The sequence below is a fragment of the Drosophila obscura genome, unplaced genomic scaffold (genome assembly GCF_018151105.1).
Source record: "Drosophila obscura isolate BZ-5 IFL unplaced genomic scaffold, ASM1815110v1 contig_95, whole genome shotgun sequence".
NCBI classification, from domain to species: Eukaryota; Metazoa; Arthropoda; class Insecta; order Diptera; family Drosophilidae; genus Drosophila; species Drosophila obscura.
This window is the reverse complement of record NW_024542889.1, coordinates 245083-316228: the sequence shown is the minus strand read 5'-3', so window position 1 is coordinate 316228 and position 71146 is coordinate 245083. Positions and strand designations below refer to the sequence as shown.

Below are 71146 nucleotides of genomic sequence, written 5' to 3'. Positions count from 1 at the left end.
TAATAATTCTGTTTTTAGCCAGAATTATCTCCACCAGTTGGTTTCTCTCGGCGTCGTCGGATTTGTTTATCGTGTTCATGTAATGAGTCAGCTCGTTTAGGCGGTCCTGGATCTTGGTGTTGATCTCCATCTGGTTTGCCTCTGCTTCCACTAGTTGGCCTTGTTTAAAGCGAACCTGCTCCCAGTCGTTGAAATCGGGGGTGCCGGCGATAACTTTAAGGGCCGTCCCTAGGATGTTGATGCTCCGCCTGTCTCGATGGTGGATTTTTAGCGTAGAGATTAGGTTACGGATGTGGCCTAAGTCGGTGGTAATTACTTCGGTCATTCGATTAACGGCGAATAGTTCGGCGGCCTGTTCTGTTTGCACCACGTATTCTTCGTAAGAGGTTACGTTTGTCGTGTGGCGTAGGTATCCGTAGCTATCCCAGATGACGGCATCTCCATCCACTATGGGGATGTAGTCGGCGTTCGTATAGTCATGTAACTTGACTAGTGCCTGGGTCGTCGTGAGCATGGTGACCAGAATTAATGTAGTGTCCATACTGTTTTGGCTGCGGTAGACGTAGGTGTTGGTTGGGTATTTCGAGGGGCGATGAGTTAACGGTGAGTAACTTGTAGAAATGTCTTTTGCTTGAGTTAAGAAGCGAACTGATTTAGTACAGGGAGAACTCAGCTATATATGGCGTTTTCCCTTTCTTGATAGAGCCGTTGCGGCTATGTATTTTTCTCCGAACCGGGCTCAGGTTTCGTCTTAGCGGGTTGAGCGACACTTTTCCAGGTTATTGGTGGTATTTCGCTTCGGAGGGTGATCGCCGTTCGATGTCACGTGTGCTGAGTCTTCGACTTTTCTGTCTGTTGGCCGCGCGTGTGCTGAGGTTGATAATTCCTTGCTTTGTCTCGTCTCTTGCTGTGGATTTTGGTGGCGCATGTGCTGAGTTTTCATTTCTTTGGGTGTTGAACTCGTCATTTGAGAGCGTTCGTTACTTCCGTTGTAGTGGGGGTTGGTTACATATTCTGAGCCCGCGGGTTTTTGGTTCTTGGCTGCGCGTGTGCTGCGTTCTCGTCTTTGGGTTCGTTGGCTTTGGCTGGTCAGCTGCCGATATATGGAAACCAAAGTCGTGGCTAGGGGGATTGCGGGGGGCTAGTGGTAGTATTTGCCTTGTCGGTGGCATCCCTGTCCTCGTGGAATTCCTTCAGGTCGTTGATGTTAGCAACCTTCGCTTTTCGGCTGCCCGGATGCTGTAGTTTTACAATGTTCGGTGATGCAAAACCTTTGACTCGGTATGGTCCATCGTATTTCGGTGCCAGCTTAGCGGCGAATCCGTCGGCCGCGTTGGAGAGGTGGTGTTGTCGTAGAAGTACTCGGGGATCCAATAGTGGGGCGCCATTGCCGGCGGCGGAGGTTGTAATGCCTTCCTTGTTCTTGGCTTGCCCTCTGGATGTTATTTCTGACAATGGTGAATACTTCGCTAAGTTTGGTTGCCTTGCCGAGAGCGGTCTCTGGGGGGCTTCCGGTGCCGGTCGTGACTTCGTCATAGAGAGCTCCAGGCAAACGGGGCTCTCTTCCATGCAGTAGGAAAGCTGGGCTGAATCCCGTTGTCTCCGAAACGCTGGAATTTATTGCGAGGGATATTTCCGGTAGTAGCTCATCCCAGGTATTTTGACGATCCCCTACGAATTGGGCAATCATGGTCTTGACCGTCCGATTTGCCCGTTCCGTTGGATTTTCCTGGGGGCAGTAGGGTGCGGTATGTTGCAGTTCTACTCCTGCTGTCTGTAGAAATGACCGAAACGATCGACTTGTGAATTGCGTGCCGTTGTCGCACACAAAGCGTTTGGGTATGCCGAAATGGCTCAGGATTCGTTCTCGGAAAGCCAGTTCCAGGGTAGCGGTGGTGGCCTTTTTGAGTGGTACCAATTCGACCCATTTCGTGAAAGTGTCAAAGAAGACGAGCAGCATCGTGTTTCCTTTCTTTGATCGAGGTAGTGGTCCAACGAAGTCAGCGCATAGTGTAGCGAATGGCTCTTCGGCTTTGCGAGTGAGCATCTGGCCCACCGGCTTGCGTTGTTGAGCTTTGAACTTCTGGCAGCTTACGCAGCCACGGACATATTTCCTCACGTCTCGGTAGAAACCTGGCCAATAGTACCGTTGGGATATTCGGGTGATGGTTTTCCTGACCCCTAGGTGGCCGGCTGTGGGTTGGTCGTGGCATTCGTGAAGTATTCTGGCTCGTTGATCTTTTGCTACGCAGAGTTTCCATGCTATATGGTCGTCGTCGTCGGCGCCATGGCCCAGATGTCGATATAGTTCCCCGTTAGCATAGGTGTAGTCGGGGTATTTCTGAGGCTCGTCCTGGACTTGTTTTATCCGGTGCTGGAGCCAGGGGCAGGCTGTCTTCTCCTCTTCGATCCGTGCGAGTGTTCCTAATGGCTGCCTGGATAGTGCATCTGCGACTACGTTCTGTTTGCCCGCTCGATAATGCACGTCATATTGGTATTGCTGAAGTTCGAGGGCCCATCTCGCCACTCTACCGTATTTAGCCATTTTAGCGCGAGATGATCGGTGATTACATCGAATCGGTACCCTTCCAGGTAGCAGCGTAGTTTTCGAATGGCCCAAATGACCGCTAGGCACTCCTTGTCAGTAGCGGAGTAGTTTTCTTCCGTCTGGTTCAGTCGTCGGCTGACATATGCTATGACTCGTTCTTTGCCTTCGATTTCTTGGGTGAGAACTGCGCCAACTCCTAGATTGCTCGCATCTGTTTGCAGCGAGAACTTGACGTTAAAATCGGGGCACGCAAGGACGGGGGCGGTCGTGAGAAGTGTCTTCAGTTGGTCAAAAGCAGCCTGTTGTGCTTCGGACCATACCCATGGTTGGTCCTTCTTGAGTAGGCGAGACATCGGTTGGACGACCGTCGCGAAGTTTGGTACAAATCTTCGGTACCAGGACGCCATCCCGATGCATTGACGAAGCTCTTTTAGGTTGGTGGGCGGCCGGAGTCCTTTGACGGCGGAAATTTTGTCGGGGTCGGTGTGGATTCCCTCATTGCTGATCATATGGCCGAGATACTTGATTTGGGTTTGAAAGAACGCGCATTTTTCCGCATTTATCCTTAGGTTTGCTTTCCGGAGTCGGGACAAAACCACTTTCAAGTTGCGTAGATGTTCATTGAAATCTCGCCCCACGATGACAATGTCATCTAGGTACGCGAATGCATATGGCTCCATGTCTGTACCAATCACGGCGTCGAGAGCCCGCTAAAATGTTGCCGGTGCCGAATGCAGTCCAAAGGGCATAACCTTCCATTGGTAGAGGCCCCGGCCCGGTACGGTGAAAGCTGTTGCTTCTCTACTTCCGTCGGCCATGGGGATCTGCCAGTATCCGTTTTTTAGGTCGAGGGTGGTGATGAACCGCGCGTTTTGTAACCGTTCCAAAATATAGTTGATCCTCGGCAGCGGGTATGCGTCGGGGATGGAATGCGTGTTGAGTTGCCGGTAGTCCACGCACATGCGCCATTTCCCATTCTTTTTACGGACGAGTACAATTGGGGCGCTGTGGGGGCTCCGGGAGGGCTCGATGAGGCCTTCCGAAATCAATTGGTCCACTTGTTCATCAATTATTCGCATCATTGCTGGGTTCTTAGGATAGTACCGCTGTTTTATGGGCCGGTTATCCCTCATGACAATAGTGTGCTTGGCGATGTCCGACGTCCCGTGGAGGCCATCAAATTTTGGTAGCTCCTCATCTAGAAATGCTTGGATCTGCGGGGCTAAATCTGGCGGCCACGGCTCCGGGACTGGTTCAGGCTCATGTTCTGTTGGGTCGGCGGCTTCGGAGTCAAGTGGTTGGCGTGGGTCTTCGGGTAAGAGGGTTGTATCGAAGGCGCTGGGCGGTTCGATCCTCCGTTGGTAGTCGCTTATGTGGGCGACGATGGGTGTGGTGTCGACCATGGGTATGATGTTTTGGTACGCCGGGTGTAGTACTCGTGTTATACTACAGCCAGACTGGTACGTGAACAGGTGAGTCGCGATGACGCCTCTGGTATCACAACAACGACTTGTATGGGCGACGAAGATCTCGGACATGGCTCTAGGCATGGCTCGGTGCATGACGCTAAAAATCATGTCAGTACGCGGAAGGTACTCCATTGTGTGGGCGAGGATCGGTGTGGCGTCGGCCGTGGGTACGACAGGGCTGCGGTCGGTGTATCGTGGGGCCATCGTACTGGTTTCCGGGCCCGCGTTGAGGGGCTCTGTGGATATCAGTTCAATTATGGGCCCCGACCAGGGTGGGGTAGCGTGGCTGTTTCCCTTGTTGCTGGGCTGTTGATCTGTTGCTGCCGTTGTCGGTGTCGATGTTGTTGTCTTGGTTCAGGGCTGATTGTCGTCTCTAAGGGTGTTTCTATGTTCACTTTCTCCTGGGAGGAAGGGTACTTACATGCTCTGTTGCTGGACTTGGACCTGGGCTTCCTGTGTCGAGCGCCGGGTTCCAGTGTGTTAGTGCTTGTCTCGTGGGTGAGATTCTCGTAGTTTCTTTGGGGTGTGTCCCCTGTGGTTGGCCTAGGACGCGGTTGCTCCGTAGTGACCGTGGGACTCGTTTTCCCGTTTGCTTGATTGTTGTTTCGTGTTGTTGGTTTCGGCTTCATGTTCGTGGGCCGGCGCTTTGCCTCTGCTGGGGCTGGGCTGGGTGTCGTGTTCTTCGTGGCGATCTGGGTCGTTTTGTTCATTGGGGTAGGTCGTGGTCGTGTGTTCGCTGAGGTTTGTATGGGTGTCATGTTGGCGTGGCTGGGTGCCGAAATTGTTGGGATAGGTTGCGGACGTATGACGGCCGCCGTTGGCTTCAGTTTCTGGTGTCGGGGTTCGTTGCCTTGTACTCTGTTGGTCGGAACGGTGTGGATATGTGGTGTGTGGCACTGATCTCGTAATTGTAGAAGTGTGGTACCGCACTGGATCGTTGTTTCAATGGCGCATAGGAAGTCCATGCCGACGATAACTTGATCCAACATGTTTGGTAGGACCAGGAGGGGTATTTGAACTTCTCTTTGATCCAGTCTGATGTGCGCCAGTAGAATCTGGGTGATCTCTCTGACCGAGCCGTCGGCCAGGCGTATGCGGACGCATGCATCTTGTAGGTTGGTGTTGTTGTCTAGTTGTCGGGCGAGGTTTGCACTGATAAAGCTTCGGGATGCCCCCGTGTCGACGGTGGCTTCCGTTGCCTGTCCTCCTATGGTTACCATTGCCACTATCCGGTTCTCGTTCATGTGTAGCGGGGTTTTTATTCGTGGGTCGGGGCAGACGTCGTTCCCGGCTGATCCCGTGTCAGTCGAGGACGCGAGTCGTTTCCCGACGTGTTCTGGCGACAGCAATCGATGGTCCGGGTGCCGCGCTTGCCACATTCCCAACAGAACAGGATCGAGGGATTTTGGCATTCATATGCCGCATGCCCTGCTTCGCCACACCGGCGACAGGCTGCGCGTGGGTTGGCGATGGGGGTCGTGATCATGCGATGTGCTACCTCGGGCTTTGTCGTACTCACTGGGTTGGATGGCTGTCTTCTTGGTGAGTCTGCCGAGTTCCAATGAGGCTTCCGGAATGGTGTCCGATTGGAATCGTCGCTCCTCTGATCTGTAGTAGGCCGTGCGTATCTGGGCGTGTGTCGTGGTGGGCGAGAGTGCTCGGGATGGTCCGCTCTTGAATACTCTCAAACTCTGTGGCCAGCAGTGTTAGCTGTGACAAGTCCTGCAGTTCGTGGCGGCGCACGTACATCTGGTAGGCTGGGAGGGCGTTGTCGTAGATCCTGGTTAGCTCCTTGGTTGCGTCGTACCCAGCGTGGTGCATAAGTAGACGTATCTCGATGAGGAAATCTTTGAACAGTTCCCCAGCCAATTGCTTTCGGGCTCGGATCCGGTCTTCCAATTGTTCAAAATACCGTGGTGGCAAGAAGAACGTTAAGAATTCCTGGCGGAAATTTTCCCATGAGGAACTTTGTAGGCGGCTGGTGCGGAACCAACGACTGGCACGGTCTGTGAGAAGTTCGGCCATGGCCCGCGGCAGATGGTTTGTGTCCACCCCATACGAGAGCGCGCGTTCTTCGAGCAGTTCGATGAATGATAGAGGGTCATCTTGGCCGTCAAACTGGATTCCCCACTTTCGGATGCGTTCCGCCATTGGTGCAGCGTGGTTGTAGTGGTGCCCTTCCATGGGTCGGTCGATCGTTGGCAAGACCCCTCGGTACGGGTGCTGGGTGGGTCTCTGTAGCTAGGGGCCTTGGAAACGGGGCTGCAGGAGTGCGGTATTCGGTGGCTGCGGGACTCGACTCGTAGTCCGGTCTTAGGATCCATTTGGCGAGTGTCGGATGGTCCAGGAGTAGTGGGCAGTGGTGACTTGGAACGAGAGCGTGAGGCTGGCTTGGCATAGTGCCTCTCGAACTCTCCTAGGCGGACCCAGGCTTCTTGCGCGAGTGGCCCGGCGACTAGAGCGGCAAATTTCCTTCGGCGTTCATCGACCGTTCCTTCGCTGCCGAATCCGAATTCTTCGGCGAGGACTTCTAGTTCGTCCCGACGGAGTTTGTGGATCCAGCCGGTGCTGACCCCTGGATTGGAAAAGTGTCCCGCAGGGTATACCTCCTCTGGTTGTTCATCGTCGTGATGTTCCATGTTGATTTCTGTTGAGTTTTGGCACTGAGTCACTGTTAAACGGCACTTTTAGGATCGGCACTGCGTTTGTTTTCGCGCCCGGATTATGTAAGTGCGCGGACTTGTTATCGATTCAATTTCCTTTTTGATGGCAGTGGGTCTTTAATCCACGAAGTCCCTGATTTCGGTTTTCTTGAAGTTTCCACGAAAAATCCTTTAAAGTCCCTGCTCGGGCGCCACTTGTAATGTCCTATTTCAGGCTGAGGTATGCATCAGTCTGTTTCAGGGCTCAAAAATTAATTTAAATTCACGAGGACTTTATCGGGAAAACCAGGAACTTTGCCAGAAAACTGAAATAGAAATCACTTTTTGGTTCTTTTAATTTTAATGGTTTTCTTTATTCTTCCGTATTCTTCCGTATGATTATTCTACCCGGTTATGTTATGTTTACTTGCACTACGACGCGGATGTTGATTTGACTGCTCCCGATGGCTGGTGGACTGCCTTTTTATAGATCGGCCGGCCTTCCATGAATGTTTTATAGATATCTTATTTATATTCCAGACCGTGGGAAGGGTTCTTACATAAATCTCTCTGGCCGAATTATAGTCTGCGCGTGCCAGACGGGCTGCCAGAAGGTTACCAAATCATTCCCTGCAGTCAGTGTCCAGTATCCCGGAAGTAGAGAGACTGCTGACTGGCTCGCGCATGTGGGGGTTTTGCCCGGTAATCGAGGGTTTCCTAAGCAATCGCCTCCCAACAAGGTCCCAAGGGGGTGATCGGTGTGCCCGTACCGTGGGAAAGGAATTTCGTTGGCACTTCGGGAAATATATTGTTAGGAATATTTATTTATTTAATATTATTTTAGGTACTTATTGCGTAAGCCCCTTCTGCTGGTCTCCTGTCTTTTGGCGTGTGCTGAGTTTGCATTTTTGCTGGGTGCTGATCGCTTCACCTGGGAGTAGCGTTGGCTGCGTCATCTGCTTGTGACGAACCATGGGATCCATGGTTCGTTACACTATTAGTAATCGCCATTTCTTTTCTTCCGAACTTGGTAATGATTTTTTTGGAACTAACAAGAGTGGACTGTTATACTCGGATACAGACGGTTCTACGATTTTTTCATTCATTACTTTCCCTACTTGTTTTTGAAATTTTTCCACGTGGCTATGCGGGCTTCTGTAGTTTTTAATATAAATGGGTTCATCATCTTTAAGTCTTAATGTTTGTTTTTAAAAATTATTTGTCGCTATTGGTTCGGTTTCCAGTCCGAACACATTACTATACTTGTGGCATATTTCTGTTAGTTGACTTTTGAATTGTTCTGGAAAATTTTTCTTTAATTTTGAAAGTACTTGTTCGCTTCTATTTTTTGGATTAGTTTTATGAATGTCGTAATCTGTTAAATTTTCATATTGGAGTTTGTTTACTTTGACCAATTGGTCGAAATTAGTTGTGTTTAGAAGGCGAATGTATACATGTTTGGATGCTGCTATTGTGTTTGCAACATAAATTCCCTTATGTATTTCTTGATTAGGAACGAATATATAATCATTTACTGTATTAATGTCTATTTTTCGAATTACCTGGGATCTGGCTGGCAGAAGAACTGTAATGTTGCCAGCACTATATGTTATCGGTACATAAATAGGATAATTTAAATTCTGAGGTCTAATTATAAATCAGTCTTCACTTGGTTTGAAATCTAATTGACAATTAAATTTTTTAATAAAATCAATGCCTATTTTTCCATCACACGGTATTGAAAAATCTGAATCTACTAAATGAAATTCGTGTGGCATAATATATTTTGTTGATTGAAGTTCTATTGAAGTTGTTCATTGAGATTTTATTACACCTTGGCCTATGCTTTGGATGTTTATAATTGTTTCTTTTTGAATTTTGAAATTATCTGAATTTATTTTTAAAAGTGAGATATCTGTACCAGTATCTATTAGGAATGTGAGTTTATTTTCAGTTGAATGATTATAAAAAGTGACAAATATATTAAGACTGTAATATACGGAATGCATTTACTGGTGTTCTCCTAAAGGGTTCTGAGAGTTTTCCGGCGTAGTTTGCGCCATTCTCACATTGTTACTATTATAACCTTGGTTGGAATTACCTCGGTATCTTCCTCGATTTTGGCCTATTCTTCCTCCACGGCTATTGTAATTATTGTTGTTGTTGTTGTTAGCGCCTCGGTTGTAATTGTTGTGGTTGTAACTTCTGCCACGATGATAACCTCGGCCTCCTCTATTATTGTTGTTTGCACCTCTTTAAAATACACGACAGCGTTACTTTGACCTGTTATCTCCGTACAACTATTGACAAATTTGGAAACGGCATCATTCATATTTGTGAATGTGCCTGCCTGCATGATAAGTTTTACCTTATCAATTGAATAATTTTGGGTCATAGCTTTTACAGCTGCTGTAGTGCTGTATTTGTTTGCAAGTGATTGGCTTAGAACTTCACTGATAAATGCGCCTTCAAGGGCCTTTGCCAGTTTTTCCACCTCTTGGGTGTATTGGTTAGCCGTTTTGTTTTTCTGTTGCAGATTAAGAAGCTTAGCAGATACAACTTCTACCGATTCTCCTTTTACTGCATTTGATAGTTGCGTAATGATTGCAGCAATTTTCTGCTCATTACTTATTAAACTTCTCGCATGGCCTTTTAGCTTTGTTTTTATAAGGCTTTTGGCTGTTAGCTCATGTGTGCCTTTTAAGATTTCTAATAGATTCAAAGAATCTAGAAAACTTTGTAGATTTTCCGGCTTACCGTCAAACTCTGGTATCAGAGATGTGGCTAGCTTGATTAATTCTACAACTTTTTATGCCATTACAGAGATTGTTATTATTTCCGGTTTGCTTTCGATTGGATCGCTTTCTTCTAGTGTTTCAATGTCACTATCAGATTCAGCGTCGCTTGGTTGAATTGATTCGTTTAATTCTTTTAATTGGTCGGGATCAAACTCCGCCAATTGATTTAGACTTTCTGGCGCGTTTATCTGAATATGTCGCCTATTGCTGACAGTTATCAATCTTGTGTTTAGGGATTTTATTACCCTTAAACATTTACTATTGTGCTCAGATGTGAATTTATTTTCATAAATGTTTACTAAGGTAAGGTCGGCGAAAATCCTCTTGCTCTGTCCGGTAGAGCTGGGATAAAATCGATTCAAACATCGATATAATCGATTCTTTGGTTTTGGTGGAAACATCGATTCTTTTTTTGGAAATCAATGTTTCTTTGCGACCACTAAAAAAAAATTCCATCTCCAATTTACCACAATTTAATGCGAACTTCAGTGAAGCAAAAGGGTAAGAATAAAATGTAACTTTAAAAGAATATTTATACAATATTTTTGCATTTTATTTGTGTAGAATCCGAGTGTGCTGGTAATCCGGTAGGAAGTTGAAAGGTAAATATTAACAAAATGCAGTGATGCGCACGTGGTTTCACATTTTTTTATTAGGAACGAGAAGGAACGTGTGAGTCGTTTCTGGGGACACGACTCTACTTATACCCGTACTCAGTCAGTATATACATTATTGAGCTTATGATTTTTTAGAATTTTTGAAAAAAAAATAAAAATTTTACATTTTACATTTTTTTGCTACATCTGTATCTACATCTACATATATTATGTATATTATACATCTAACATGTAGATTATACATGTACCATTTAGATTCTACATCTCCTCCGCTAGGGGTTGCTCGCGCAATGAACGCAGCAGAGTGTGCGAGCGAGAAGGAAAATGAGTTGCGTTGTCGTTTGCTGGAGGGGGCGGGGGGAAACAACTGAAAATTAATTTCTTCATTCTGGCTATAATTATGATCCGATCTAATTCAGATTCGGCAATCTGGTAGATATGGTCATTCTCTACGATACTGCGTTTTTAGTTTCAGCGTATCTTTAAAATTGTGGCTGCCACAGATTTTCGTTCTTTGTGTGGGCGGAAGGGGGCGGGGCGAAATTTTGAAATACACTTGTAGCAGTGTGATATCACATGAGTGTGGAAACCAAATTTGGTTGCCCTAGCTCTTATAGTCTCTGAGATCTAGGCGCTCAACAAGACGGACAGACAGACAGACAGACGGACAGACAGACCGACAGACGGACAGACAGACATGGCTATATCGACTCGGCTATTGATGCTGATCAAGAATATATATACTTTATGGGGTCGGAAACGTTTCCTTCTATGCGTTACACACATCCACTTTTACCACAAATCTAATATACCCCTTAACTCTTTTTTGAGTACGGGTATAAAAAGCCAAGGCTTGTAGGAAATTAGCATATGATGAAAAAACAAAAAATTTTGAATTAAAAGTAGGAGATAAAGTACTTATAAGAAACGAAACACGGCACCAATTAGACCCAGTATATTTAGGATCATATATAGTAGAAACGAGAAGGAACATATGAGTCGCTTCTGGGGACGCGACTCTACTATACCCGTACTCAGTCAGTATATACATTTTTGAGCCTGATTTTTTAGAATTTTAGAATTAAAAAAAAAATTTTACATTTTACATTTTTTTGCTACATTTGTTATCTACATCTCATCTACAATGTCTATTCTACATCTAACATGTAGTTTGTACAAGTACCATTTAGATTCTACATCTCCTCCGCTAGGGGTTGCTCGCGCACTGAACGCGGCAGAGTGTGCGAGCGAGAAGGAAAATGAGTTGTGTTGTCGTTGGCGGGAGGGGGAGGGGGAGGGGAAGCAACTGAAAATTAATTTCTTCATTCTGGCTATAATTATGATCCGATGTGATTCAGATTCGGCCGTCTGGTAGATATGGTTATTCTCTACGATACTGCGTTTTTAGTTTTATCGTATCTTTAAAATTGTGGCTGCCACAGATTTTCGTCCTTTGTGAGGGCGGAAGGGGGCGGGGCGAAATTTTGAAATACACTTGTAGCAGAGGGATATCACATAAGTCTGGAAACCAAATTTGGTTGCCCTAGCTCTTATAGTCTCTGAGATCTAGGCGCTCAACAAGACAGACAGACGGACAGACGGACAGACAGACATGGCTATATCGACTCGGCTATTGATGCTGATCAAGAATATATATACTTTATGGGGTCGGAAACGTTTCCTTCTCTGCGTTACACACATCCACTTTTACCACAAATCTAATATACCCCTTAACTCTTTTTTGAGTACGGGTATAAAAAGAACTCATGGCGAAAAAAATGAGTCCGATTCGGAAGAGAATGACGAGCCATCGAGGAAAGAGAAATGTGGTAGGTCAACCGTATGGAACTACTTTAAGCGCTTGCAAGATGGAAACGCAAAATGTAAACAATGCGCTGGAATATACAAATCATGTGGGAATACGACGAATTTATTCAACCACTTAAAACGTGCGCACCCAACATTGATGGACAAACCAAAGGCAGCTAAAACTTTGGATGCTTACTACAATGCTCAAGCGTGTGTTTATGATAAAATATCTTCTCGAAAAATTAAGCTTGACAAAGCGCTAATTCGAATGATATGTATTGATATGCAGCCCTTTCGAATCGTTGAAGACTTCGGCTTTCGTTATTTCGTCCACTGCTTGGACCCGAAATACATCTTGCCAAGTAGAAAAACATTATGCAATGTTCTCTTAAAAAACATGTATGATGAAATGGCAGCAAAGCTCAAAGAAATACTGGACGATGTGAAGCACTGTGCTGTCACAGCAGATGGCTGGACTTCTCGGGTCAATGACCATTACTTAACGGTTACATGCCATTTCATAGCAAGCAATTTTAAATTAAAAAGTGCTGTTTTGTCGACTGAGAAGCTGGTTAGAGATACTGACCAAACGAGTGATAATATTGCCGAGTCGTTTCGAGCTGTCCTGACCAAACGGAATGTATTTAACAAAGTTTCAGCTATAGTAACTGATAACGCTGCTTCTATGGTGAAAGCATGTAGTTTGCTCCAAAAAAGACATATGCCTTGTTTTGCACATACCCTCAATCTGATCATTCAAGATACCCTGATGCTGGCCAACATAAAATGTATTGTTTCCAAATGCAAGCATATCGTCACGTTTTTCAAGAGCAGCTCAATAGCTTGTAACGAACCATGGTTCTAGCCATGGCTCGTCACAAACGGCGGAGGGTCAGCACATCCACGCTGGCGGGAGACAATAACCAAACTGATATACACAGAGCTAACGAGCAATGGCTCTAGCCACGGTTCTCCACCAATATTGTGTGTCAGCACCCCGGAAATAAGAATAGTCTTAAGCAACGCACGCAATTACTAAAATTAAGAACTCTCGATCAGCGAAAACCACAGCACAAAATTCTCGGTCACCCACTTCTTGGCGATATTTCGCAACCACTCGGCCTCGAAACATCGACCCAAATTCAGATATCACCTTCGCGATGCTGAGGTAGCAAAAACCCAATTCCCAACTGCAGCCCGCACCTACTGCGATGCAGCCTCAGCTAAAAACACTCTCATCAAAACACACTGACCCACTAAGAAATTGTCAACGAAGCACCAAGCTTCGACCTAATTACCACACCCTACAATTATTATTACCCAATAATCAAAAGCTAGCAATAAGCAATTATTTCCGGGTCTCAGGTGCGATCGCCAGCTGCATAAAAGGGCCAAGATCGGCCGAAAGAGTAGGCAGTCCATCAGCCCGAACCCAAGACACTGCACTAGGCAGTCCATCAGCCCGAAGACAAGACACAGGCAGTCCATCAGCCCGAACACAAGACACTGCACAAGGCAGTCCCTCAGTCACACACCCAAGACACTGTACTACGCAGTCCCTCAGTCACACACCCAAGACACTGCACAAGGCAGTCCCTCAGTCACACACCCAAGACACTGCACTAGGCAGTCCCTCAGCCCAAACACAAGACACTGCACAACGCAGTCCACCAGCGCACCATACAACTACAAGCCAGAGTAGCAACGTAAAGGAATTAAGTGAATGAATAAATACTGAATAATCCAAGAACCACAAAAACTCCCGCATCATCATTTTTCGCTTGCCTACTGCATTTTTCAAGCCAGCCCGACACCTGAAGTCACCTACAATCTAAAAATTTTCTTGTAGCGGACCCTGGACAGACTGATGCTTACCTCAGCCTGAAATAGGACCTCACAAGTGGCGCCCGAGCAGGGACTTTTTATTGACTTTAAGGAGACTAACACCTTAATACGGAGCTTTGTGGAGTAAAGACCCACGGCCACTGAAAGAGACTAGGCTAGCAAGGATCAATAACCGTCAATCCCAAAACGCAAAATTCAGTCGCGAGCAAAAGTGCTACAAGCAGAAATACTACCAACAACACGTAAGTCAGTGCTACTAACCGCCGAAACACACCATGGAAGCCCACGGAGCCGGTCAACCCGACGAATTTTACCCGGAGGGACTCCATACCAATCCAGGAGTCACAACCGGCTGGATCTACAAACTCCGGCGGGACGAGCTGGAAACCCTGGCCGAGAAATTCGGATTCGGAAACGAAGGAACAGTCGAGGAACGACGAAAGAGATTCGCCACATTAGTCGCCGGAACACTCTCGCAGGACGCCTGGGTTCGACTAGGAGACCTTGAACGGCAATACGCCAAACCAGCAGGACGCTCCAGGTCACCCATCCCCACCACTCCTAGGACATCTGACCAGCGGAAAACCAACCCGAAAGTCGGGTTAATCCCCACCGCGTCCGAATACAGCACACCTGGCCCACCACGCATCGTAACGCCAGCCGATTTGCCCAGACCTCCAGTTACGGAGACCAGCCACTCGCCCACACAGAGGATCGTGCCAGCCATGGACCCTTCCATAGATGGACGACACCACAGCCACACCGCCCACATCGCGGAACAGATTCGGAAATGGGGAATCAGGTTCGACGGACAGGACGACCCACTTACATTTCTGGAACTACTTGAAGAACGTGCGCTCTCATATGGGGTGGACACAAATCAGCTACCTCGGGCCATAACAGAGCTTCTCACCGATCGGGCCAGTCGGTGGTACCGCACCAGCCAACTACAAGCAGCTCATGGGAATATTTCCGCCAAGAATTCTTGACTTTCTTTTTGCCGCCACGGTACTTCGAACAATTGGAAGACCAAATCCGGGCCCGCAAGCAAGCGAGAGGAGAACTGTTCAAGGATTACCTGATCGAGATACGTCTACTCATGCACCACGCCAGGTACGACGCAGCCAAGGAACTAAACAGGATCTACGATAACGCCCTGCCAGCATACCAGATGTATGTGCGGCGACACAACTACAAAGCTTAGCACAGCTCACAATGTTGGCCACCGAGTTCGAGAGCATCCAGAGCGGACCATCCCGACCACTTTCGCACCCCACGGAACACTCCAAGATACGCAAGGCCGGCTTCAGAGCAGAGGAATTGCGACTCGCACCAGCCGCCATTTCTGAGTCCCCAGTTGGGAAATCGACAGACACACCAGGGAGACCACCAGCTCATCCAAACAGTACGGCAAATCCCGAAGTAGCCCATCACATGATCACGACCCCCATCATCAACGCGCAGCCTGTCGCCGGTGTGGTAAAGCGGGGCATGCGGCATACGACTGCCATAATCCCTCCATCCTATTCTGCTGGGAATGTGGCAAACGCAGCACACGGACCGTAAATTGCTGCCGCCAAAACACGTCGGGAAACGACATGCGTCCCCAACTGACACGGGATCAGCCGGGAACGACGCCTCCTCCAACCCGCGACTAAATAACTCTTACACGTAAGCAACAGCCGGATAGTGGCGATGGTGACCATAGGAGGACACGCAACGGAAGCCACAATCGACACCGGGCATCCAGAAGCTTCATCAGCGCAAACCTCGCCCGACAACTGAGCAACAACACCAACCTGCAAGATGCATGCGTCCGCATACGCCTGGCCGATGGCTCGGTCAGAGAGATCTCACAAGTTCTACTGACGCACATCAAGCTGGATCAACGAGAGGTTCAAATCCCGCTCCTGGTCCTGCCAAACATGTTGGGACAAGTCATTGTCGGCATGGACTTCCTAGGTGCCACCGAAACGACGATCCAATGCGGATCCACGCTGCTACAGCTACGAGACTGTCACCCCATGCCCACTGAACCCGTGCTTACTACCATCCACGTACAAGACGACGAACCCCGATACCAGAAACCCCCACAAATCGCAACGAACCTACGTCCACGACCTACCACAACGCAAACGGCACCCAATAACGCAACGCAGCACTTGACACCCAAACCAATCGCAACGAATACGAAACGCCGGCCCACAACGGAGAACACGAATCCGAGGCCAACACAAGCCAACCACAACCAACAATCGGGAAAACGAGTCCCACAGTCACTACAGAGCAACCGCGTCCTAGGCCAACCACAGGGGACACATACCCCAAACAAACCACGAGGATCTCACACCGATCCTCGCCAACACAATGGAGTACCTTCCGCGTACCGACTTGACTGCTAGCGCCATGCACCGAGCCATGCCTAAAGCCAGGTCCGAGATCTTCGTCGCCCGTACCAGCTGTTGGTCCAAAACAAGAGGAATCACCGAGACTCACCTGTTCATGAGCCAAACGACCGCCAATACCACCAAGTATTGCATCAGAGATATGAAACATATCTACCCACGGCCAACGCCACACCCATCGTCGCCCACATAAGCGACTACCAACGGAGGATCGAAACGCCCAGCGCCTTCGACACAACCCTCTCACCCGAAGACCCCAGCCAGCCATTTGACTCCGAAGCCGCCGATCCAACCGGACATGAGCCCGAACCAGTCCCGGAGCCGTGGCCGCCGGACTTGGCCCCGCAGATCCAAGCATTTACATTTGACAGACCCATCCTACCGAAAGACCCGAATCAAACCTTTGACCCCAGCCACCGAAGACGACCCAGAACTACCGACAGGATCCTTGGCCACCCGACGTAGCACCGCCGATTCAAGAATGCCTGGACAAAGAACGACCGAAGAAAACAGCCGAGAAAACCATCGTCAGCACCCTCCAAGCGACGCCACTAATCTCTCCATCACCCACCCGGAAGAAAGGGGGGGGGGGTGCACATCCACGCTGGCGGGAGACAATAACCAAACTGATATACACAGAGCTAACGAGCAATGGCTCTAGCCACGGTTCTCCACCAATATTGTGTGTCAACACCCCAGAAATAAGAATAGTCTTAAGCAACGCACGCAATTACTAAAATTAAGAACTCTCGATCAGCGAAAACCACAGCACAAAATTCTCGGTCACCCACTTCTTGGCGATATTTCGCAACCACTCGGCCTCGAAACATCGACCCAAATTCAGATATCACCTTCGCGATGCTAAGGTAGCAAAAACCCAATTCCCAACTGCAGCCCGCACCTACTGCGATGCAGCCTCAGCTAAAAACACTCTCATCAAAACACACTGACCCACTAAGAAATTGTCAACGAAGCACCAAGCTTCGACCTAATTACCACACCCTACAATTATTATTACCTAATAATCAAAAGCTAGCAATAAGCAATTATTTCCGGGTCTCAGGTGCGATCGCCAGCTGCATAAAAGGGCCAAGATCGGCCGAAAGAGTAGGCAGTCCATCAGCCCGAACCCAAGATACTGCACTAGGCAGTCCATCAGCCCGAACACAAGACACAGGCAGTCCATCAGCCCGAACACAAGACACAGGCAGTCCATCAGCCCGAACACAAGACACTGTACTAGGCAGTCCATCAGCCCGAATACAAGATACAGACAGTCCATCAGCCCAAACACAAGACACTGCACAAGGCAGTCCCTCAGTCACACACCCAAGACACTGTACTACGCAGTCCCTCAGTCACACACCCAAGACACTGCACAAGGCAGTCCCTCAGTCACACACCCAAGACACTGCACTAGGCAGTCCCTCAGCCCAAACACAAGACACTGCACAACGCAGTCCACCAGCGCACCATACAACTACAAGCCAGAGTAGCAACGTAAAGGAATTAAGTGAATGAATAAATACTGAATAATCCAAGAACCACAAAAACTCCCGCATCATAATTTTTCGCTTGCCTACTGCATTTTTCAAGCCAGCCCGACACCTGAAGTCACCTACAATCTACAAATTTTCTTGTAGCGGACCCTGGACAGACTGATGCTTACCTCAGCCTGAAATAGGACCTCACAAGCTTATTCTAAATTAAAATCTGCTCCGGGAAATGAAAACTCGTACGGACTGATACAAGAAGTACCAACTCATTGGAATATCTGCTTCAAGATGATAAGCAGACTTTTAAAAATTAGGGACTCTGTATCTCAGGTTATTCTTGACACAAATAAAGCACCAACACCATTGACAGCGGATGAGATTGCAGTGTTAAAAGACTATTGTTTGAGCCATTTGATTCAGCTACAAATCGGGTTTCAGCAAGCAGTAAAGAAACAATTTCTCTGGTTATTCCAATATCTGCCGATCTTCATCATCGTCTAAGTGTCATGGAACTTTCAATGAAAACTTCGCAAGGTATTGCAGCTTGTCACCATCTGCTGGATGGGATTAACCGCCGGCTGTTTGTCTACGAAACCAGAACCGTTCCTAAGATTGCAACGATATTGGATCCACGTGTCAAAAAAGAAGGTTTCCGCAGCCATAGTACAGCAGACCTAGCCGTTGAGATGCTTCAAACTGAAATCGCTGGAAACTGCAAAAATATGACTTCTACTCCGGACCCGAAAGAGCCAACACTTGATTCCCAACAGCAGCCAGCACTCTTTTCTTTTATGAAGGAAAAGATTGCCAGCAAAATTAAGACACCAAAATCAGACGCCATAATAGTGCTTCGACAATATTTGGAAAAACCCCACGCTGTTCCAGAGATTAGTCCCCTTGAATGTTGGAAGGTTTGTCTTACGGTTTTTTTATTTTATTTGAATAATCTAAGGAAATAATAATAATTTAATTTATATTTTATATTAATTTTAGAACAACGAAACTGAAATGGAACAATTAAAAGACTGTGCCTTAGAATATTTTTGCATTCCAGCATGTTCAACGGAGTCTGAGAGGATGTTCAGCCGAGCTGGAATACTCATATCAGATAGACGAGCCTCTTTAAAGGCTAACAACGTAAACAAATTGTTATTTGCGGGCAGGAATCAGTGGGTTCTGGAGAAATAAAAGAAAACAATGGATTTAAAAAAAAAATGTGCCGGGCCGAAGCGTTCCAAGGAGGGGTTGAAGGCGAAGGCCCAGTACAAAGCGGCCCTCAAAATCATGGTCCTGCTCCAGGGCCTCTCTGAAGAGGAGAAGGCCGAAATGACCTGGGCCGAGCAACGGATAAAAGAGGGATGGCTGCACTTCGCGCAGATGCCGCAGATGAAGGCATCGACGGAGGGATTTGCCAACAATGTGGAGGAGAGTCTCGCCACCAAAAGGCAACGCTCGACCGAGAGTGCCATCAAGGACACTCCGGTGAGCAAGCGGTGGCAGGCTCAACACCCAAACAGGCGAAGAAACCCCAAAAAGCGAAGGTCAGTGAGGTGACCAAACGACTCTTAGTCGAAGGAACGAACGACGAGAACGGCAAAAAACGGCGGCGCGGTGGAAGACGGTGCACGTGCGGCTCGAAGATGCCCCCCCCCCCAAAAAAAGAAAGAAGACAACAACCCCCATGCCCACGTTCGATGGTGCAGGGTGGCTGAACGGGGTCAAAATACTAAAATGTATTGACGACCCCACACACAGGTGGCTGACGCAAACGGTCTGCCAACTGAAAGCGTTGTGGGAGGGGGTCAAGCTGGAGGTGGTGGACAGGGAGCTAATCCCGTCCATACCAAATGCAAAGGTACTTGTCGTTACACCATAGAATAATAGTCAATAAGTAGAAAGCAATGAAGTTATGTATGAAATGTAATGTAGTTCGTAAGGTTACGGCATGAAGTCCCGCCACTGTAAATCCAAGCAACATGTAACTACACGCCCGCAGCATAGCCGACAAGCGATGCGTGGGAATAAAGCACTCGTAAATTGAACTTCGTTTCGCACGGTTTATTTTTTGATTGCCCTTTATCGCCGCCCACAGCTCTGGTCTGTACTGCTAATTCCCGCGTCTCAAGCCTAAGTAAAGGCATCAAACAAACAAACAAAAATAGTTTCGAATTTTCTACATGGCGCCCGAGCAGGGACCTTGGGATTAGTTTCGTTTTTAAATTAATCGTTGTTCGACCAGAACGCTGTTCGCGAGTTAAAGCCGCGAAAAAACCGCCGAGCCAACAATCGACAATCCAGAAGGAAGATCACGGAATCCACGGAAGACCACATTGGAGACCGCCATCCACACCTACAACCGAAGCAGAACATGGACATTGAGTTGCCAACGCCCAGGGAAGTGGATTCATCCGACGACCAGGTAACAATGCCAAAGCAATAGCGGCTAAAATAATAGCGTTTAATACCTATTGGCTTGGCATTGAACAGTATTGTACATACATTCACCTACCCTTTAACTATTCGTGATAGCTGGGTAGTTCGGGAAGAGTATTAGAAGGCGCCAACGACATAGTTTACCGCTCATTTCGCATTTGGTAGCATTATTTCGCATTTCGTTTCGTTCGCTGAGAAAACATTGACCATTGCAGCGGTAAACTAATTTTCGCGCTCTTTAATGTACAGCATACGGTTCTCTTAAGTTTACGTTCGTGCAGTACCCTCGTCGTAACTTTGGTCCCGCAGCTTCGTGGTTATCCAACTCTCTAACTGGTGTCGCCCAGCTTGTCGTTTGTGACGAGAGCTGATCATCCGCTCTTATATTGTGCCAATCAATTGAAACATCGTTCGCCACTTCGTTTTTGGGTCGAACGCTGTTCTAATTTTGGTATTTGTGTGCGCTTTGACATCTAATTTTCTAGCTGGTGTCGCCGAGCTTGTCGTATGCGCCAGAGAGCTGATCATCCGCTCTTATATTGCGCCACTCAATTAAACATCGTTCGCCACTTAGTTTTCGGGTCGAATGCTGTTCTAATTTGGGAGTCGAGTGCGTTGCGCGCATTAGAATTGCGTTTGCTTATTGGTTCGAACTTGGTTCGAGCTCAGTGTGTCGAGCCAAACTTGGTGTTGGTTGCGTACGCTTAGCTTAGCGTTGCGCGCATTGGAACTCCAGACGTCCGTTTCGTAGGGGATCGAACGTGGGTCGAGTTTGGTTCGCCGTGACAGAGCTCGGTTGCGTTTGTTGCGTTTTTGTCTGTTCTAACTGTTGCAGTCGTTGTCGCATCGAACCTAATACGTTTATACGTGGGTACTTGAATACTTTTGCCGTACTGTCAAACATTGTTCTCATTGAACGCAGTGCATTTCCTCAGGTTATCGTCGCCTTCGCTTAGCAAGTTTGAAGTTTAGAAGTTAGGAACAGCCAACGTTGGTAATTTAATCAACATGTCTAAAGATCATGATGAAGAGAAGGCAACTGGGAGCGGAATGTGTGGAAGCACGAAACTCACAAAATTGTATGTGAGGTTGGAGAAGATAAGCGAAGATATAAATCGAATGAGGATAGCATTTGAGGAGGGTTCAATTTCGCTGGATCCATTACAAATACAATGTCGTTTGGAAATATTGAACTCCTATATTGAAAAAGCAATGGCCCTGCAGTCCGAGATCTATGTACTAGACCCAGATAATTCAGATAGGGCGGCGTTGGAAGAAACGTGTGTGATCACAAAGGCTCTGTACATGTCGGCAGCGACCAACAGATCCCCTCAACCATACATGAATTCAGCACCCACACACCACCACTCCAATTTGCCAAAATTGAAGTTGCCGAAGTTCAGCGGCAAGCATGCGGATTACAAACAGTTTATTAGTCTGTTTGAAAGTTTGGTAGATTCCGACCCGTCGTTGTCTAATATAGAGAAGTTCAACCATCTCATATCGTGCTTCTCCGATGAAGCCTTGGGAACCGTTAAGGCGTTCCAAATGTCAGATGCCAACTATCCAAAGGCGTTAGAAAGTTTGAAGAGGGTGTACGACAACAAGTGCTTAATATTCTTTGAGACACTTGCCCAGTTGTTTGACATTCCTGCCGTAACCAAGCCGTCAGCGTCTGCATTGCGATCAACTATAGATACAGTGTCAGCCATTCTGGAGTCGCTTTTATCGTTAGGAGACGAGCGAGAGGTTGCTAACGCCATGATAATACATCTGGTGTTATCCAAGGTGGACCCATACAGAAAAACAAAGTATGAGGAGCAGCTGAACTACGATGAGCTCCCTTGCTGGTCGGATTGTGCAAAAATGTTGAACCGCCGGTACCAACACCTTTCAGCAGAGGAGTCATCCAAAGCGAGAGGCAAACCAAAGTTTGACATGCCGTCGACCAGCAAGAAAACCAGCAGATCATCATTTTCTTGCGCGAGGGCCGAAAAGTCGATCGACCCCAAGTGTGTATATTGCGGCGCCAACCATTCGATCGGAAACTGCCAGGGATTTGGGGCAATACCCGTCTTGGAGCGTTTCGAGTTCGCAAAAGGCAAGCAATTATGCATTAATTGCCTCCAATCTGGACATAGGGTATCTCAGTGCACATCCTCTAAGTGCAGAGTTTGTTCACAGAGGCATCACACCCTCTTGCATAGATACGCAGCTCAGAGCGCAGATTCAGAAAGTCAGGCAATAGGAGTACAAGCATCGTCCCATCCTGCGCAGGTGAAGCAGGCATCCAGTGAGCCCGAGCATGTCATCCTTGCCACAGCAGTGGTAAGAGTTCGGGACAGATTTGGCCAAGTTCACTTAGCAAGAGTGTTGTTGGATTCGGGTTCACAGGTCAATTTCATGACAGAAAGTCTAGCGCAATCGCTAAGGTTGGCAAGGGTCAACCGTTGCCAGACAGTGACATCTGTAGGCAAGTCAAGCTCGGTGTCGAGGAGTGAAGTCTCGACGACAATATACTCCAGGTTAAATAACCATAGTTTCGTAGCAGATTTCTGGGTTCTTAGCAGCATTACCAATCAGCATCCTGACAGAAGTCTGCCCATTAAGCAGTGGAAAATTCCTGCGAATGTGGAGTTGGCAGATCCAGCATTCCATCGACCTCAAAGGGTAGATATGCTGATTGGAGCAGACTCGTTCTTCGATCTGTTGTGCACAGGCCAAATAAAACTGGGGCACCATTGTTGCAAAAGACCCTTTTAGGTTGGGTAGCTTCAGGTCGGTGTAGCAAGCTTCTGACTGGAGAAGCCGCTTGCTGCGTCGCAACCTACTCACTGGAAGAAGACTCTCTGTCTCAAATGGTCGAAAGACTGTGGGAGATAGATGCAACGCCAGAAGAAAAACATGCTCAAACAAATTCGGCAGAGCAGCTGGCATGCGAAGAGTTTTTCAAAGCCAATGTCTGCAATTTACCGACCGGAAGGTTTCAAATACCGTTGCCTTTTAAGACAGACCCAGTATCGTTGAGGTCGTCCTTCGAGGTCGCAAAACGTCGTTTCTTATCGTTAGAGCGAAGAACGTTAAGAGAGAGTGAGCTGAGAGACATGTATCTCAGTTTCATGAAAGAATATATCGAGCTCGGCCATATGTCTCCGACAGACAACGCGATTCCGCCAGGACCACATTATTTTATACCACACCAGTGCGTCCTGAGGCCTGATAGCAGTTCCACCAAGCTTCGAGTCGTTTTTGACGCGTCGAGCCAGACCACAACTGGGTGGTCATTAAACGATTTACTTATGGTGGGACCTACTATTCAGAGGGAATTATTTTTATCACTCGTTCGATTTCGGGTGAATCGGTATGCTTTAACGGCAGACGTTTCGAAAATGTATAGGCAAGTGGATGTGGCCGTAAAAGACCGGAATTTCCAACTCATCGTGTGGCGTGAACATCCCACCGATCAATTGCAAATTTTCCGGTTGAACACAGTTACCTATGGTACTTCCGCAGCACCTTTCCTTGCCATTCGTTGCTTGCACGAGCTCGGTGTACGCCACAGAGACGCCCACAAGAAGGGTTCTGAGGTGATCTGCAGTGATTTTTATGTAGACGACATGCTGACAGGAGCCGATGACGTAGACACGCTGAAGTCGATTTGCGATCAGGTGTCTGAGATTCTTGGCTCCGGAGGGTTTTAGCTTTCGAAATGGTTTTCGAACCATCCAGAACTAATGGATGGAAACAATGAGAAGAAATCCCTATCATTCAATGATGCCGATTCGACCAAAACATTGGGGATGAGGTGGAGTCCAAGAACAGATACGTTCCGGTATCACTTGGAAGATAGCTTCACAAACTTGAATCCGACTAAGCGCACCATTCTGTCAATTAGTGCTCGACTGTTTGATCCGCTTGGGCTACTTAGTCCAATCAGCATAACAGCGAAAATTTTCCTCCAGAAGCTGTGGCAGCTTCAGCTGGATTGGGATGAAGCCATGTCACTGCATACAAGCTGGGAGAGGCTAAAGCTAAACTTCTTGACAAAATAACCGTGCCTCGGTACGTTATGGCTAGTGGGTGCTCGTCGATTCAAGTGCATGGCTTCGCGGACGCGTCTAGTCAAGCGTATGGGTGCAGCATTTATGTGCGAGCGCTTTTCGAAGGTCAAACGTACGTTCGATTGATCGCTGGGAAAGCAAGAGTAGCTCCCCTAAAAACAAAGACCATCCCGAGGCTCGAATTGTGCGCCGCAGCGTTATTGGCGCAATTTTGGGCCTACGTAAAGCAAGTTTTGGAAAAGTGTCGAATCGAGAGCGTATTTTTCTGGACGGATTCAGAAATAACGCTACATTAGATTAAAACCCAACCGTCGTCACTTGCAGTATTTGTCTCAAATAGAGTAGCCATGATTCAGGAGCTATGTCAGGGCATTACGTGGCGTCATGTCCTATCGCTGTCGAATCCAGCGGACTTGGCGTCTCGCGGATGCGAAGTGCCTGAGCTCCTGGAGTCCATATGGCTAGAAGGTCCGAAATTTTTATGTGAGCCTGAGCATTGTTGGCCAGAGAACCCGCATTTTAACATCCCAGATGATGTGAAGAACTCCGAGGCGAAACGGTCCGCCCAGGTTCTAATTGGCGTTCGAGTTTTTGCGTATGTATACCGATTTGCTAATATCGGCAAGAACAAGGAACGTTACTGGGAGCTAACTGCAAAGGAGTTGCAGCAATCGTCTCTAAAATTGATGGAGCTGGTTCAGCGAAGCGTCTTCTCTGAAGAGTTTAAGAAGCTGAAGAAAGGGCATACGCTGCAACCGAGCCTGCAGATGATGGCCCCTTTTATCCAAAAAAGATCAGAGGAGGGGTGATCGTTTACACTTATCAGGGTCGGAGGAAGGCTGTTGCATGCTCCTGTGCCAATAGAGGCTAAGTTTCCGGTTCTACTTCCCGCCAAGAGTCAATTCGTCGAACTCTATTTAAGGAACCTGCATTTTAAAAATTGTCACGCCAATGCAAAGACATTAGTAAGTTGGCTGAGACAAGAGATTTGGCTAGTAAATGCACGTCGAGAATGAACTCGCATAGTGAGGAGATGCATCCACTGTTTTCGATACAAACCTAAATTGATGGGTCAGATTATGGGGAATCTTCCAGCAGACAGGTTTAGGGAATTTCGTCCGTTCCTGATTTACGGGGTAGACTTTTGTGGTCCCATCAACGTCTCGCTTCGGATTCGAGGTCGTCAGCCGCTCAAAATGTACATCGCGGTATTTGTGTGTTTCGCTTCGAAGGCCGTCCATTTAGAGCTTGTCCCAGACCTGTCGACTAATTGTTTTCTTTTATCTCTAAAAAGCTTCATCGCAAGACGTGGCGTTCCGCTGAGGATGTATTCCGACAACGGGACAAATTTCGTCGGAGCCCGGAACGAGCTGCAGTGGCTTCAGGAAGCTTTCGAGGAGCAGCAGTCCAGCCTGAGCACGTTCGCGGCGGAGCAAGGGATGGAGTGGAAGTTCATCCCCCCGCGAGCACCGCACTTCGGCGGTTTATGGGAGGCGGCCGTCAAGTCGGCAAAGCTCCTGATCGTGCGGCAGGTCGCGGACGCCGCGCTCACCGAGAGCGAGGTGAGGACCGTGTTGGCCGAGGCCGAGGCCATCATGAACTCCAGGCCGCTCACTCCAGCCAGTACGGATCCAAACGACGGAGAGGTGCTTACGCCAGGCCACTTTTTGATCGGCCAGCATCTTCGTTCGCTGCCGCAAGGGTGCGAGCCAGACGGACGGAGCAGCGGTACCACCTTTACCAAGAGGTGGCAACTACTATCCGAGCTCAAACGACGGTTCTGGCAGGCTTGGTCGAAGGACTACGTCCAAAACCTGCAGGGACGCAGCAAATGGCAAACCCCAGAGGCCAACATCGAGGTCGGCGCCATGGTGGTGGTCCACCACGACCATACGCCGCCGCAGCAGTGGATCACCGGCAGGGTCACCAGCGTCGTCGTGGGAGCAGACGGCAAGGTCAGGGTGGCAGAGGTGCGAACAGGAGGGGGCGTGATTAGACGCCCAATCCATAAGCTGGCACTTTTGCCGATACGTTGAAGCCCGACGTGCGGTCGTTCAAGGCGGCCGGAATGTCGTTACACCATAGAATAATAGTCAATAAGTAGAAAGCAATGAAGTTATGTATGAAATGTAATGTAGTTCGTAAGGTTACGGCATGAAGCCCCGCCACTGTAAATCCAAGCAACATGTAACTACACGCCCGCAGCATAGCCGACAAGCGATGCGTGGGAATAAAGCACTCGTAAATTGAACTTCGTTTCGCACGGTTTATTTTTTGATCGCCCTTTATCGCCGCCCACAGCTCTGGTCTGTACTGCTAATTCCCGCGTCTCAAGCCTAAGTAAAGGCATCAAACAAACAAACAAATATAGTTTCGAATTTTCTACAGTACTCTTCCCCATCGTAATCCAAGGGGACCGTGCGCTGAAGTTGCTACAGCGGCAGAACCCTGATGTGCCAACGGCGAACTGGAGGATTTTGCATATCGGGAGCCCACCCAATGAAGGGGGCCAGAGTACGATCATCCAGATCAGCAAGGAGGCACAGAACCTGCTGTACCCAAGATTCGGGAAGATGGTGTGTGGGATGGGCAGTGTTTACCTGCGGCTGAAAAAGCGCCACCCCGAGGATAAAGATGCGCACACTCTGCAGGCGGGCGAGGTGGAGAAGGACCTTGGTCTGGACACCATCGTGGAGGCCGCACAGGGTCTTGGGCTGGACTCGGAGGAGGAGGAGGACGGTGACCTGACGGTAGTAGTCAACCCGTCGAGCGGAGCTGAGCCAGACACACATGGTGAGTGTGCTGCAGCTCAACCTCCACAAGAGTAAGATTGCATCGGCGGAGCTACTCTTTGCCATGGAGCAAGGGCCCGCAAGCCTTAGTCCAGGAGCCATGGGTTGCATCAGGCAATGCTGTGGCCGGACTAAAGTCCTCAAATTTTAACGTGTTCTATCCACCATCGGTAAGCAGGAACAGAACCACCGTACTCGTACGAAAGGGAATCCATGCTCACCTTATGTCTCATTACAGCACTGACGATCTGACCGTGGTGATGCTAGAAAGTAAGGAAAGGCACCTGATGGTAGCCTCCTGCTACATGGCACACGACACTGTCGTGACGACAGGCCAGCTCTACCTGAAGAGTTGAGGAATCTAGTGGCGGAAGCCAGCCCGAAAGACCAGCAACTTCTCGTCGGTACGGACGCAAACGCACATCACAACGTGTGGGGAAGCCCCGACATCAACGATAGAGGTGAGTCACTCCTATACTTCATACTATCAACTAACCTAGAAGTAGCAAACGTAGGAGAAGAATACACCTTTGTAGGTTCCACATCTTCAAACGTGCTAGATTTAACACTCGTAGCGGGAACAAGTACTTTGGTAACTGGCTGGAGAGCCCTTGAAAGACAATCCTTCTCAGACCACAAGTATATTCCGTTCAAGTGCGAATTTGAACACTCTCCGAAGATAACTGTCTATAGAAACCCCCGGAACACAAACTGGAAAAAGTTTAAAAAGACAGTTACCTCGAAGCTCGCGACTCGTCCGGGCACACTGAAATCCCCGGAAGACATAGAAACGTCCCTAGAGACCCTATCCAGAGAACTACTAGATGCGTACCACGCATCGTGCCAACCCTCGAGAACGAAAAAGAGGACCAAACCACTCTGGTGGAACCGGGACATATCGCTCCAAAAAAACAACCTCAAAGAATTCTTCAAAATCGCCAAACAGGCAAGCGATGAGATGATCAATGAGGAATATAAAATCCTATTCAGGGAGTACAAGAAGGAAATACGAAGGGCACAAAGAAACTCGTGGAGAAACTTCTGCTCCAACATCGAGAAAGTCCCAGAAACGGCCAGACTCCGAAATCTGCTATCAAAGCAACCTACCATACAGAGTCAGCTCAAGCGAGAAGATGGACAGTGGACTGAGGACAGTGAATAAGCCCTAACAGCACTAATGGAAGCTGAGGTTGCTGACAGGAACAGCATCCCCCAACGGGTCCCATATCGTCTAGGAGAATCCACTGGGCTATAGACTCCTTTGTGGGTACGAAAGCACCTGGACTAGACGGTATATTTCCAGCCATGCTACAGGCGACCAAAGACGTGATCACCCCATGGCTCTCTGCAATAAACTCAGCTTGCCTGAGCACGGGCTATATCCCTATTCAATGGAGGACCTCGAGGATTGTCTTCCTTCCAAAGGCAGGAAAGTGCAGCCATATGAGCCCCAATGACTACAGACCGATAAGCCTCACCTCTTTTCTACTCAAAACACTAGAAAAGCTGCTGGATCTACACATCAGAAACGATGTAGGGGGGCGGATGTCAACCAACCAGCATGCCTACACCAAAGGGAAATCGGTAGAGATGGCACTGCATTCGCTAGTAGCCACCATCGAAAATACCCTCCAAAATAAAAAGTATGCTCTAGGAGTGTTCGTAGACATATCCCGAGCATTCAATAACGTGAATACTAACGCAATAATGGACCGCCTAGAAGCGACCAACACGCATCCCGCAATCAACCTCTGGACCAACCTCCTTTTGTCTTCGAGATGGACTTAATATATAAAGGTGACAAAATAATATCGGATGCGTTCCTCAACATCCCGGCCCGCCCTGAAACATAGTTTCTGAACCGGGCAATACAGCAATCTTAGTGATTGGTCGGGTAATTTCTCCAGATGGTCTTGAGCCTGACTGCTCGAACCAGGTCGTCCTTTCCTGGATAGGTTTCAATAACCTTTGCGATGTTCCATGAAAACGGTGGTATGTTGGATTCCTTAACAAGCACAACGTCTCCGCTCGTGATGTTAGGGACTGACGTGGTCCATTTCGGACGCTGTTGCAACGAAGTCAGGTACTCCTGATGCCATTTTTTCCAGAAACCTTGGTACATAGATTGAATGCTCTGCCAGTAGCCCAATCGGCCCACAGGGATGTTATCCAAGTCAGCCTCAGGTATAGCGGTGAGCTGGCGATAGATAGTTGACCTCAGTATCCGGTGTGTAGCAGAGAGGTCGTGAGTTGACCACTGCGCTGACTTGAGCAAGTAGGGTACGCATCTGCTCAAATGTAAGCGTTGAGCTTCCTATGACTCGCCGAAGATGCAGTTTAACAGATCGAACTGCCGATTCCCACTTTCCACCTCAGTGAGGCGCACGTGGCGGAATGAATACCCATTGGATGCCATCATCCGCCAGGGTATGGGTGATCTGATTGGTGTGTTGCTGTGACGCCAGTAGTGTTTGCATTTCATCGAGTGAGCGTTTTGCACCGATGAAATTTGTGCCGTTGTCGCTGTAGATTTTGCTGCACCTGCCACGTAGAGATATGAAGCGCCGCAGCGCAGCCAGGAACGTTTCAGTGGTGAGATCAGTGGCAAGTTCCAAGTGAATTGCCGACGTGACTAGGCAAACAAATAGGCATATGTAGCCCTTACTGATGCGTGGTTTGTGACCCTTGCCATCCTTGAGAAGGATTGGCCCAGCGTAGTCGCAACCGGTGTTGATAAATGGCAGTGCCTGCGTTATACGAATGCTGGGTAGGTCAGCCATTCGTTGCTGTGAAGTGTGCTGTCTTTGTCGAAAGCAAGCCAAACAGTCGTGTGTAACTTTGCGTATGAGATTACGTGCGCCAACTATCCAGAATCTTTGGCGAACAATCACGAATAGTGCAGAAACACCTGGGTGCAGGTTGACTCGGTGCTCGTGGTCCAAGATGAGTTTCGTGACGCGATAGTGTTTCGGCTGCAAAACTGGGTGTTTTGCTTCTGTAGGCAATTGCGAGTGATGCAATCGCCCGCCAACCCTGAGTACATTGTCCTTGTCAATGATTATTGAAAGTTTCACCAGTTGAGATCGGCTCCGTAATGGTTTTTTTGGCAAGTTGAAGTTAGTAGTCGTCTTTGAAGCATGTTTGTGTTTGTCGCAAACACATAGTGCGCGACGTATCCTCAAATGTAAGAGATGTGGAGCTTCTGTCCTGAGATGGATGCTTGGTGCGTTCAATGAAGCGAACAACATAGCCAAAAACGTGGACGAGCTTCAGCCAGGAAGAATCTCGGGCTATTAGTTCCTCCAGCTGACAAGCAATTAGTTTTGACTTCATTTTGTATGCCATTTCCTGAAAGAGATAAGTAATACCTTGAGTTGTTCAACTTTACCATGAATTGATCCCTGTCCCGTAGCCACAAGGGACCAGTCCACCACAACTGAAAGTCCATAAGGTCGGCAGCCATGAGGCCTCTGGACGCACAATCAGCTGGGTTTGTTTTGGAGTCCACATGACGCCAAGCATGGCGAGGGATGGAGTCTAGAATTTCCACAGCAAATAGATCGCGTTGGATGCTGGGTCCTATAAGGAGAGTGTCGTTCAAGGCCTTTCCATTGGCGTCGCGAAATGAACCATCAAAAACTACACGGAGTTTTCGACCCAACACAGGGTGGTGTGGCATGTAGAAATGCTGCCCAGCAGTGATTTCGTTTGACGGCAGTTCTCGCATGTGTCCCAAAGATAGATATTCTCGCATGAAATTGATGTATTGGATTCGTAGCGGCTCATTGTGTTGTAAGCGCCGTTCCACCGATTTGAAACGGTTGAGAGCTCCTTGTAGAGTGTCTCCAAATTCAGGATGTGCAGTGTTGAATGGAAGCTCGACGATGTACTTCCCCTTTTCATCTAGAGTGTGTGTGGCGAGGAAGTGTTTCTCGACCTGTTCATCTTCGGGTTCCAGTTTAGTAGTACAGTCGACGCTCTCCAGCTCCCAATACTTTTGGAGCGACGATTCTATACCGAAGGTTGTGGTAAGTGTAATTGCGTTACGTGTTTGGGGTGTCATGAGTGACGTGATAACCCATCCGAAAACCGATGAAATGGCGATAAGATTGCCCTTGCTGTCATACATCTTCCTTCCTAAAAGTGTAGACCATACGTGTTCGCTACCGAATAAAATGTCGATCGGTGCGTTTGTGCAGAAGTTTGTATCAGCCAATTGTAGATCATTGAACACCTTGAGTGCCGATGCGTCGATGTTTTGCCTTCCCAGTGATGACGAGATACTGCCAAGTACATGGGCGTATACATCCAGATGGTCATCAGGAATCCGGGACTTGATGTGAAGTTTGCTGCATCCCCTTGTGGTGTCAGCTTTTACTGACGATATTCCCGAAACCAGAATGCGTGAATGTGAACGAGTCAAGCCAATAGAGTGAATGCAGCGTTCCGATACATAGGAGAGTTCTGAGTCTGTATCCAATAAGAGCCGACAGGTTATGTATTCTCCCTTTGCGTTTTGAACATAAACCATGGCAGTGGGTAATGTGCTTCTGCTCAATCCATTTGTTAGTGTAGATGTTGCAGTCCCTCCGGCGCACATACAACCGAAGATGCACCTTCTACTTGGGCAACGTGACTTGAAGTCACCGCAGTATTGTATTGAGCGTTTGAATTGCTCCCATACTCCTCCTCAGTTTGAGCAGAGCTCCCGATAGTGCTCGATGTAGTACCTTGTGAATGGAGTAAGGTGTGGTGATGACCTTTGCAGTGTTTGCATGTGTATTTGGATTTACACTTGCTGCTCAAATGACCAGGTTTCATACAGTTGTAACATAAAGCCTTATCTTTCACAAACGATCGTCGTTGCGAAACAGTCATGTCCAAAAATTGCGAACAGCCATACAGAATGTGTTCTGTCGAATGGCATTTGGTGCAGTTGCTGCCTTCAACCGCCACTATCGAACCTTTTTGGTTTGTCCCCTTGCGTAGCTGCTTTCCGACGGTCACAAGCTCCCCTTTGCTCAGTTCCAATTCCTCGCAACGATCATCCAAGAACTTGAAGAAATCGTCGAGAGTGGGTGAGTCTTTGTCCATACTGCGTCAAGTTTCTCCAGTGCCAGATAGATGATCCAACAGTCGCGTCCCGTTTGGTTTACCGCATCCACACCACGAACAATTTCGTTTGCACCGTCGGATACCTTTCGCAAAACCGCCGTAGTTGTTGGCAAGCTCATAAATTGTTGCAAAAACGTATTTACAATATGCCTCGTCCGATTGTACCTTTCTTTTAGATGCTCCCATGCAGTGCTGTAAGCAGTGTCAGTAATTGCCAAATGACGTACCAAGTTGGCAGCTTCATCGATCAGTAGTGTTTTCAAATATGAAACTTCTGTGTGTTCGTCAAATGCTGCTTGCTATGAATTGTACTTTCATAGATATCCTGAAAGGCTGGCACCTATGTGTAGTTGCCAGCGAACCGCTTGATTTGAATTTTAGGCAATTCGCTTTGCATTGATGGCGCCGCACCAACTGCAGAATCCGAATTCGCCGTACCTCTAACTTCGCCGTCAACATAAGCATGGACGGACATGTTCGTTGTGTTCTGGTTTGCAGCTAACTGCTCGAATAGCTGTTGTTGTTGTTGTTGTAGCAGACTGAGTACTGCGTCGTTTTGTAGATGAAGGCCATTGCTGCCATCCCCGATGTTTGTTGTAGTTAGAGTTGCTTGTAGAAACTCCTTCCTCTCCAAAAGCATAGCATGTGCCTTCAGGTACTTCTCCTCGTAGAGAATGTTGTCTTCCTCTGGATCCACATACCCATCCACTTGTTCGAGAAGGGCTATGGAATCCGCAAGTGGTGAGAACTCCTTCCAAGCAGTTTGGAGCAGCTCTATCCGTGATGTGACCTCTGTCGCTGAAGGTGATTCCGACCGTTCTACCCAAGCAAAAGCGCGTGTGATAATGGCCTTGAGTCTGCCAGTGCCCTTAATTATTCCATTGTTAACAATTATCAACTGAATACCGAAGCACACCAAAAACTGTACAAGAATCCGTCTCGAATGACCAAAGAATGTTCTGGAATACTCCCTTTTGAGTAACTTGATTTTAGTGGACTGTACTTATTTTTATTTCATGTTCGGTTCGCTGTCTTTTCGGTACTGAATAATGCCGACGCAGCGGCAAGCGAATACAGCTGGTTTTTCGTCTCTTACATTCTATCCTAATTTCCTTTTGTCTTCGAGATGGACTTAATATATAAAGGTGACAAAATAATACCGGATGCGTTCCTCAACAAGGAGAGCCCCAAAAATAACAGCTTATGCGGATGACATAAGCATAATTACTACAAGAGTATGTCCATCGACTCTAAGCTCCATAATGGAATCAACACTCAGGGAGATATGTGAGTGGGCGGAAAAAGTAGGACTCAGTATCAACGCGGATAAGACGGACCTCATCCTCTTTACCAAGAGATAAAAGGTACCGGCATGGATCCCCCCGAAAATTGAAAAAACCAGGCTGACCCCGAAAACACAAGTCAAATACCTCGGCATAGTACTGGACAGCAAGCTGGCGTGGAGGCCCAATGTTTTGGAAAGGGTGAAGAAGGCCACCATTGCGCTATATGCATCCAAGAAGATGCTCATCAGTACATGGGGCCTGTCCCCTGCTCTAATGCACTGGATCTACATCTCGGTGGTGCGACCGACTCTGCTGTATGGAGTCTTAGTGTGGTGGCAAGCGACGGAAAAGACGACGTACAATAGGCTTATGGAAAGGACCCAGCGGCAGGCGCTGCTTTGCATTACGGGGGCGCTGCATTACGGGCAGACCCTGAGATAAGGCTGTCTTATAAGCTACCGGGCCAATGGCGTATTCCAGGCGGAAGTCTACGCCATACGGAAAGCGACAGAGGCGGCTCAGTCCATCTATCGTTCACACGGCGTGGTAAACCTGTTCGTGGACAGCCAGGCATCGATAAGATCCATGCAGTCGTCAGCGGTCACTTCCATAAACGTCCTGGCGAGCAGGGAAGCATTAAACTACCTAAGCACGACAAAGTCGGTGCGGATCTATTGGGTTCCCAGCCACCAGGGCATCGAAGATAACGAGACAGCGGATGTACTGGCTAAGAACGCTACAAAGCGCTCTGGAGAAACAAGCGGACAAGAAGGCGAGAAGCCGGTGGAAGAGTACCACCACCAAGAATCTCGAGAACCATGTGCAAGGAGCGCAATGGTAATCTTAGCCACTACTTACTGCACCTTCGACTGAAGGACTGCAGAATGCTAGTGGGAATACTCACAGGACACTGTCTAACTGCAGCACACGCAGTTAAACTAGGCATCACCAACAGTGGTAACTGCAGAAAATGCGATGAAGAAGGGGCTATCGAAACCCTGGAACACCTCATATGCAGCTGCCCGGCGCTATCAAGGGCAAGAAGAAAATACCTGGGTACCCCGGTGATGGCATCACTGGAAGATGCCTCTAGAAGGACACCAGGGGAACTTCTTGCCTTTGCGAAAAACACCTGGATCCTCAAGGACTTTGAAACCTCACAACAATGAAGAAGGTTCATGCAACCCCCCATCCGGACAACTAAGGGCCATATCGGCCTGTGCGTGGCCCCATGAGGGCCGTCCGGGTCAACCTAACCTAACCTACTAAGGTAATATTATAATATTAATATTATATTCCCTTACTAATATTTCTATATGGTTTTTTAAGTGTTTTCGCGTTTATAACTGCATAACGAAATGCGTCTATTTGTTTCGCAATTTCTTTTCATTCCATTCTTTTACTTGAATTTTCTTACTTTTGTAAGCGTACTAACCATGTAGTTGCTATACCTAAATATGGGTATTCTTTCGTAATCGTGATCTGTTTTCTCCTTATTAATTTTTAGATCCTATCCAAGTTATTTGCTCTACTCATTTATCTTTTCTTGATAATTTTATTATGCTTAACATAGATTGTAAGCAGAAATTGTAAAACTAACAACTAACGTTTTTCTAACGTTCATGAAAGAAAAAGTTGAGTTTTTAGATTGTGGGATTATGTAAAGACAGAAAATTGTTTTTTTTTTTGAAAATAAAAAAATAAAATTTGAAGTGATAATTTTTTACGAAAATATATATATATTTTTTTAAATTTATCATTTGACTAATGAGACATGAAAATGTATTAGTTGTTATTGAATGTGGTTGGTTCACATTTTGGTTTACAATTCAAATATTTTTTTTAATTCTCCAACCACATTTGTTAGTAAAAAGCCTATAAGAGTTTAGTTTTTTTTAAGCAGCGGTTTCCCGCATAGGCTTGAAGGTAGAACTTAATGGTAAGGCAAATTGGGGCATTCGCAATTATGCAGCCCGTTTGCGTTGTTTCGCACCAGTGCGAAGCTGCTCATCTATGTGTTGAAGACGATCTGTGTATCGTTGTCGGTCTGATTCTTCTTTGGCCAACTTGATCATTTCCTTGACCAGTCGCCGTTGCTGCAAGAGTTTCACTCTTCGTCCACTCCTTTTGTGCTTGGGATTGTGAGTGGGCGTGGTCCATCGGCTGGATTTGCCTGCAAGGCCTCTTGCAACGTCGACCAATCCTTTTGCTTAACAGGGACAGCTGTCTCGAACTTGGGCTCCATCAGTTATTTGCAGTGTATAAGTTAGGTTGAGCAGCACGCTTCTTTTTATACCCGTACTCAAAACGAGTTAAGGGGTATATTAGATTTGTGGTAAAAGTGGATGTGTGTAACGCAGAGAAGGAAACGTTTCCGACCCCATAAAGTATATTTATTCTTGATCAGCATCAATAGCCGAGTCGATAGAGCCATATCTGTCTGTCTGTCTCGATGAGCGCCTAGATCTCAGAGACTATAAGAGCTAGGGCAACCACATTTGGTTTCCAGACTCATGTGATATCCCACTGCTACAAGTGTATTTCAAAATTTCGCCCCGCCCCCTTCCGCACACACAAAGGACGAAAATCTGTGGCAGGCACAATTTTAAAGATGCGATAAAACTAAAAACGCAGTATCGTAGAGAATGCCCATATCTACCAGATTGCCGAATCTGAATCAGATCGGATTATAATTATAGCCAGAATGAAGAAATTAATTTTCAGTTGGTTCCCTTGCCCCCTTCGGACGACAACCAAGCTACTCATTCTCTACAACCCCTAGCGGAGGAAATGTAGAATCTAAATGGTACATGTAGAATCTACATGTTAGATGTATAATATACAATGTAGATGTAGATAACAGATGTAGCAAAAAAATTTAAATTTAAAATTTTTTTTTTTAATTTTATAATTCTAAAAAAGTATAAGCCTAAAAATGTATATACTGACTGAGTACGGGTATACACGTTCCTTTCCCTTTTTTCTCTCTTTTATTAAGAACACATGATTAGCTTCGGTTGGAACTTTTGTGAAAATCCAGTAATTTATTAGAAGCAATTTAAACGTGAAATTTGGAAGTGTATTTTAAATGCACATTTTTTTGATTTTTTTGTGTCTTACATGTTAATGTTAACCCGAAACATCCCAGCAGTTCTGCGGACTAGCCCTTGCCTAGCTATCTGACTAGCCCAGCCGGTCCATCACTGGCCCAAAGACTAGCCCGACTCCATGTAAAATCCTATACCATTTTCTCATTGCATGTCATTGGGGTTGATGTGTCGGCAGGCATTGCATCATTATTATTCATATTATTCATTATTCAGCATTATTTTCTTTTCATTTTATATTTATAATAAGACAACTTCTAAAAAAAAACAAAACATTCAGTGGCATTAAACTTAAATTTAAATTAAAGAAAGAAAGAAACAAAAAAAACCTTCAGTGGCGAAAAAAAACAACAAATTCCTTCCTGGCTTAAATCTAAATCTTAATAACTATTGACAATTATTCGTATCTTTATTTTTATTATTTTTGGAATCACCCGCTTCTTTTGAAGGTGTAAAGCATGGCGCAGGTGTGTGACCCCTGGTCCAGGCTCTCCCATTTCAAGTGATGCTGAAAATATAGTTAAAGAAATATTTTAAATATTGTTATTTAAAATTGGATTTTGCTTATTACTTACCGATGACGGCCTGCCGCTCAAAAAAAGGCGCAAAAGCACAAAATGTACAGCGGAGCCTCAAAAATATTTCACTCCTTTTGCATATGCAATGCTTATATCAATGTGTTTATATGTATGTATATACATATGTATGCAGAAGGCAAGCATATGTCGTGTATGGGTTGACCACTTGAGCTACAAAGTGCATGCTCAGCATTCTCACGCTCCGCGATCGGCTTGTATATAAGCGATGGATCGTATTGCTTGTGCGCTGGAATGTTTATGTAATTCTTAGTGGTCTTTTAATGTACTTTGGGCATTTGTATATTTGTATTCATTATGACAAAGTGTCACAATGTATTAACGGATTGCTATACCCTTTGATTTATGAAAATGGTAGGGTAGATATGCTACACACCCTTATACAAGAATTTTCGAGGGCGAAGAGTAGTTATGAAGGGTATACATGATTTGTGGCAGGCTGATTTAGTAGAAATGGGGGTGTACGCATCAACTAATAACGGATATAGATATTTGCTCACAGTAATAGACACTTTTTCTAAATATGCATTGGGAGAGGCGGTAAAGTGGGCTGTTGTTTTGTGAGGGTCCTATTTCAGGCTGAGGTAAGCATCAGTCTGTCCAGGGTCCGCTACAAGAAAATTTGTAGTTTGTAGGTGACTTCAGGTGTCGGGCTGGCTGGTAAAATAATGTAGTAGACAGCGAGAAATGATGAGGCGACCGTTTTTGTTTGTTGGATTGTTCTTGGGTTTTATTTAGCATTCTGTTTTTCTTCATTCACTTAAATTCTGCAACTTCAACTCGTAGTTGAATGGTGCGCTGGTGGACTGCGTAGTGCAGTGTCTTGGGTGTGTGAAAAAGGGACTGCCTTGTGCAGTGTCTTGTGTTTGGGCTGATGGACTGCCTTGTGCAGTGTCTTGTGTTTGGGCTGATGGACTGCCTTGTGCAGTGTCTTGTGTTTGGGCTGATGGACTGCCTTGTGCAGTTCTTGGGTGTGTGACTGAGGGACTGAGTGCAGTGTCTTGGGGGTGTGACTGAGGGACTGCCTAGTGCAGTGTCTTGTGTTCGGGCTGATGGACTGCCTACTCTTTCGGCCGATCTTGGCCCTTTTATGCAGCTGGCGATCGCACCTGAGACCCGGAAATAATTAATTCTTGCTGACTTAAGGTTATTGGATAACAATAATTGTGGAAGCTTGGTGCTTCGTTGACAATTGTTAGTGGGTCAGGGTGGTTTTGCTGAGGCTGCACCCCGGAAGGTGCAGTTGCAGTTGGGAAAGGTGATATCTGAATTTGGGTCGGTAGGTCGATAATTTTATGCTAGCTTGACTTATTGTGAAATAACGCAAATGATATTTCTTATGTAGGCCGTCGATTGCGAAATGTCCCAAGAGGTGGGGTGTTTTAAATTGTTGTGTGGACAAGAATGTGTAGAGTTGTTGATCGAGAGTTTCCCGGAGGTGCTGACACACCGCTATTTGTGGAGAACCGTGGCTAGAGCCATGGTTCGCTAGCTCTGTGTATATCAGTTAGATTATTGTCTCCCGCCAGCGTGGATGCGCTGACCCTTCGCCGTTTGTGACGAGCCATGGCTAGAACCATGGTTCGTTACAGTTTATATTCGGCTGGCAATGAAAGGGATGGAGGGAATTTGGTTTCACAATCATATGGGTGCGTACATATTTCGGTTTTGATTAGAAATTACCTAATTTATTATACGAAAATAAAATCCGAAATATACAACACATGGCCCTTATCTGTTCTAATTTAATCTGTGCATGTGTGAGGTATATGTTGTATGTTGCGTAATAATAAAGCGAAAAGTTTCTGATGTTCAGTTCTCGCTGGAAATTCAAGAAAGACGCTTTTGTTCAAGATGATTGTGCCAACGATCCGTGTATTCTTTTTAACCGTTTTGGTGTTAGTGTTTGGTGTAAACTCCGCTCCTGTGAGATATATCATAGAGAGTGAAGTATCAAATTCTACAAAAGTGTTGGAAGATCTCTAATTTATAATAAACATACCAAATTCGGACAGAAGTCTTAAAGTAGAACTGTCATTTGATATCCTGGAAAACAGCTAAATTTTCTAGGGTGGTGATAATGCAGTCCCCACCAACAAATCTCAAACTGAACGAGAACGAATAACCCCAGAAGCGGCAACCGCAACAGAATTTTAGAATGAATCAAGTAGGCCAAACAATTTTTGTTTATATTTGGAAGTACATTGAATCGGGCTCGGAGAAAAAAGGAGGCGACGAATTGGTAGTCTAGCTAGACACATAGAATAAACAATAAGTACAAGCCGAAACGGAGACTACAGACATATTATTTTTCGTGTGAATTTTTGTGTGAAATATTTTACAACAATGTCTGAACGCCAGAACAATTTCTTCAAGGCAAAATTGGCTGACCAGGCCGATCGACACACAGACATGGCTGAGGCCATGAAGAGTACCGTTTTGATGGGCGAAGTGCTAACTGTGGAGGAGCGCAACTTGTTCTCGGCTGCATACAAGAATCGTATTGGGAAGGTGCGTTATTCGTGTCGCGTCCTTAACTCGATCGAAAGGAAGGAGACGGGCGTCGTTAGCGTGGAGCATCTGGGGGTGATCCGCAAATACCGCGAAGACTTGGAGGAAGAGCTGGCTGACATCTGTATGACCGTGCTAAATTTGATCAACACACATCTACTTTCTAATGTCCCTGACAACGAGGGCAAAGTATTCTACTACAAGATGCGGGGTGACTACTTTCGCTATTTGGCCGAATTTACCATCGGCGCGGACTTCAAGCAGGCGTCTGAGCAGTCGCTGTGCTCTTACAATAGAGCCTGGGAATTGGCAACGGAATTGGCTCCAACACACCCCATTCGCTTGGGTCTGGCACTGAACTTATCGGTTTTCTACTACGAGATTATGCACTTTACCGAGAAGGCCATCGACTTGGCAAAGCCCGCTTTCGATGATGCCATTGCAGAACTGGATAAGCTGAACGAAGAAAGCTACAGAGACTCGACACTTATCATGCAGCTGCTGCGCGACAACCTCTCACTCTTGACGTCTGCCTTGCAGCAAGAAAGTAAGCCACTGCCTTCATTTTGTTTAATGTTTTAATTAAAAATTTCAAATATAGCGGCACAAGAAGACAACACCGAAGATGGTGGCGAGCCTGAGAACCAGACCAAGGAGGGAGACCTGGATGAAATGGATAAATATTAATCTAAGTAGTCCTGTCCTGCACACGGTTCTTGAACACTACACTTTCGGACTCAATTCTTTGTAAGCAACACTAAAAAATGATGTGACAAAGTCACATTACGGACGCGTATCGACCGCTATGCAGATAGAAGGTAAGCCATTTGAATTTTTTCAAATTAAATTATACTAAAAAGTTTACACCAATACAGTTGATGGTGAGTCTAGGGACAACAAAAACACGGCATCATACGTACAAGAAGAAACAGAGTTCTTAACCGATTTTTGGAGGATTACAACAGTAACACGAAACGCAACCAGAAACAGCAACAACTCGAAGAAGCAAGGCCTGGTGGCCGTGAATGTGGAAAGAAGACTCCGTGAGCGCCAACAGCAGCCTCCCACCCAAGACCTATAAAAATATCAGCCGCAGTTGGTATTAATACAAACCTTTAAAAATAAGTATTAATAACTAGATATAAATATAAATATAAATTTTATAATTAAAAGAGAGACTTGAAGTCTGAAGTAGCAAGAGTATGTCGGTTATGGGTCGGTGCTCCGTGGGAATGGCATCGAACTTTTAGACTTGTTTAAAAAATATACCTATCGCATCGTATTCCATGGTTCGACGCAACTTGCCAATCTGTCAATATTTACCCACATTACTCTTTTGCTGCTGTGGAATCCAATTCCATGCATCCAATTACTCGAAAGAGTAATTACCTGCCATAGCCCTTCGCTGCCTTAGCCCTAGCTATCTCAAAGAACTGTAAACTAATTCAAGACTGAATGAATACCCTCAAAGAAATTTATAATTATAACTAGGGGATGGGCTCCTTGTTCATGGGTCTGGGCCATAAATTATAAACATAAATTTAAATTAGAAATCAAAACGCGCCAGCCACTTCTAACCCTTTAGTGCACTCCCACATCAACCATCCACCACTTCGTCTTACATATGTATGAATTCATTCATTGTGCTAAAACCTGATGCAGTCCTACATTTCTCATATTATCATATCAGATAATACCAAAAACTAAACGTCTGTTCGTCAGCGACGAGCGTAGCGAGCTGGAGACAGCACTGCTGCCAGACTGCTTCGTCTGTTCGTCAGCGAGAATGTTCGGGATAGCGCAGCAGCGAACAGTGGGCATAGCTTGCACTCAATATGGCATAGCGACATATCCCCGAACGACATATCTCCTGGCAGGCCCTAGCGACATATGTATCTCCTCCTGAAAAATGTATAGCAGGAGATACGTATATATGTATCTCCTCCTGAAAAATGTATAGCAGGAGATACATATGTCGTTACCCCCTTGTAACGAACCTTAGTTCTAGCCATGGCTCGTCACAACTGCGGAGGGTCAGCGCATCCACGCTGGCCGGAGACAATAATCAAACTGATATATACAGAGCTAACGAACCATGGCTCTAGCCACGGTTCTCCACAAATAGCGGTGTGTCAGCACCTCCGGGAAATAAAATAATCTTAAGCAACGCACATAATTAATTAAGAACTCTCGATCAACAACTCTACACATTCTTATTCACACAAAAATTTAAAACACCCCACCTCTTGGGACATTTCGCAATCGACGGCCTACATAAGAAATATCATTTGCGTTATTTCACAATAAGTCAAGCCAGCATAAAATTATCGACCTACCGGCCCAAATTCAGCTAACACCTTTCGCGATGCCGAGTTAGCAAAATCAATCCTAAACCCAATTCCCAACTGCAGCCCGCACCTAGTGCGATGAAGTATTTTGTAATGTCCTATCTCAGGCTGAGGTATGCATCAGTCTGTCCAGGGTCCTGAATTACAAGTTATTTATAATTCACGAGGACTTTATCGGGAAAACCAGGAACTTTGCCAGAAACTGAAATAGAAATCACAACACTTTTTGGTTCTTTTAATTTTACTGGATTTCATTATTCTTTCGTATTATTATTCTATGTTTTATTTATGTTTCATTGTTTGACGACGCGTATGGTGGTTTGACTGCCCTCTACGATGGCTGGTGGACTGCCTCCGACGATGGCTGGTGGACTGCCTTTTTCTTCATGCAAGGCAGTGCCTTTTATAGATCGGCCGGCCTTCGATTTACCCATGAATGTCTTATAGATATCTTATTTCTACTCCAGACCGTGGGAAGGGTTCTTACATAAATATCTATGTCCGAATTATAGTCTGCGCGTGCAGACGGGCTGATCGGTAACAGAAGGTTACCTAATCATAAGCCCTGCAGTCAGTGTCCAATATTCCCGGTAAGGAAAGTCGGAGATTGCTGACTGGCTTGCGCATGTGGGGGGTTTTGCCCAGTAATCGAGAGTTACCTAAGCAATCGCCTCCCAACAGGTGTCCAATGTCCCCGGTAAGGTGATCGATATGCACCGGTACCGTGGGAAAGGAATGTAACTTTAGGGAAATTTGAGGTTTTACTTAGTGTTTATTTATACGGTTATACATGTAGAGATATTTAAAGAGGTTTTACTTAGTGTTTATTTATACGGTTATACATGTAGAGATATTTAAAGACAGGTGTTCCTGTGTTGTGACGAACCATGGGGAACCATGGTTCCGTTTTCTTTGTCATGTCTCTTGCTGTGGATTTTGGTGGATTTTGGTGGCGCATGTGCTGAGTTTTCATTTCTTTGGGTGTTGAACTCGTCATTTGAGAGCGTTCGTTACTTCCGTTGTAGTGGCGGTTGGTTACGTCTTCTGAGCCCGCGGGTTTTTGGTCATTGGCTGCGCGTGTGCTGCGTTCTCGCCTTTAGATTCGTTGGCTTTGGCTGGTCAGCTGCCAATGTATGGAACCCAAAGTCGGGGTTAGGGAGATTGCGGTGCTATTGGTAGTATTGGCCTCTTCGGTTGCATCCCTGTCCTCTTGGAATTCCTTCAGGTCGTTGATGTTAGCAACCTTCGCTTTTCGGCTGCCCGGATGCTGTAGTTTTACAATGTTCGGTGATGCAAAACCTTTGACTCGGTAGGGTCCATCGTATTTCGGTGCCAGCTTAGCGGCGAATCCGTGGGCCGCGTTGGAGAGGTGGTGCTGTCGTAGGAGTACTTGGGACCAATAGTGGGGCGCCATTGCCGGCGGCGGAGGTTGTAATGCCTTCCTTGTTCCTGGCTTGCCCTCTGGATGTTATTTCTGACTATTGTGAATACTTCGCTGAGTTTGGTTGCCTTGCCGAGAGCAGTCTCTGGGGGGCTTCCAGTGCCTGCCGTGACTTCGTCATAGAGGGCTCCAGGCAAGCGGGGCTCTCTTCCATATAGTATGAAAGCTGGGCTGAATCCCGTTGTCTCCGAGACGCTGGAATTTATTGCGAGGGATATTTCCGGTAGTAGCTCATCCCAGGTATTTTGACGATCCCCTACGAATTGGGCAATCTTTCCGTTGGATTTTCCTGAGGGCAGTATGGTGCGGTATGTTGCAGTTCTACTCCTGCTGTCTGTAGAAATGACCGAAACGATCGACTTGTGAATTGCGTGCCGTTGTCGCACACAAATCGTTTGGGTATGCCGAATTGGCTCAGGATTCGTTCTCGAAAAGCCAGTTCCAGGGTAGCGGTGGTGGCCTTTTTGAGTGGTACCAATTCGACCCATTTCGTGAAAGTGTCAAAGAAGACGAGCAGCATCGTGTTTCCTTTCTTTGATCGAGGTAGTGGTCCAACGAAGTCAGCGCATAGTGTAGCGAATGGCTCTTCGGCTTTGCGAGTGAGCATCTGGCCCACCGGCTTGCGTTGTTGAGCTTTGAACTTCTGGCAGGTGCTGGAGGTGCTTATCCGGTGCTGGAGCCAGGGGCAGGCTGGAAACGCAAAATGTAAACAATGCGCTGGAATATACAAATCATGTGGGAATACGACGAATTTATTCAACCACTTAAAACGTGCGCACCCAACATTGATGGACAAACCAAAGGCAGCTAAGACTTTGGATGCTTACTACAATGCTCAAGCGTGTGTTTATGATAAAATATCTTCTCGAAAAATTAAGCTTGACAAAGCGCTAATTCGAATGATATGTATTGATATGCAGCCCTTTCGAGTCGTTGAAGACTTCGGCTTTCGTTATTTCGTCCACTGCTTGGACCCGAAATACATCTTGCCAAGTAGAAAAACATTATGCAATGTTCTCTTAAAAAACATGTATGATGAAATGGCAGCAAAGCTCAAAGAAATACATGACGATGTGAAGCACTGTGCTGTGACAGCAGATGGCTGGACTTCTCGGGCCAATGACCATTACTTAACGGTTACATGCCATTTCATAGCAAGCAATTTTAAATTAAAAAGTGCTGTTTTGTCGACTGAGAAGCTGGTTAGAGATACTGACCAAACGAGTGATAATATTGCCGAGTCGTTTCGAGCTGTCCTGACCAAATGGAATGTATTTAACAAAGTTTCAGCTATAGTAACTGATAACGCTGCTTCTATGGTGAAAGCATGTAGTTTGCTCCAAAAAAGACATATGCCTTGTTTTGCACATACCCTCAATCTGATCATTCAAGATACCCTGATGCTGGCCAACATAAAATGTATTGTTTCCAAATGCAAGCGTATCGTCACGTTTTTCAAGAGCAGCTCAATAGCTTATTCTAAATTAAAATCTGCTCCGGGAAATGAAAACTCGTACGGACTGATACAAGAAGTACCAACTCGTTGGAATATCTGCTTCAAGATGATAAGCAGACTTTTAAAAATTAGGGACTCTGTATCTCAGGTTATTCTTGACACAAATAAAGCACCAACACCATTGACAGCGGATGAGATTGCAGTGTTAAAAGACTTAGAGCTATTGTTTGAGCCATTTGATTCAGCTACAAATCGGGTTTCAGCAAGCAGTAAAGAAACAATTTCTCTGGTTATTCCAATAGTTGCCGATCTTCATCATCGTCTAAGTGTCATGGAACTTTCAATGAAAACTTCGCAAGGTATTGCAGCTTGTCACCATCTGCTGGATGGGATTAACCGCCGGCTGTTTGTCTACGAAACCAGAACCGTTCCTAAGATTGCAAAGATATTGGATCCACGTGTCAAAAAAGAAGGTTTCCGCAGCCATAGTACAGCAGACCTAGCCGTTGAGATGCTTCAAACTGAAATCGCTGGAAACTGCAAAAATATGACTTCTACTCCGGACCCGAAAGAGCCAACACTTGATTCCCAACAGCAGCCAGCACTCTTTTCTTTTATGAAGGAAAAGATTGATTAGTCCCCTTGAATGTTGGAAGGTTTGTCTTACGGTTTTTTTATTTTATTTGAATAATCTAAGGAAATAATAATAATTTAATTTATATTTTATATTAATTTTAGAACAACGCAACTGAAATGGAACAATTAAAAGACTGTGCCTTAGAATATTTTTGCATTCCAGCATGTTCAACGGAGTCTGAGAGGATGTTCAGCCGAGCTGGAATACTCATATCAGATAGACGAGCCTCTTTAAAGGCTAACAACGTAAGCAAATTGTTATTTGCGGGCAGGAATCAGTGGGTTCTGGAGCAATAAAAGAAAACAATGGATTAAAAAAAAAAAATGTGTTTACTTTCGATTTAATCGATTAAATCGATGTTTTTGTCTAAAAGATCGAAAAGAATCGATTCTGCGAAAATCGATTTTTTCCCAGCTCTAGCTGGGAGGGCGTTGTCGTAGATCCTGGTTAGCTCCTTGGTTGCGTCGTACCCAGCGTGGTGCATAAGTAGACGTATCTCGATGAGGAAATCTTTGAACAGTTCCCCAGCCACTTGCTTGCGGGCTCGGATCCGGTCTTCCAATTGTTCAAAATACCGTGGTGGCAAGAAGAACGTTAAGAATTCCTGGCGGAACATTTCCCATGAGGAACTTTGTAGGCGGCTGGTGCGGAACCAACGACTGGCACGGTCTGTGAGAAGTTAAGCCATGGCCCGCGGCAGATGGTTTGTGTCCACCCCATACGAGAGCGCGCGTTCTTCGAGCAGTTCGATGAATGATAGAGGGTCATCCTGGCCGTCAAACTGGATTCCCCACTTTCGGATGCGTTCCGCCATTGGTGCAGCGTGGTTGTAGTGGTGCCCTTCCATGGGTCGGTCGATCGTTGGCAGACCCCTCGTCCGGGTGCTGGGTGGGTCTCTGTAGCTAGGGGCCTTGGAAACGGGGCTGCAGGAGTGCGGTATTCGGTGGCTGCGGGGACTCGTAATCCGGTCTTAGGATCCATTTGGCGAGTGTCGGATGGTCCAGGAGTAGTGGGCAGTGGTGACTTGGAGCGAGAGCGTGAGGCTGGTTTGGCATAGTGCCTCTCGAACTCTCCTAGGCGAACCCAGGCTTCTTGCGCGAGTGGGCCGGCGACTAGTGCGGCAAATTTCCTTCGGCGTTCATCGACCGTTCCTTCGCTGCCGAATCCGAATTCTTCGGCGAGTACTTCTAGTTCGTCCCGACGGAGTTTTTGGATCCAGCCGGTGCTGACCCCTGGATTGGAAAAGTGTCCCGCAGGGTATACCTCCTCTGGTTGTTCATCGTCGTGATGTTCCATGTTGACTTCTGTTGATTTTTGGCAATTTTTGGCACTGTTAAACGGCACTTTTAGGATCGACACTGCGTATACTTTCGCGTTTGTTTTCGCGTCCGGATTATGTAAGTGCGCGGACTTGTTATTGATTCAATTTTCTTTTTGATGGCAGTGGGTCTTTTTTTTATCTACGAAGTCCCTGATTTCGGTTTTTCTTGAAGTTTCCACGAAAAATCCTAAAGTCCCTGCTCGGGCGCCACTTGTAATGTCCTATTTCAGGCTGAGGTATGCATCAGTCTGTCCAGGGTCCTGAATTACAAGTTATTTATAATTCACGAGGACTTTATCGGGAAAACCAGGAACTTTGCCAGAAACTGAAATAGAAATCACAACACTTTTTGGTTCTTTTAATTTTAATGTGTTTCTTTATTCTTCCGTATTGTCATTCTACCCGGTTATGTTATGTTTAATTGTATGGTTTTCCCGTATGGTTTGTATGGTATTGTACTACGCATATGGTGGTTTGACTGACTGCTGCCCCCCATGGCTGGTGGACTGCCTTATCCTATGGATATCTTATTTCTACTCCAGACCGTGGGAAGGGTTCTTACATAAATATCTATGGCCGAGTTATAGTCTGCGCGTGCAGACGGGCTGATCGGTAACATAAGGTTACCTAATCATTAGCCCTGCAGTCAGTGTCCAATATTCCCGGTAAGGAAAGTCGGAGACTGCTGACTGGCTTGCGCATGTGGGGGGTTTTGCCCGGTAATCGAGAGTTACCTAAGTAATCGCCTCCCAACAGGTGTCCAATGTCCCCGGTAAGGTGATCGATATGCACCGGTACCGTGGGAAAGGAATGTAACTTTCGGGAAATTTGAGGTTTTACTTAGTGTTTATTTATACGGTTATACATGTAGAGATATTTAAAGACAGGTGTTCTTGTGTTGTGACGAACCATGGGGAACCATGGTTCGTTACACCCCCCTTTCTTCCGGTAGGAGGTGGTGTTGTAGGGCGCCGCGTTTAATCGTAGCGGCGCCTTTTCCGGCTGGGGCCGGGACTTGTACCTTCCTCCTCCGACTCGCATGTCCCAAATTGTTTTCGGTATAGCCCGCAGTACCTCTTCGCACACCGCAGTGAGGTGGATCCGAGTCACCCTGATGCCCCAGGACGTCCTGGTGTAGTGGTACTTCTCCACTTCCTTGTGGACGCGGCGGGCGTATGGTTCCTCCTTCACGGTTGGCTCCGTTTCGGGGCTCTTCTTGGGCGCAGCTGGTCGGGGCGGCGTGCGGGGGTCGCCTTTGTGGCGATGTCCCGCCGGTCTACGGGTGAATAGCGGAGGGCTCTTCCGCCCGGGTGGTGATGGCTCCGTTGGCGGGGCTGCTGGCCACTCCTCGGCGTCGTACGGCCTTGGCGAGTATGAAGGCGTGGTCGGCCTTGGGGAGCGGTTGGCGGTTGGAGCCCTTGGTGGAGGAGACCATAGATTCTCTCGCCGGAATCTGGTGTACCGTGGCTCCTCCTCGTCTTCCTCGGTGCTGGTGGTGTCTTTTCCGACTCCTCGTCAGAGGAGAGTATTATGAGGTTGAAGTACCGTGGCTCCTCGTCTTCCGCGGTGCTGGTGGTGTTTGTCTCCGCCTCTTCGTCAGAGGAGAATATTATAATGTTCTCGGTGTCCATGTTCTTTTCGTTTTCGTGGGGGGTTTTAGCTTAATGACTTCTTGATCGGTAGCGTACGGTTGTACTGATGGGCACTACCGTTTCGCCTACCGACGTTACCTCGGTCTTATGTCTGCCGGCAGTTGAGCGGCGGGCAGAAGTCATGGTCAGCATATTTCTCGTTGTTTTCACTGTTTGGACACGGGCGTTATCCACGTTCCCTGGCCCGGGGGTCGTGGGGCTGGACCTACTCGGGTGGCCGCGAATGGGGGTCTTCGAATTTCGGGGGGCTTGTCAGTTCCCGCGGCGTTGTTGGGTACCTGGTTGGTGTCGGTTTCCTGGCCTGTGGTCGGTGGGTCGGTGGGTCTCGTGTTGCATCGGTTTTTGATTTTCAATCGGCGAAGTAATACCCAGATGATGATGCATAGTGGAATTGCGATGCTCGCCGCGAGAATATACGCGGTGGTGTTCCTCACCGTCAGCACTTCTTGTAGGTGGCCGATGTGCTTCAGGTTTTTCAGGCTGAGTTCCCTCAAGAAGGGTAGACTCAGCCGTTCTCGATGGACGTCACATTTACCTGGGTCATCGCGGACACCATGGCTTTTCGTCTCGAGTCTCCTAGGTGATTTACATACCAGGTCCCATTGAGCGCGATCCGGTTGGAATATGTCACCAGATAGGTCCCAGAGATGTTCTGTTTAGCTCCGGTCTCCTCCAGAATGGTCACTTGTGCGACGTTCACTATGATAGTTCCATGATCTACGTGACTGATCGCCTCGAGATGTCCGGGCAGTGTTGCGCAGTGGGCGACCGACCCTGCTACCATCTACTGGGCGCAGGTGGTCCCTTGATGTTGTCGGCAAAATGTCGCGCCGACGGTAGCCTCGCAGTTGCCAACATTGACGGCTTCTGTTCCACATTCGGCTACAATGTTTCCCTCGCAGAAGTCCAGTATCTTCCGGTGGTGTTGTACTGGGAATATCAGTAGTTTTCGGCACGATCGTTTTGGTTGGGGGGAACTTTATCAGGAACGTGAGTAGGTCGCGGCTCTGAAAGACGCTCACTTTTGGATACTCCTAAAAGTTCCACCAAGCTGATGTTTGTGAGATGTTGGGCCTCAAATTCTTGGATGTCGGCGCCGTCTAGTAGGGATGGGTTGATTATATGTATCCGTGCCAACGTTAGTCCGAGGATGAGGTTTTCCAGATCGGTGTTAATAATCCTATTTTTAAAAAGGATTATCTCCACCAGTTGGTTCCTCTCGGCGTCGTCGGATTTGCTTATGGTGTTCATATAATGCGTCAGTTTATTTAGCCGTCCCTGGATCTTGGTGTTGATCTCCATCTGGTTTGCCTCTGCTTTCACCAGTTGGCCTTGTTTAAAGCGTACTTTCTCCCAATCGTTGAAGTCAGGCGTGCCGGCGATGACTTTAAGGGCCGTCCCAAGTAGATTGATGCTTCGTCTTTCCCGATGGTGGACTTTCAGGGTAGCTATCAAGTTGCGAATGTGGCCTAAGTCTGTGGTGATTACCTCGGTCATCCGGTTAACGGCGAATAGCTCGGTGGCCTGCTCCGTCTGAACCACATACTTCTCGTAAGATGTTATGTTTGTTGTGTGGCGCAGGTATCCGTAGCTATCCCAGATGACGGCTTCTCCATCCACGAGGGGAATGTAGTCGGCGTTCGTATAGTCGTGTAACTTGACTAGTGCCTGGGCCGTCGTGATCATGGTGAAAAGGATCAATGTAGTGTCCATCCTGTGTAGGTGTTGATGGGCTCGTTGAATTTAGCGGTGGGTGTCTCGAAAAATAACTTTCACTCAAATTAAGACGCGAACTGATTTAGTAACTAGAGAACTCAGCTATATATAGCGTTTTCCCTTTCTTGATAGGGCCGTTGCGGCCGTACGTAGCCGCTTTTCTTCGAACCGGGCTCAGGTTTCGTCTTAGCGGGTTGAGCGACATTTTTCCAGGTTATTGGTGGTATTCCGCTGCGGGGGGTGATCGCCGTTCGATGTCACGTGTGCTGAGTCCTCGGATTTTTCTGTCTGTCGGCCGCGCGTGAGCTGAGGTTGATATTTATTTTTCTTTGTCGTGTCTCTTGCTGTGGATTTTGGTGGATTTTGGTGGCGCATGTGCTGAGTTTTCATTTCTTTGGGTGTTGAACTCGTCATTTGAGAGCGTTTCGTTACTTCCGTTGTAGTGGCGGTTGGTTACGTCTTCTGAGCCCGCGGGTTTTTGGTCATTGGCTGCGCGTGTGCTGCGTTCTCGCCTTTAGATTCGTTGGCTTTGGCTGGTCAGCTGCCAATGTATGGAACCCAAAGTCGGGGTTAGGGAGATTGCGGTGCTATTGGTAGTATAGGCCTCTTCGGTTGCATCCCTGTCCTCGTGGAATTCCTTCAGGTCGTTGATGTTAGCAACCTTCGCTTTTCGGCTGCCCGGATGCTGTAGTTTTACAATGTTCATCGTATTTCGGTGCCAGCTTAGCGGCGAATCCGTCGGCCGCGTTGGAGAGGTGGTGCTGTCGTAGGAGTACTTGGGATCCAATAGTGGGGCGCCATTGCCGGCGGCGGAGGTTGTAATGCCTTCCTTGTTCCTGGCTTGCCCTCTGGATGTTATTTCTGACTATTGTGAATACTTCGCTGAGTTTGGTTGCCTTGCCGAGAGCGGTCTCTGGGGGGCTTCCGGTGCCTGCCGTGACTTCGTCATAGAGGGCTCCAGGCAAACGGGGCTCTCTTCCATGCAGTAGGAAAGCTGGGCTGAATCCCGTTGTCTCCGAGACGCTGGAATTTATTGCGAGGGATATTTCCGGTAGTAGCTCATCCCAGGTATTTTGACGATCCCCTACGAATTGGGCAATCATGGTCTTGACCGTCCGATTTGCCCTTTCCGTTGATTTTTCCTGGGGGCAGTATGGTGCGGTATGTTGCAGTTCTACTCCTGCTGTCTGTAGAAATGACCGAAACGATCGACTTGTGAATTGCGTGCCGTTGTCGCACACAAAGCGTTTGGGTATGTCGAAATGGCTCAGGATTCGTTCTCGGAAAGCCAGTTCCAGGGTAGCGGTGGTGGCCTTTTTAAGTGGTACCAATTCGACCCATTTCGTGAAAGTGTCAAAGAAGACGAGCAGCATCGTGTTTCCTTTCTTTGATCGAGGTAGTGGTCCAACGAAGTCAGCGCATAGTGTAGCGAATGGCTATTCGGCTTTGCGAGTGAGCATCTGGCCCACCGGCTTGCGTTGTTGAGCTTTGAACTTCTGGCAGCTTACGCAGCCACGGACATATTTCCTCACGTCTCGGTAGAAACCTGGCCAATAGTACCGTTGGGATATTCGGGTGATGGTTCCTAATGGCTGCCTGGATAGTGCATCTGCGACTACGTTCTGTTTGCCCGCTCGATAATGCACGTCATATTGGTATTGCTGAAGTTCGAGGTCCCATCTCGCCACTCTACCGTATGGGCTGTCAAGCGTATTTAGCCATTTTAGCGCGAGATGATCGGTGATTACATCGAATCGGTACCCTTCCAGGTAGCAGCGTTGTTTTCGAATGGCACAAATGACCGCCAGGCACTCCTTGTCGGTAGCGGAGTAGTTTTCTTCCGCCTTGTTCAGCCGTCGGCTGACATATGCTATGACTCGTTCTTTGCCTTCGATTTCTTGGGTGAGAACTGCGCCAACTCCTAGATTGCTCGCATCTGTTTGCAGCGAGAACTTGACGTTGAAATCGGGGCATGCAAGGACGGGGGCGGTCGTCAGAAGTGTCTTCAGTAGGTCAAAAGCAGCCTGTTGTGCTTCGGACCATACCCATGGTTGGCCCTTCTTGAGTAGGCGAGACATCGGTTGGACGACCGTCGCGAAGTTTGGTACAAATCTTCGGTACCAGGACGCCATCCCGATGCATTGACGAAGCTCTTTTAGGTTGGTGGGCGGCCGGAGTTCTTTGACGGCGGCAATTTTGTCGGGGTCGATGTGGATTCCCTCATTGCTCATCATATGGCCGAGATACTTAATTTGGGTTTGAAAGAACGCGCATTTTTCCGCATTTATCCTTAGGTTCGCTTTCCGGAGTCGGGACAAAACCACTTTCAAGTTGCGTAGATGTTCGTTGAAATCTCGCCCCACGATGACAATGTCATCTAGGTACGCGAATGCATATGGCTCCATGTCTGTACCAATCACGGTGTCGAGAGCCCGCTGAAATGTTGCCGGTGCCGAGTGCAGTCCAAAGAGTATCACCTTCCATTGGTAGAGGCCCCGGCCCGGTACGGTGAAAGCTGTTGCTTCTCTACTTCCGTCGGCCATGGGGATCTGCCAGTATCCGTTTTTCAGGTCGAGGGTGGTGATGAACCGCGCGTTTTGTAACCGTTCCAAAATATAGTTGATCCTCGGCAGCGGGTATGCGTCGGGGATGGAATGCGTGTTGAGTTGCCGGTAGTCCACGCACATGCGCAATTTCCCATTCTTTTTACGGACGAGTACAATTGGGGCGCTGTGGGGGCTCCGGGAGGGCTCGATGAGGCCTTCCGAAATCAATTGGTCCACTTGTTCATCAATTATTCGCATCATTGCTGGGTTCTTAGGATAGTACCGCGGTTTTATGGGCCGGTTATCCCTCATGACAATAGTGTGCTTGGCGATGTCCGACGTTCCGTGGAGGCCATCAAATTTTGGTAGCTCCTCCTCTAGAAATGCTTGGATCTGCGGGGCTAAGTCTGGCGGCCACGGCTTCGGGACTGGTTCAGGCTCATGTTCTGTTGGGTCGGCGGCTTCGGAGTCAAGTGGTTGGCGGGGGTCTTCGGGTAAGAGGGTTGTATCGAAGGCGCTGGGCGGTTCGATCCTCCGTTGGTAGTCGCTTATGTGGGCGACGATGGGTGTGGTGTCGACCATGGGTATGATTTTTTGGTACGCCGGGTGTAGTACTCGTGTTATACTACAGCCAGACTGGTACGTGAACAGGTGAGTCGCGATGACACCTCTGGTATCACAACAACGACTTGTATGGGCGACGAAGATCTCGGACATGGCTCTAGGCATGGCTCGGTGCATGACGCTAAGAATCATGTCGGTACGCGGAAGGTACTCCATTGTGTGGGCGAGGATTGGTGTGGCGTCGGCCGTGGGTACGACAGGGCTGCGGTCGGTGTATCGTGGGGCCATCGTACTGGTTTCCGGGCCCGCGTTGAGGGGCTCTGTGGATATCAGTTCAATTATGGCCCCGACCAGGGTTGGGTCAGCGTGGCTGTTTCCCTTGTTGCTGGGCTGTTGATCTGTTGCTGCCGTTGTCGGTGTCGATGTTGTTGTCTTGGTTCAGGGCTGATTGTCGTCTCTGAGAGTGTTTCTATGTTCACTTTCTCCTGGGAGGAGAGGGTACTTACATGCTCTGTTGCTGGACTTGGACCTGGGCTTAATGTGTCGAGCGCCGGGTTCAAGTGTGTTTGTCTCGTGTGTGAGATTCTCGTAGTTTCTTTGGGGTATGTGTCCCCTGTGGTTGGCCTAGAACGCGGTTGCTCCGTAGTGACCGTGGGACTCGTTTTCCCGGTTGCTTGATTGTTGTTTCGTGTCGTTGGCTTCGGCTTCATGTTCGTGGGCCGGCGCTTTGCTTCCGCTGGGGCTGGGCTGGGTGTCGTGTTCTTCGTGGCGATCTGGGTCGTTTTGTTCATTGGGGTAGGTCGTGTGTTCGCTGAGGTTTGTATGGGTGTCATGTTGGCGTGGCTGGGTGCCGAAATCGTTGGGATAGGTTGCGGACGTATGACGGCCGCCGTTGGCTTCAGTTTCTGGTGTCGGGGTTCGTTGCCTTGTACTCTGTTGGTCGGAACGGTGTGGATATGTGGTGTGTGGCACTGATCTCGTAATTGTAGAAGTGTGGTACCGCACTGGATCGTTGTTTCAATGGCGCATAGGAAGTCCATGCCGACGATAACTTGATCCAACATGTTTGGTAGGACAAGGAGGGGTATTTGAACTTCTCTTTGATCCAGTCTGATGTGCGCCAGTAGAATCTGGGTGATCTCTCTGACCGAGCCGTCGGCCAGGCGTATGCGGACGCATGCATCTTGTAGGTTGGTGTTGTTGTCTAGTTGTCGGGCGAGGTTTGCACTGATAAAGCTTCGGGATGCCCCCGTGTCGACGGTGGCTTCCGTTGCCTGTCCTCCTATGGTTGCCATTGCCACTATCCGGTTCCCGTTCATGTGTAGCGGGGTTTTGATTCGTGGGTCGGGGCAGACGTCGTTCCCGCCTGATCCCGTGTCAGTCGAGGACGCGAGTCGTTTCCCGACGTGTTCTGGCGACAGCAATCGATGGTCCGGGTGCCGCGCTTGCCACATTAACAGCATAATAGGATCTAGGGATTTTGGAAGTCATATGCCGCATGCCCTGCTTCACCACACCGGCGACAGGCTGCGCGTGGGTTGGCGATGGGGGTCGTAATCATGCGATGTGCTACCTCGGGCTTTGCCGTACTCACTGGGTTGGATGGCTGTCTTCTTGGTGAGTCTGCCGAGTCCCAATGAGGCTTCCGGAATGGTGTCCTATTGGAGTCTCCGCTCCTCTGATCTGTAGCCGGCCGTGCGTATCTGAGCGTGTGTCGTGGCGGTGCGAGAGTGCTCGGGATGGTCCGCTCTTGAATACTCTCAAACTCCGTGGCCAGCAGTGTTAGCTGTGACAAGTCCTGCAGTTCGTGGCGGCGCACGTACATCTGGTAGGCTGGGAGGGCGTTGTCGTAGATCCTGGTTAGCTCCTTGGTTGCGTCGTACCCAGCGTGGTGCATAAGTAGACGTATCTCGATGAGGAAATCTTTGAACAGTTCCCCAGCCACTTGCTTGCGGGCTCGGATCCGGTCTTCCAATTGTTCAAAATACCGTGGTGGCAAGAAGAACGTTAAGAGCGCGCGTTCTTCGAGCAGTTCGATGAATGATAGAGGGTCATCCCGGCCGTCAAACTGTATTCCCCACTTTCGGATGCGTTCCGCCATTGGTGCAGCGTGGTTGTAGTGGTGCCCTTCCATGGGTCGGTCGATCGTTGGCAAGACCCTCGGTCCGGGTGCTGGGTGGGTCTCTGTAGCTAGGGGCCTTGGAAACGGGGCTGCAGGAATGCGGTATTCGTTGGCTGCGGGGACTCGTAATCCAGTCCTAGGATCCATTTGGCGAGTGTCAGATGGTCCAGGAGTAGTGGGCAGTGGTGACTTGGAACGAGAGCGTGAGGCTGGCTTGGCATAGTGCCTCTCGAACTCTCCTAGGCGACTAGAGCGGCAAATTTCTATCGGCGTTTATCGACCGTTCCTTCGCTGCCAAATCCGAATTCTTCGGCGAGGACTTCCTATTCGTCCCGACGGAGTTTGTGGATCCAGCCGGTGCTGACCCCTGGATTGGAAAAGTTTCCCGCAGGGTATGCCTCCTCTGGTTGTTCATCGTCGTGATGTTCCATGTTGATTTCTGTTGATTTTTGGCAATGAGTCACTGTTAAACGGCACTTTTAGGATCGGCACTGCGTATACTTTGGCGTTTGTTTTCGCGTCCGGATTATGTTAGTGCGCGGTCTTGTTATTGATTCAATTTTCTTTTTGATGGCAGTGGGTCTTTAATCCACGAAGTCCCTGATTTCGGTTTTCTTGAAGTTTCCACGAAAAATCCTTTAAAGTCAATGCTCGGGCGCCACTTGTAATGTCCTATTTCAGGCTGAGGTATGCATCAATCTGTCCAGGGTCCTGAATTACAAGTTATTTATATTTCACGAGGACTTTATCGGGAAAACCAGGAACTTTGCCAGAAAGTGAAATATAAATCACAATACTTTTTGGTTCTTTTAATTTTAATGTGTTTCTTTATTCTTCCCTATTGTTATTCTACCCGGTTATGTTATGTTTAGTTGTTCTACTACGCGTATGGTGGTTTGACTGACTGCCGCCCCCAATGGCTGGTGGACTGCCTTATGGATGTCTTATGGATATCTTATTTCTACTCCAGACCGTGGGAAGGGTTCTTACATAAATATCTATGGCCGAGTTATAGTCTGCGCGTGCAGACGGGCTGATCGGTAACAGAAGGTTACCTAATAATTAGCCCTGCAGTCAGTGTCCAATATTCCCGGTAAGGAAAGTCGGAGACTGCTGACTGGCTTGCGCATGTGGGGGGTTTTGCCCGGTAATCGAGAGTTACCTAAGCAATCGCCTCCCAACAGGTGTCCAATGTCCCCGGTAAGGTGATCGATATGCTTCGGTACCGTGGGAAAGGTATGTAACTTTCGGGAAATTTGAGGTTTTACTTAGTGTTTATTTATACGGTTATACATGTAGAGATATTTAAAGACAGGTGTTCCTGTGTTGTGACGAACCATGGGGAACCATGGTTCGTTACAAGCTCAGGGGAATATTTCCGCCAAGAATTCTTGACTTTCTTCTTGCCGCCACGGTATTTTGAACAATTGGAAGACCAGATCCGGGCCCGCAAGCAAGCGGTAGGAGAATTGTTCAAGGACTAACTCATCGAGATACGCCTACTCATGCACCACGCCAGGTATGACGCAGCCAAGGAACTGAACAGGATCTACGATAACGCCCTGCCAGCATACCAGATGTACGTGCGGCGAGATACGCAAGGCCGGCTTCAGAACAGAGGAATTGCGACTCGCACCAGACGCCATTTCTGAGTCCCCATTGGAAATCGGCAGGCACACCAGGGAGACCGCCAGCTCATCCAAACAGTACGATGAATCCCGATGTAGCCCATTACATGATCACGACCCCCATCGCCAACCCACGCGCAGCCTGTCGCCGGTGTGGTGAAGCCGGACATACGGCATACGACTGCCAAAATCCTTCGATCCTATTCTGCTGGGAATGTGGCAAACGCGGCACACGGACCGTAAATTGCTGCCGCCAGAACACGTCGGGAAACGACATGCGTCCCCAACTGACACGCGATCAGCCGGGTACGACGCCTCCTCCAACCCGCGACTAAATAACTCTCTACACGAAACGACACGAAACGGACGCCACAATCGACACCGGTGCGTCCAGAAGCTTCATCAGCGCAAACCTCGCCCGACAACTAGACAACAACACCAACCTACAAGATGCATGCGTCCGCATACGCCTGGCCGACGGCTCGGTCAGAGACATCACCCAGATTCTACTGGCGCACATCAGACTGGATCAAAGAGAAGTTCAAATACCCCTCCTTGTCCTACCAAACATGTTGGATCAAGTTATCGTCGGCATGGACTTCCTATGCGCCATTGAAACAACGATCCAGTGCGGCTCCACGCTGCTACAGCTACGAGACTGTCACCCCATGCCCACTGAACCCGTGCTTACTACCATCCACGTACAAGACGACGAACCCCGATACCAGAAACCCCCACAAATCGCAACGAACCTACGTCCACGACCTACCACAACGCAAACGGCACACAATAACGCAACGCAGCACTTGACACCCAAACCAATCGCAACGAATACGAAACGCCGGCCCGCAACAGAGAACACGAATCCGAGGCCAACACAAGCCAACCACAACCAAGCAATCGGGAAAACGAGTCCCACGGTCACTACGGAGCAACCGCGTCCTAGGCCAACCACAGGGGACACATACCCCAAACAAACCACGAGGATCTCACACCGATCCTCGCCAACACAATGGAGTACCTTCCGCGTACCGACTTGACTGCTAGCGCCATGCACCGAGCCATGCCTAAAGCCAGGTCCGAGATCTTCGTCGCCCGTACCAGCTGTTGGTCCAAAACAAGAGGAATCACCGAGACTCACCTGTTCATGAGCCAAACGACCGCCAATACCACCCAAGTATTGCATCAGAGATATGAAACATATCTACCCACGGCCAACGCCACACCCATCGTCGCCCACATAAGCGACTACCAACGGAGGATCGAAACGCCCAGCGCCTTCGACACAACCCTCTCACCCGAAGACCCCAGCCAGCCATTTGACTCCGAAGCCGCCGATCCAACCGGACATGAGCCCGAACCAGTCCCGGAGCCGTGGCCGCCGGACTTGGCCCCGCAGATCCAAGCATTTACATTCGACAGACCCATCCTACCGAAAGACCCGAATCAAACCTTTGACCCCGGAGCCACCGAAGACGACCCAGAACTACCGACGGATCCTTGGCCACCCGACGTAGCACCGCCGATTCAAGAATGCCTGGACAAAGAACGACCGAAGAAAACAGCCGAGAAAACCATCGTCAGCACCCTCCAAGCGACGCCACTAATCTCTCCATCACCCACCCGGAAGAAAGGGGTGGGGGGGGGGTGCACATCCACGCTGGCGGGAGACAATAACCAAACTGATATACACAGAGCTAACGAGCAATGGCTCTAGCCACGGTTCTCCACCAATATTGTGTGTCAACACCCCGGAAATAAGAATAGTCTTAAGCAACGCACGCAATTACTAAAATTAAGAACTCTCGATCAGCGAAAACCACAGCACAAAATTCTCGGTCACCCACTTCTTGGCGATATTTCGCAACCACTCGGCCTCGAAACATCGACCCAAATTCAGATATCACCTTCGCGATGCTGAGGTAGCAAAAACCCAATTCCCAACTGCAGCCCGCACCTACTGCGATGCAGCCTCAGCTAAAAACACTCTCATCAAAACACACTGACCCACTAAGAAATTGTCAACGAAGCACCAAGCTTCGACCTAATTACCACACCCTACAATTATTATTATCTAATAATCAAAAGCTAGCAATAAGCAATTATTTCCGGGTCTCAGGTGCGATCGCCAGCTGCATAAAAGGGCCAAGATCGGCCGAAAGAGTAGGCAGTCCATCAGCCCGAACCCAAGATACTGCACTAGGCAGTCCATCAGCCCGAACACAAGACACAGGCAGTCCATCAGCCCGAACACAAGACACAGGCAGTCCATCAGCCCGAACACAAGACACTGTACTAGGCAGTCCATCAGCCCGAATACAAGATACAGACAGTCCATCAGCCCAAACACAAGACACTGCACAAGCAAAGACAATATAAGTATAAGATGCGTAACGCCATACAAAATTTCTGCACACGAATTTTCGGGGCTGGCTCTAGAGCTGGCTCCAGGCTCTCTTGAAATTTTTTAGAGAGAGAGAGCGCTCTAGAGCCAGCCGCTCTCTTGTATGCATACAGCATACGAAGGCACACGAAGTTCGTTCTTTGCCGATGCGATAGCCGAGCCGAGTCGTCGCGACGACTGTATGTGTGCACATGCATACGTTTTTTACAGCGCTGTCGAAATATACCCTTCACTTTATAAGTGTAAGTTAATTTTGCAAGACGCTTACCACCCCAATTTTAAAAAACTGTTATATTGTATATGTATATCCCTCCAACGATAATTTATTTTAAGATGGTACATTCGATAATGATGATCGGATATACATATATAAAAATACATAATATATTTAATACATGAAATTCCATGAATCACATTGGAATAATTGCCATTAGGGTATTCAGGATGCGACGTATTCAACGTCGGTATATAATTTCGTTTCTCAACTCATAAAAAGGTTTCCGTCTCGAAAATCGTCCGCTTAGCACAAGTACGCACACATACGCACTTGCTGTTCTGTGTGTACTTACACATGCAAGCGGATTCTATTTTTAGATTCGTACGCTCTCAAATTTGTGCGAGCGAGATGGCGCGAATTTCGTCGCTGGCCGAAAAATTGTCTTGCATATGGCAATTGAAATGTATGAGCGTTCCGCATCTTATACTTATATTGTCTTTGGCACAAGGCAGTCCCTCAGTCACACACCCAAGACACTGTACTACGCAGTCCCTCAGTCACACACCCAAGACACTGCACAAGGCAGTCCCTCAGTCACACACCCAAGACACTGCACTAGGCAGTCCCTCAGCCCAAACACAAGACACTGTAACGAACCGGTTTGGTCCGCCTTGTGTGCACTTGGCGTACTCAGCGGCCGGTGGGTTCGCTGCAACGAATTTGGGTGTTGCCCGGGGGACAAAGTAGAAAGACTTGGTTGGCTTCTTTAAACACGAGTTCTTTATTAGTATCTTAGGAAGTACGCTTATGGACGACAACTTAGTCTATTCTTTGGTTTAGCACTGGGATCACTGTCACGTTTGGACCTTCTCGCCCACTCGCCGTTCCTCGGGATCCCCAAGCGTGGCACTGTCGGCTCGGAGAACTGGTACGACAACGACTCTTAGCGCTAAGCCCAAGTCCGCCGTACTCAGTTCGCACACGACACGTTCGCTCTCACTGGATCCTTCCGTTGCGCGAGCGGTACACCAGGTCCTTTCTCTTGACGTTTTTTTGGGTAACTTTCGGTCTCTCCTCGATATTCGTTGTCACACGCACTTGCACTTTCCGCACTTGACTCTCTCGAGCCGCAGTCGCGCGCCTCCTTTTATTTCCTCCTTGGCGCACGACCGCCTCGTCGCTGCCTGGCAACAACGGGACTTCCCTCCAGTCGTCGGCGTTATTTTTCCATCGGCTCGTCCGATGCTCTCCACCTGCTTCGTAACGGGACCCAACCGGTGGCGTGATCGCATGGCCATAAATGGTCATGCGCTGGACCACTGCCGGCCCGATCCCGCTATCCCGCCTCTCTTCTGCCTTCCACTTGCTTCGCAACGGGACCCAGCTGGTGGCGTGATCGCATGTCCATAAAAGGTCATGCGCTGGACCACTGCCGGCCCGATCCCATTGTCCCGCCTCTCTTCCGCGCTCCTTCACTCTCCCTGGTAGCGCCCTCCGATCGCGGCTCTCTACGTTGCCCCTCCCTTGGGCGCGCCCCTCCCAGGCAATTCGCCGTTATCCGATTATCCGGCCACCCGGATAGATCTTAACCCCTTAGGGTCCATGCGTGTGAGGACATCATTCCTCACACTTCCCCTTTCTTCCCCAACGAAAAATTCCCTTCTGCGACCTCTCGTAAGCCCGGCCGTTAAAGTTTGAATTTCAACGGCCGCCCGCGCCTTTACACCGGGCGTGTTCTGGCGCCCTCTGCCGGCCCAGGCCCGTTCTGGCGCCCTCTGCTGGACCGGGCGCGTTCTGACGCGCCCCCTGCCGGGCTTACCTGATGGGGTGCTGCCGGATCGGTGAAATGCGCACGCGCGTGCGACTATCACATGGCTGCATCCAGGCCATCGATATGCCGTAGGGATGATTTCTGTCCCACTCGATATCACTCTCTTGGCCGCGTGCGTATTCCACTTCCGCAACGAGGAATTTGTTAATGGACGATGGTAAGTGCCTTACTCTTCTACATTGACCATCTCTCTCACTTCCCACTCTTTTAGACCCCGGCACGGATTGCTCGCCTTCACCAGCGCATTGACCACCGTGCGGCATCGGCCGCCCCATTCATCTCGGCCGTGTCTCGTCGGCCTCTGCCGCCGCTCTGCCAACGTCTCGCGGTGGCCTCCCCTCATTCCCCGTAAGTCCGCTTCCCGTTTGTGTTCTCCTTTTATTTTCTTTTTATTTTTAATCTCTGTTTTTACCAAGCCCCAGATTCTCGGTAGACCTCCTGGTGGTCCCGGGACACCGTTACCCGGTACCGGACCCCTCCGTCGTTCACCAGACGCTTGATGCGCCTCGAGGTGAAACGCGTTCGAGCCAGGACGCGCTCCACCGCCCCTGGCCACTCCTCCCGTCTCACGGGCCGCCAGCGTGGGCCCTCCGCCCCTCGCTGTGCCTGCGGCCACGACGCCTGGCGCTGCATGGGCGCCCGCGGTCTCTCCCGCTCCTCCGGACACGACACCTGCCGCTCCGGCCTTGGATTGGCGCGCCTGGCTTCCGGCGCGGGCCACTGCCACGGACCCCGCTCCCATGGCTCAGGTGAGCAAACTCCCGCCGTGCTCGCGGCTGGCTCCGCTGCCGCCTTCGCTGCCGTCGTCGCTGCGCTTGCCGTCGCTGGCTCCGCTGCCGCCATCGCCTCTGCCGCTGCGCTCGCCGTTGCTGGCTCCGCTGCCTCTGCCGCCGCCGACTCTGCCGCTGCGCCCGGCGCTGCTGGTTCCGCTGCCGTCGCGCTTGGCGTCGCTGGCTCCTCTGCCGCCGCCGACTCTGCCGCCGCCGTCGCCTCTGCTGGTTCCATCGTGGGCTCCGCTGCCGCCGCCGACTTTGCCGTCGCGTTTGGCGCTGCTGGTTCCGCTGCTGGCTCTGCTGCCGCCGTGGCCTCCTTCGGTTCCCCCGTGGGCTCCGCTGCCGCCGCCGACTTCGCCGCCGCGTTTTGCGTTGCTGGTTCCAGTGCTGGCTCCGCTGCCGCCGCCGACTTTGTCGCCGCGCCCGGCGTTGCTGGTTCCGCTGCTGGCTCTGCTGCCGCCGTGGCCTCCTTCGGTTCCCCCGTGGGCTCCGCTGCCGTCGCCGACTTCGCCGCCGCGTTTTGCGTTGCTGGTTCCCCTGCTGGATCCGCTGCCGCCGCCGACTTTGCCGCCGCGCCCGGCGTTGCTGGTTCCACAGTGGGCTCCGCTGCGGCCGCCGACTCTGTCGTCGCGCTCGCCGCTGCCGGTTCCGCTGTTGGCTCCGCTGCCGCCGACCGCCCCCTTGGGTCGCGGCCATTGCTCCGTCGGGCTGGCGTCTCCTCCAACACCCGCGCTTCTTCCGGAGCCTCCGGCTCCCTAGGTGCCGGCCCCGATGCCCAGGTGATGTGGAGGATTTGGTGGTGCCACACCATTCCTCCCCGCACCGCCGTCCGCACCTCCTGCGTTACGTACGGCCCGATCACCGCGCCTTGTGGTCCCTGCCACTGGTGTTGCTGCTGCTGCCACGAGGCGTCCGCTCCCGGCCGCTGTTGCTGGGACGAGGCTTGGGGCCCCCGTCCTCCTTCGGGCAACCCCGCCTCCTCCTCGGTCCGTGGTCGTCGCTGCCACAGCTCCTCCTCCTCCTCCGGCTCGGCCTGGCCACGGTCTTCGGGCTCCGGCGTTGTAGGGGAAGGCTGCCACAGGCCCTCCTCCTCCTCTTCCGCCCCGACGTAGTCGCTCCTGCCACTTCTTCTTCTGCCGTGGCCGGGCCTCGGCTCTCGGGTCCCGGCGTCGGAGGGGACGACTGCCACCGACCCTCCTCCTCCTCTGTGCACCGCCTTGCCTCTTCCTCGCGGCTCTTTTCTTCTGCCCTCCGCCGCTCGCTCTCTTGCAATTCGGCCGCCACCTTTTTCAGCACACACTTCCGGTGGTGCTCCTCCGCCTCCTGCCGGGCCTTTTCCTTGGCCTCCTCGGCCGCCTGCTCCGCTTCCTGCGTGGCCTTCAGCCTCTTCGCCAGCGCCCGCGCGTCCTCCCAGACCCGCCGCTGTCGCAGCGCCTCCTTTGCTGCTTCCAGCGCGATCCGCCGCCGCCACTCCGCGACCCGCTTCTCCTCGGCCTCCCGCTCCTCGGCGTCTGCCGGTGGCCGCCCCACCGTCGGTCGCCCCTCCGCTTCTGCTGAGGGCCGCTTCGCCTCGGCTTCTCGCTCTTCGGCGTCTGTCGGTGGTCGCCTCACAGTCGATCGCTCCTCCGCCTCTGCTGAGGGCCGCTTCGCTGCACGCTTCGCCTCGGCTTCTCGCTCTTCGGCGCCTGTCGGTGGCCGCCTCACCGTCGATCGCTCCTCCGCCTCTGCTGAGAGCCGCTTCGCTGGACGCTTCGCTGGCCGCCTCGCCACTGGTCGCGCCTTCTTGGGGGCGGGCTCCCAGCTTGTCACTACCACGTCGCTGTCGGCTTCGCTGGCCCCAGAAGACACCAGCGGCGACACTGTGGCTCCCACTGACCCTTCCGATGGGATCAGTGGGGACGCAAGGAGCTGCAGCTCCTGAGGGCTGAGGGGTTGCAGCCAAGCTGGCGCCGAAGTATGCGGGTCCGTACACGATAACGGATTTCGTGTCACCCGTCATCTGCCGACTGAAGGGCCCCAAGGATAATCGGATGAGGACAGCCCATATTAGCGATCTGAAACCGCAACCGAGGGAGGAGGGGACATAAGGCATATAAAAAAAAAAAAAAAGGTCTACACGAAGGCGAAAAGGGAGGAGCCAAGGCCGCGGCGAATAGCAGGATCGGACGTGAAGATATCTGGAAGAAATGAAGGTTAACATCAGAAGGGAAAAAAAAAAAAGGCAAAGGTCAATGATACCCGACAGGTGTGGAATCGCGGATACGGACGGTGAGGTGCGTCGGAGTACACGGTGATTCCAGATGGGGATCCGAGGAGGGGCCAAGATCCGGATCCACTCCAGGACACCAGGGGCAGTTTTCGAGCGTCGGGAACGATCAGATCGGATGCCGCCCGTACGCAGTCTGCCGGGCGGGGAATCGGATGATCCTCGGGTCCGAGCTGCTGTACGGGGGGACGTCCGGAGGGCGATCGATCCGAAGACGGAAGAAGCTGACCGGGTGGCGGGCCGTCATTCGGCAACCCGGGCGAAAGGCCGGAGGGCCTGTTGTTCGCGGGTGGGAATGATGGTCAGCATCCTGGGGTGAGTCTGGGGTCGGGCTGGAAAGAGAAGAAAATCAGATGTGGGATCCCAGGAAGCTGGATAATTACCGTGTACAAAAGCGAATCCACTCGGTGTAGCGATCGAACCTCGCTATGGCCGGAAAAAAAAAGGAAAAAAAAAAAACCCTAAAACAAGGACGGGAGTCACGCGGCTCTTTTTGCACCCGTGAAAAGGAAAAAAAAAAAAAAGGAGAGGTGGACTTATCAGAGACAAGTGTGCCTAACGACCCCGAGTCGGCTGTGTAGGGTTAACGCGGCGAAGAGGTCGGATAAACGGTACTTGGCCGTCTCTCATTGGTGAAGAAAGAGAGACTCAGAATAATGAGAGAGAGCGAAGTGAGAGGCTCAGGCAAAGCCCCGTTAGGCGGAACGATGAACACGGGCCCCAGGAATATAAAAAGGGGAGCGCGTCCGTCACTCGGCTCTTTTTGGTACACGTGTCAAAGGAAAAAAAAAGGTTAAGATGAGGCAGCACATGGCAAGATACTTGGCGGAGCAACGGAGCTTGATGCGACGGGGATATTATGCCTCGTTGTCCCGGAGCCAGCGACGAGCGGATCGGCTCTCGCAGGATGGCGAAGGACAACGGAGGTAGGCGTCCCCTGAGCTGCAGCTCCTTGCGTCCCCACTGATCCCATCGGAAGGGTCAGTGGGAGCCACAGTGTCGCCGCTGGTGTCTTCTGGGGCCAGCGAAGCCGACAGCGACGTGGTAGTGACAAGCTGGGAGCCCGCCCCCAAGAAGGCGCGACCAGTGGCGAGGCGGCCAGCGAAGCGTCCAGCGAAGCGGCCCTCAGCAGAGGCGGAGGAGCGATCGACGGTGAGGCGGCCACCGACAGGCGCCGAAGAGCGAGAAGCCGAGGCGAAGCGTCCAGCGAAGCGGCCCTCAGCAGAGGCGGAGGAGCGATCGACGGTGAGGCGACCACCGACAGACGCCGAAGAGCGAGAAGCCGAGGCGAAGCGGCCAGCGAAGCGGCCCTCAGCAGAAGCGGAGGGGCGACCGACGGTGGGGCGGCCACCGGCAGACTCCGAGGAGCGGGAGGCCGAGGAGAAGCGGGTCGCGGAGTGGCGGCGGCGGATCGCGCTGGAAGCAGCAAAGGAGGCGCTGCGACAGCGGCGGGTCTGGGAGGACGCGCGGGCGCTGGCGAAGAGGCTGAAGGCCACGCAGGAGGCGGAGCAGGCGGCCGAGGAGGCCAAGGAAAAGGCCCGGCAGGAGGCGGAGGAGCACCACCGGAAGTGTGTGCTGAAAAAGGTGGCGGCCGAATTGCAAGAGAGCGAGCGGCGGAGGGCAGAAGAAAAGAGCCGCGAGGAAGAGGCAAGGCGGTGCACAGAGGAGGAGGAGGGTCGGTGGCAGTCGTCCCCTCCGACGCCGGGACCCGAGAGCCGAGGCCCGGCCACGGCAGAAGAAGAGTGGCAGGAGCGACTACGTCGGGCGGAAGAGGAGGAGGAGGGCCTGTGGCAGCCTTCCCCTACAACGCCGGAGCCCGAAGACCGTGGCCAGGCCGAGCCGGAGGAGGAGGAGGAGCTGTGGCAGCGACGACCACGGACCGAGGAGGAGGCGGGGTTGCCCGAAGGAGGACGGGGGCCCCAAGCCTCGTCCCAGCAACAGCGGCCGGGAGCGGACGCCTCGTGGCAGCAGCAGCAACACCAGTGGCAGGGACCACAAGGCGCGGTGATCGGGCCGTACGTAACGCAGGAGGTGCGGACGGCGGTGCGGGGAGGAATGGTGTGGCACCACCAAATCCTCCACATCACCTGGGCATCGGGGCCGGCACCTAGGGAGCCGGAGGCTCCGGAAGAAGCGCGGGTGTGGGAGGAGACGCCAGCCCGACGGAGCAATGGCCGCGACCCAAGGGGGCGGTCGGCGGCAGCGGAGCCAACAGCGGAACCGGCAGCGGCGAGCGCGACGACAGAGTCGGCGGCCGCAGCGGAGCCCACTGTGGAACCAGCAACGCCGGGCGCGGCGGCAAAGTCGGCGGCGGCAGCGGATCCAGCAGAGGAACCAGCAACGCAAAACGCGGCGGCGAAGTCGGCGGCGGCAGCGGAGCCCACGGGGGAACCGAAGGAGGCCACGGCGGCAGCAGAGCCAGCAGCGGAACCAGCAACGCCGGGCGCGGCGACAAAGTCAGCGGCGGCAGCGGAGCCAGCACTGGAACCAGCAACGCAAAACGCGGCGGCGAAGTCGGCGGCGGCAGCGGAGCCCACGGGGAACCGAAGGAGGCCACGGCGGCAGCAGAGCCAGCAGCGGAACCAGCAGCGCCAAACGCGACGGCAAAGTCGGCGGCGGCAGCGGAGCCCACGATGGAACCAGCAGAGGCGACGGCGGCGGCAGAGTCGGCGGCGGCAGAGGAGCCAGCGACGCCAAGCGCGACGGCAGCGGAACCAGCAGCGCCGGGCGCAGCGGCAGAGTCGGCGGCGGCAGAGGCAGCGGAGCCAGCAACGGCGAGCGCAGCGGCAGAGGCGATGGCGGCAGCGGAGCCAGCGACGGCAAGCGCAGCGACGACGGCAGCGAAGGCGGCAGCGGAGCCAGCCGCGAGCACGGCGGGAGTTTGCTCACCTGAGCCATGGGAGCGGGGTCCGTGGCAGTGGCCCGCGCCGGAAGCCAGGCGCGCCAATCCAAGGCCGGAGCGGCAGGTGTCGTGTCCGGAGGAGCGGGAGAGACCGCGGGCGCCCATGCAGCGCCAGGCGTCGTGGCCGCAGGCAAGCGAGGGGCGGAGGGCCCACGCTGGCGGCCCGTGAGACGGGAGGAGTGGCCAGGGGCGGTGGAGCGCGTCCTGGCTCGAACGCGTTTCACCTCGAGGCGCATCAAGCGTCTGGTGAACGACGGAGGGGTCCGGTACCGGGTAACGGTGTCCCGGGACCACCAGGAGGTCTACCGAGAATCTGGGGCTTGGTAAAAACAGAGATTAAAAATAAAAAGAAAATAAAAGGAGAACACAAACGGGAAGCGGACTTACGGGGAATGAGGGGAGGCCACCGCGAGACGTTGGCAGAGCGGCGGCAGAGGCCGACGAGACACGGCCGAGATGAATGGGGCGGCCGATGCCGCACGGTGGTCAATGCGCTGGTGAAGGCGAGCAATCCGTGCCGGGGTCTAAAAGAGTGGGAAGTGAGAGAGATGGTCAATGTAGAAGAGTAAGGCACTTACCATCGTCCATTAACAAATTCCTCGTTGCGGAAGTGGAATACGCACGCGGCCAAGAGAGTGATATCGAGTGGGACAGAAATCATCCCTACGGCATATCGATGGCCTGGATGCAGCCATGTGATAGTCGCACGCGCGTGCGCATTTCACCGATCCGGCAGCACCCCATCAGGTAAGCCCGGCAGGGGGCGCGTCAGAACGCGCCCGGTCCAGCAGAGGGCGCCAGAACGGGCCTGGGCCGGCAGAGGGCGCCAGAACACGCCCGGTGTAAAGGCGCGGGCGGCCGTTGAAATTCAAACTTTAACGGCCGGGCTTACGAGAGGTCGCAGAAGGGAATTTTTCGTTGGGGAAGAAAGGGGGAAGTGTGAGGAATGATGTCCTCACACGCATGGACCCTAAGGGGTTAAGATCTATCCGGGTGGCCGGATAACCGGATAACGGCGAATTGCCTGGGAGGGGCTCGCCCAAGGGAGGGGCAACGTAGAGAGCCGCGATCGGAGGGCGCTACCAGGGAGAGTGAAGGAGCGCGGAAGAGAGGCGGGACAATGGGATCGGGCCGGCAGTGGTCCAGCGCATGACCTTTTATGGACATGCGATCACGCCACCAGCTGGGTCCCGTTGCGAAGCAAGTGGAAGGCAGAAGAGAGGCGGGATAGTGGGATCGGGCCGGCAGTGGTCCAGCGCATGACCATTTATGGCCATGCGATCACGCCACCGGTTGGGTCCCGTTACGAAGCAGGTGGAGAGCATCGGACGAGCCGATGGAAAATAACGCCGACGACTGGAGGGAAGTCCCGTTGTTGCCAGGCAGCGACGAGGCGGTCGTGCGCCAAGGAGGAAATAAAAGGAGGCGCGCGACTGCGGCTCGAGAGAGTCAAGTGCGGAAAGTGCAAGTGCGTGTGACAACGAATATCGAGGAGAGACCGAAAGTTACCCAAAAAAACGTCAAGAGAAAGGACCTGGTGTACCGCTCGCGCAACGGAAGGATCCAGTGAGAGCGAACGTGTCGTGTGCGAACTGAGTACGGCGGACTTGGGCTTAGCGCTAAGAGTCGTTGTCGTACCAGTTCTTAGAGCCGACAGTGCCACGCTTGGGGATCCCGAGGAACGGCGAGTGGGCGAGAAGGTCCAAACGTGACAGTGATCCCAGTGCTAAACCAAAGAATAGACTAAGTTGTCGTCCATAAGCGTACTTCCTAAGATACTAATAAAGAACTCGTGTGTAAAGAAGCCAACCAAGTCTTTCTACTTTGTCCCCCGGGCAACACCCAAATTCGTTGCAGCGAACCCACCGGCCGCTGAGTACGCCAAGTGCACACAACGCAGTCCACCAGCGCACCATACAACTACAAGCCAGAGTAGCAACGTAAAGGAATTAAGTGAATGAATAAATACTGAATAATCCAAGAACCACAAAAACTCCCGCATCATAATTTTTCGCTTGCCTACTGCATTTTTCAAGCCAGCCCGACACCTGAAGTCACCTACAATCTACAAATTTTCATGTAGCGGACCCTGGACAGACTGATGCTTACCTCAGCCTGAAATAGGACCTCACAAGCTTATTCTAAATTAAAATCTGCTCCGGGAAATGAAAACTCGTACGGACTGATACAAGAAGTACCAACTCGTTGGAATATCTGCTTCAAGATGATAAGCAGACTTTTAAAAATTAGGGACTCTGTATCTCAGGTTATTCTTGACACAAATAAAGCACCAACACCATTGACAGCGGATGAGATTGCAGTGTTAAAAGACTATTGTTTGAGCCATTTGATTCAGCTACAAATCGGGTTTCAGCAAGCAGTAAAGAAACAATTTCTCTGGTTATTCCAATATCTGCCGATCTTCATCATCGTCTAAGTGTCATGGAACTTTCAATGAAAACTTCGCAAGGTATTGCAGCTTGTCACCATCTGCTGGATGGGATTAACCGCCGGCTGTTTGTCTACGAAACCAGAACCGTTCCTAAGATTGCAACGATATTGGATCCACGTGTCAAAAAAGAAGGTTTCCGCAGCCATAGTACAGCAGACCTAGCCGTTGAGATGCTTCAAACTGAAATCGCTGGAAACTGCAAAAATATGACTTCTACACCGGACCCGAAAGAGCCAACACTTGATTCCCAACAGCAGCCAGCACTCTTTTCTTTTATGAAGGAAAAGATTGCCAGCAAAATTAAGACACCAAAATCAGACGACATAATAGTGCTTCGCCAATATTTGGAAAAACCCCACGCTGTTCCAGAGATTAGTCCCCTTGAATATTGGAAGGTTTGTCTTACGGTTTTTTTTATTTTATTTGAATAATCTAAGGAAATAATAATAATTTAATTTATATTTTATATTAATTTTAGAACAACGCAACTGAAATGGAACAATTAAAAGACTGTGCCTTAGAATATTTTTGCATTCCAGCATGTTCAACGGAGTCTGAGAGGATGTTCAGCCGAGCTGGAATACTCATATCAGATAGACGAGCCTCTTTAAAGGCTAACAACGTAAACAAATTGTTATTTGCGGGCAGGAATCAGTGGGTTCTGGAGAAATAAAAGAAAACAATGGATTTTAAAAAAAAATGTGCCGGGCCGAAGCGTTCCAAGGAGGGGTTGAAGGCGAAGGCCCAGTACAAAGCGGCCCTCAAAATCATGGTCCTGCTCCAGGGCCTCTCTGAAGAGGAGAAGGCCGAAATGACCTGGGCCGAGCAACGGATAAAAGAGGGATGGCTGCACTTCGCGCAGATGCCGCAGATGAAGGCATCGACGGAGGGATTTGCCAACAATGTGGAGGAGAGTCTCGCCACCAAAAGGCAACGCTCGACCGAGAGTGCCATCAAGGACACTCCGGTGAGCAAGCGGTGGCAGGCTCAACACCCAAACAGGCGAAGAAACCCCAAAAAGCGAAGGTCAGTGAGGTGACCAAACGACTCTTAGTCGTGGCACTCATTGACCGGAGCGACGAGAACGGCAAAATAACGGCGGCGCGGTGGAAGACGGTGCACGCGCGGCTCGTGGATGCGCTGTTCGCTCGAATGGAGGAGGACCCAACGGCCCCCATGCCCACGTTCGATGGTGCAGGGTGGCTGAACGGGGTCAAAATACTAAAATGTATTGACGACCCCACACGCAGGTGGCTGACGCAAACGGTCTGCCAACTGAAAGCGTTGTGGGAGGGGGTCAAGCTGGAGGTGGTGGACAGGGAGCTAATCCCGTCCATACC

General features: G+C 49.8%; 3 protein-coding genes across 3 annotated transcripts; 2 read left to right on the top strand and 1 right to left on the bottom strand.

Moving 5' to 3' along the window:
* The first annotated feature begins 39260 nt into the window (after nt 1–39260).
* On the top strand, nt 39261–40656 carry LOC121405418 (14-3-3 protein epsilon-like). The gene is made up of 3 exons (XM_041596087.1): nt 39261–40077; nt 40132–40348; nt 40406–40656. Exons 1-2 carry the CDS (start codon nt 39366–39368, stop codon nt 40215–40217), a joined length of 798 nt encoding a protein of 265 aa, XP_041452021.1. The 5' UTR covers nt 39261–39365; the 3' UTR covers nt 40218–40348; nt 40406–40656.
* Nucleotides 40657–61821: 21165 nt separating this feature from the next.
* On the bottom strand, nt 61822–64231 carry LOC121405383 (tropomyosin-1, isoforms 33/34-like). Its single transcript, XM_041596061.1, has 3 exons — nt 64179–64231; nt 63400–64110; nt 61822–63319 (listed from the first exon to the last, which is right to left on the bottom strand). The coding sequence occupies exons 1-3, from the start codon at nt 64229–64231 to the stop codon at nt 61822–61824; spliced, it is 2262 nt and encodes a 753-aa protein (XP_041451995.1).
* A 1128-nt stretch (nt 64232–65359) lies between these two features.
* On the top strand, nt 65360–67345 carry LOC121405382 (eukaryotic translation initiation factor 4 gamma-like). The gene is made up of 3 exons (XM_041596060.1): nt 65360–65378; nt 65432–66965; nt 67021–67345. Exons 1-3 carry the CDS (start codon nt 65360–65362, stop codon nt 67343–67345), a joined length of 1878 nt encoding a protein of 625 aa, XP_041451994.1.
* Nucleotides 67346–71146: the final 3801 nt, after the last annotated feature.

Bases quoted from the DNA above. Each gene is read 5' to 3' on its own strand.
- LOC121405383 (XM_041596061.1), bottom strand. From the start codon at position 64,231: ATGGGCTGTCCTCATCCGATTATCCTTGGGGCCCTTCAGTCGGCAGAT. The intron at 64,111-64,178 runs GTGACACGAAAT...GCAACCCCTCAG, and splicing joins CTTCAGTCGGCAGATGACGG to CCCTCAGGAGCTGCAGCTCC. The intron at 63,320-63,399 runs GTGCACAGAGGA...CGGCCACGGCAG, and splicing joins CGCGAGGAAGAGGCAAGGCG to AAGAAGAAGTGGCAGGAGCG.
- LOC121405418 (XM_041596087.1), top strand. From the start codon at position 39,366: ATGTCTGAACGCCAGAACAATTTCTTCAAGGCAAAATTGGCTGACCAG. The intron at 40,078-40,131 runs GTAAGCCACTGC...TTTCAAATATAG, and splicing joins GTCTGCCTTGCAGCAAGAAA to CGGCACAAGAAGACAACACC.
- LOC121405382 (XM_041596060.1), top strand. The intron at 66,966-67,020 runs GTCGGCGGCGGC...CGGCGGCAGCAG, and splicing joins ACGCAAAACGCGGCGGCGAA to AGCCAGCAGCGGAACCAGCA.